This window comes from Channa argus, chromosome 17 (assembly GCF_033026475.1).
Source record: "Channa argus isolate prfri chromosome 17, Channa argus male v1.0, whole genome shotgun sequence".
Taxonomy (NCBI): Eukaryota; Metazoa; Chordata; class Actinopteri; order Anabantiformes; family Channidae; genus Channa; species Channa argus.
In genome coordinates, this window is record NC_090213.1 from 685,633 (window position 1) to 754,524 (window position 68,892).

Genomic DNA, 68,892 nt, shown 5'->3' on the forward strand with positions numbered 1-68,892 from the left:
GGACAGAAACCCTGTTAGTGTTAACCTCCAGTAAACATTAAATCTGGCTTCACCAGTAACAGCCTCCAGCTTTCACATGTAATACTTCTAGATTTAGATGACATGGATTCATGAGTCGGGAACGTTCATGTGAACTGATGAGCCTGAATGTTTACAGATCCAGAAAAAACAATGGTGTTAGAACAAAGGTGCAGGTCATTCAGTCAGGCTCAGAGTTTGCCATGATGAGCAGAGACCACAAAGCGGAGACAGATGCTGGTGGATGTGCTGGAAGACATTTGAGTGACAGAATCTGCTGCTAACACCTCAGTGTTTTCACCATAACCAACTGAATCAAATTCTGGTTGCTTTTCAACTTTTGGGCAGGTCTGAACACACTGATCACACTTGGGTTCAGACCAAAACGACCGCAACCAGACCGTTCACTGGATGTGGTCTCGGTCTGCTCTTAGTTTTGTTTGTGATGAGAGTTGGATCCGATCTCAATCCAGCCCTAATCAGCGTTTTTTGGCTAAACAGCGAGCTGGCAGCTCAGCTTCCGTAAAGAGCGTGAAGCTGTCTGGTGTTTTTATTCAGCCTCTGCTGCAGAGGTTTGTTGGTTTGTTGCCCAGATCATTAACACAGTTCATTGTGCAGTGGTTTCATGTTACAGAGCAAAAACTGGCCGACTGATTTAGATCAGAGCAAAGAGGTTTGAAAGCACGAGATCAGAGGTCTTGTAAAGTCTTGAGGGTTGGAGCTGTTCTGGCAGCATTTAAGGTTCTCAGTGTTATGATTTCTGTGAAGCCAGCAGGTCGACCTGCTGTGATCCTCTGACTCTGAGCTCTGGTTTTAGTCCTCCAACATTCAGTTCTGTGGATGAGGATCAGTATGCAGAGCAGGTTCACCTTTGAAGCAGCTGCTTGATAATTATTGATTGTGTCTCTTCATGCGTGAGGTAATCTGGGACGCTCCGCATTTGCATACGATTCGAGAGGATTCAGCTGCTGTGCATCAAATCTCAGGTTTGCTGTCTGCTGTAATCTGTGCTGAGGGCATTAATGCAACACGTTGGTGTTTCCTGTGTGGAGAGCGTCCAGCTGCTCTGACACGCAGCAGGAATACAATTTGAAAAAAGGCAGTGTGAATTTTAGATGTGCAGATTCGTCCTGCTGCAGGGCAGTGAGGTGATGGGACATCACAGTGTCCTGCTGTCTGCTGGCTCTGCTCTCAGGGTCATATTGAGTTAAATTGTCTGCCCTTGTGTTAGTTAATGTTGCTCCATTCATTTATTTATCATGTTGCCTTACCACAATCCATCCAGTGGTTTTGTTTCCTGCAGAAACCTGATTGCTTCTGCAGCAAAGATGCGTTTTCACGTGTCCATCCTTATCAGGCTGGAGGAAATGTAGTTGATATGGTCATACTTAAATTAAAGAGCAAACAATTTTGTTTCCAGATTGTCATAAATAATTTCTGCGTGTATAAGAGTGAAATCAAACATATTTAAAACAGGAATAAAACATCTGTTCTGAATCAACCACACATTTCATGTTCAGGACACCAACCATCACTGTGTTTGTGTAAATGTGCTGCATTAGAATGTGCTGTCTGCAGCTTTTCTCACAGCGTGGTGGCTGATTAAACACATCTGAGACAAAACAGCAACACACACACACACACACACACAAACACACACACAGTAAACTGCAGGTGTGGTGTGTTCTGGTAAATATCGATCAGACTCGTTAGGAGAACAGAAATCAATCCTCTTAATGCAGATCCATCTTTTCTGAGTGGTCACAGAGTTTCACTGCAAAAGCCACATGAATAACGTCTCCTTTTTACTAATGGGAATTAATTCAGGAAGTACGTTTGTGATGAGGAGTCTGAATCACATTTTTAACGATTGCATGTTCAAAAACACTTGTGCAGGAGAGATTAAAAGAACCTCACTCTTGCTTTATTTCTAACAAACTGTAACAAGATGAGAAGGAAAAGTCTCGTCTCCATCGTGAGTCTGAGCTAAGATTGACAGATTGTCCAGAAGTTGATTAGAAGAAGAAAACCAGGTGGAAACATGACGGAAATGTGACATTTCTGTTATTCTGCTGTGTTTTAAGTACAATGACAAAATTCCCTGCTGTTATGTTGATGTGTGAACCTGAACAGCAGAAACTGAAATCCAACTATGATCATTTGAAGAATGATAGAAACTGTTGTGTAATATGTGATAAATGTAGAGGTGACAGATAAACTCCTCAGCCTCTAAACCTGACTGAGTGTTTCTGTGTGTGTTATGTTGTGCAGGTATTTTTCAGCTTCCATTCTCTCTCTTCGTGATGAAAGTGGCTGCAGCAGCAAGTCCCTGTATCTCACACAAAGCCACATAATGTGACTACATCAGTTCATTAGCATGTTGCTAATTGGCCAAATAACATTATCCTGCTGATTAACCCAGTTTATTCCAGCTGACTGCAGGTTGGAGGATGAATGGGACCAGACAACATAATTTTTTATTTTGGTACAAAAGAAATTCTCCAGAGAAGCCAAATTTGTTGACATCACCTTTGCTGTGTGTATTTTCTGCCGCTGACTGTGATGGTGACACATGAGAGGCACAAAATGGAGGGCCACATCCCCCCCCATCGTCTGTCTGTTTGGACTGTGTGAGCTGAATCGATGCACTCTGCCGTCATTTCTTTTAAAAATGTCGATCCCTGTGAACCCATTGACTCCAGCCCCCCCCCCACCCTGCTGCTGCTGCAGCTCCGAGCGAACGAGGAGGGCGAGCAGCCGAGTGTGACGGAGAAATGAAGTAAGGAGGTGGGGGGAGTGTGTGTGCTGCATACTAATTGACTGTCTGTAAGCAGCCAGGGGAGGATTTTCTTGTTGCTGATTGGTCAGCTTCCCGATGGCAGCACAAACGCTCTCAGACCATTTCACCTGTTTCTGTAAAATCCTGCAGTGAAGCAGGAGCCTGCAGTCACAGCTCTTCACAGAGCTGCAGAGCAGAGGCCGACTCAGAACGACACACAATCTGATTGGTTAGTGTTCACATGTGAAACCAGGTTTTTCCTCCTCGTGTTTGTGCACAGAACGATTCAGACATGAATTCATTTTCTGACACTTGAGGCCAGATGTGTCCAACAGCTGCTTTTATCATCAGAAAAATGAAAAAATGTTACACATTCTCATTAGTCACTCATCAACATTCAAACCAACACACTGCCAGCAGCTCTTTTCCTGCACCGCACTCTCCCCAGCTTTCATTTGAAACGGTCGGAGCCCCACATGAAGCCCTGAGCAGTGCGAAGAGTGTTTAATGAATGTGTGGAAGCTGAACAGGGTTTGAGACAACACACAGGGCCTCACAAGTTGAGACGTTCCTGAATTTCCCACTGCTGCGGGCAAACAGCTGTAAGACGATGTGCCTGACTTTTAGGTAAATACAGTCAAATCATTTGGAGGTAGGCTAAGGAGTTCTGTATTGTGCATATGTCTACTCCTATTACATGACGTATCAGAGGAAAGACTTCTTTGGCTTGCAAGAAGAAGACTTTCTGATCTTCAGTCTTTCCTGCTCAGTTTTGCAGACTGTGAAAAAAAAAACTCATATAAAGGAATCGAACATACAACTTCTCCCTTGAGTGTTTTTCTCTTTGGCTACTGGGAAACAAACAGGACTAATAAGCAGCCTCCACATTCTGCTGACTCCACTCTTCTCATGATAATCTCAGAGCTGAGTCGGAGATGTTTCTTTCTGTGTTTAGTCCAAGGTGAGGAGGATCGATCGTGAGGGGAGACGGATGAGGGCTCATCTCTGACCTTTAGCTGATAGTGAAAATGAACATGCTGCTGGAACTCACTGCAGAATGGCTTTGTGTGCTTCCTCTGTAGTCTGTGGACGTTTAAGCCCCTGTGCACAGTTGACACCCATGAAGTTGTTTTGTACCAAATGCTGCAGCTGCACATTCACTGGATGTTTTAATGCACATCCTTTGTTTTCGTCCCAACTAAACAGCAAAGGATGACGGAAATTCTGAATCAGGTGTTTGGTTAAGGTTGCTGCAAGTTGCTGCAGGTTGAGAGGGCGATTTGAAAATCTAATTTTTTAGAGGCTGGAACATGGTTGAACCTCTGACTGGATCTGAGGTGGAGAAAATGTGTGAGGACTGACACAAGGGGGGAGACTGTGCTGAATAACACAGCCATCCATCCTCATCAGGCTTCAGGTCTGTACCCTCAGTCTGGAGGGGTGGGGGGCAGACGGGCGGGCGGTGTTATGCTGATGAAGCCACCGCGCTCTCTCAGGGGGATTCACACTAACAGGATTCTCTCAGGGGAAATAAGGATGCAAGGTGCAGTCATATCCTCAGCCTGTGAGACGCAGCACTCACGTCCACAGGGCCCAGCTAAGGGATGTCTGCACCCCCTGGGACTCTGAGCCACACAGAGGCAGACTCTGCTGCAGTTTGTGAGCGGTCACACTCAGAGTCAGTGTCCTCATCACTCAGATGGGGACAGCAGAGATGGAGTTTTAGGAGCAGCAAAATATTGTGGTCTGTGTGATGCAGACAGGTGTAACATCATATGCCCAGTTCTCTGTAGTTGGAAAAGGAAAGGGAAACTAGACTGTGGAGGAAAGTGGACTAGAACACGATCATGCAGCGCAAACCTGTTCAGGAGGACCAGCTGAGAGGAGACAGAATCAGTGAGACCGTTTCACTTCTGTCCATGAGCCTCCTGCTTCCTCTCAGTCAAACCAGCAGGTTTTTACTGTTATATTTGAAAATTTTTAAACCCTTTCAACTTTTTCCAAAAGCTTAAAGTAGGGTTTATTTTTAATCCAATCCGAGGAAAAAAGTCCAAGATTTTTGTTGTTTCATCAGTGGCAGTTTGTCCTGTGGTTCAACTTTTTAGCTGGATTTACTGTGGTGTGGGACTCACTAGTCCAACATGGCGGACATTCAGGTGTCATGTGACCTGATGTTGTCACATTAAATTGATCTCAACAGGATCTGAAAGACATGATGGACCTGGATTCCTTCTTTACTTTGCTGTTCTTCTCTGTGCCATCCCTCCTCCTCCTCCTCATTCAACCTGCAGAGAAAAATCCAAAGTCTGCACCAGTCAGTCTGTCTCTGCTGCCCCCTGCAGATGAAGACCAGCACACACAGGCCAGTGTAACAGCTATAAACACATCTGGACTGTAGCAGTTGCAGTTCTGAGTTATTCTGCAGGTTCCTCTTCTCCTCTTCAGATCCACGTCTGAACAGTTTTGGATAAAAGCAGCTGTTAAAGGAATATGGAAGTACCTGACAGGTGAGTAGTTGAAATCACTTTGCCTACGATTCCTGCCGGTGACAGACGTCCGGATCATCAGAGGATGAAGCGTCAGAAACAATGATGTTTGTAGCAAAGTGTGTTTTCTTGTTGGGGTGGGGGTTAGAAAATAGGTGAAAGAGCACAACATGATGGATATGGTGTCATTAGGGGAGGGAACGGGTTTTAATTTCCCCTCTGTGCTTTGTCTTTATTAACGTCAGGCAGCCGCTCGATGAGCAGACCTTCCAGACAGAAAGGAGGTCAAAGAGAACCCAAAAAAGCATCTGCAGGACCACCCCTCACTGTTAAATGTCCAGAAGCAAAAGAATAGTGTTAGTTTGTGGAAGATCAGCAGCAGCTTCTGTGGACCTTTGCACTCAGAAATCATTGACAACAGGTCAGGACGATGCAAACGAGTTTGCTAAATCAACATTTTTATATAAAGCTGATCAATCCGCTTTGTATTTTCTGTATTCAGCTGTTTGGGGCGAGAAATACTGTTCACAAAGGTTTAACAATCAGATGTCGTGTTTTATCCTGCTTTCCTTTAGTTTTGTTGCTTCATCTGTGTTTTCTGTAGGAGGAGACACTTCCCAAACATTTACAGTGTTGGTTAAAAAGACGTGATGCTACTCTGTGGTCAATGTTCTCCTGCCCTAATGTTTTTGAAGCGTGTTGCTGCATCAAATTCAAAATGAGCAAATATTTAATGAAAATAATCTCAGTTTTAACATTTGGAGTGTGTCTTTGTTCTATTTAGAGAGAAATAAGTTTAAATGATTTTATTCTGTTCCCCTGACATGGGGAATGCTTTCATGGTTCCCAGTGTTAATTGTATTGTAGCAGGTCTTAGAGTCCTCCTTGTCCATTCCTGAATAACATCTGTGTGGGGAGGGCGGAAGGTGGGAGGGGGATGACGTGATTCAAACTGACCTTGAGCGTGAGACAGACAGACGAGGTCCAGAGGAAATCAATCAGTGGCTGATCGATGACCATTAGGTTGTTTTATCAGTAATTTCTAAAGAAGATGAAGGTGGAGACGTCATTGATCCCTCTCCTCCCCCCACAACCTCATCAACTGAGAAATATTCAGCTCTGGTGAGGAGTGTGTGAAATGAGTGTGGTGAGGAGAAACAGACGCATCACAAACAAGGTTTGTTTGCATCAGCTGCAATCATTTACATTTTCACCCGTTAAATGAACTTTCAGCCAGCAGTTCACAGTAAACCAGTCTGTGACGGTTTTGGAAAAACCTTTGAAAGAGGGTTGTGAGCTTTTTCAAAGATCAACCGAGGTTCTAGGAGAACAGAACAATCTTCAACAAGCAGAACGAAAGTCCTGGCTTGTTTCATGGCTGGAACAAACTAATGTTGTAGGTGGTTTTAATGTTGTGGCTGACGTGCATTTGGAACCAAACTTGCTGAAAACGCTCTGCTTTTCACTCAGAGCCAATATTTAGATTTTGTTGGTCAGAAAAAACGCTGCAGTCACAGCTCTGTCCTCTGTCCCCCGACATCTTCCCATTTAGCCACCAGGTGTCCTCATCTCCCTTACATGTTCCTGCTTCACCTGCACACCTGTTCCCCACTGACTAATCACCTCTCCAGTAATTATCCTGTACCTGCCAGTTTCCCTGAATCCTGAATGCATGGACGTGGGTGCCTTGATTGCCCAGGTTTCAAGGATTTGCCACCTTATCTCTTCCATTTGGAACCAGTTTCTGCCCACAGTAAGGACTGACCTGTGCCTTTCAAATGGCCTTTGCTTCCTGTTATCACTGCCTGGACTGTTTGTTGGATGTTCAGTAAGTCTGTCTAGTTTTGAATTACAGCCTCCATTTGACCTGTGAGTCTATGACTGGTGTTCTCCCTGCCAATGGTTCTACATGATTCATTCACACAGGTACAGGTCAAAGGTTTGTGAAACAACTGATCAGAAAAGTAAATCCACACCTGCCAAACAAAAGAAATCTCTGTGACAATGGTACATGTCTTAAACCATCAGTGTCTTTCACAGTAAACTAAAAGTCTGTAGACGCCACAGTGACAGCACTGTCTATTATTAGTGTGCACACAGCACTGTGAAGCTTCTTTTTTGTGTCTGTGCTATATATTATCTTCAAGCAAAAAGAGCATCAGGCTGGTTGTGTGTTTTATTGTTACACCACAGACTCATGAGTGTTTGCATTTCAGTAAGCTCTGAGGTGACTCTCACAGTTTGGATGCTGCTATATGCTGATTGGATGGAGCTGCTTTCGTGGGTCGACCCCATATCCGCAGCCGACTGACGCCTCCGTCTGGGGCGATGATGACACGGACGTGACTGACAGGTCGGTTCAGAGTCAGCTCCACCCCGCTGTAGTGGTGTCTGAGGTGAGGACGAAGCTGCAGGACACAGGGGAAGATGCCATTAAGGAGTCTGTTTTTCCAGAACGTGAACATTTTTTTAAAGGTTGTATAAATCTACCTTCTGAGGGGCAAGAAGAACCTGCCATTTCCGAAAATTCCACCTGCTTTTGATGCACTGAGCTTCCTCTTCAGGTGTCAGAGTGCAGGCCTCAATCCTGCAGGAGTCAGGAAAGTTACCTGGATGAGAAAACACCAGGTTAAAGGTGGGTGTGTTTGTTTTTGTCTGCACTTTAACCTAAGAATTCAAGAGAGAAGCAGCTGAGCATCAACCTTTGAAGTGGTTGGTATCAATCTCGATCCTGCTGATCACTCCAGGATGACCGAGACGAAACACCGCCCACTCCCAGCCAGGGACCTGCAAAATCCCCTGCTGGTCCACCTGCAAGAAAACCAGCAGGGACACAATGAACAGCTTGAGGACAATTCTAGTAATGATGAGGTTTTACAGTAAGTATGGTGTCAGTGTCTAAACCCTCAGTTTCTTGGGTCGGTCCAGTCTGCGAGCTGTTTCCCATCCATCGGCCATGTTGGCAGCTCGACCAAGACCTGTGAACACAACACACCAGTGTCCCCAGTGAGACCAGTCCTCCCACACTTAGCTGGGAGTGTAGTGACCGAGACTGATTCAACATAAGCTCAATGATCAAGACTTAATGTCCAGGTCCAATTATATTTTTCTACCAATCATATTGCGTGGATGTCCAAAGTGGGCATCACTGTAGCCCAGACAGACTCCCCCATTGGTCAGAGCCACGAGATCGATGTCCTGATTGTTGGAGACAGAGGACCAGTCTTTCTGCCCAATGCCGTACACCCGCAGTCTGGCTATGCCCCCATCTGAAAACCGATGCACATGTTGTTCTATAATATACTGTATGTATCATTATCTTACTGTGTGTGTGTATGTACCAGGGTACATGTTGAGGCGCAGGTGTGTGACTCTGTGCTTGTATTCGACCTTGAAGTAGTTGTGGCAGCAGTCGGAGAATCCGGGCTTCAGCTCCGACACACTGACCAGCTCCGGCCACGCCTCAGAGCCCAGCTGTCAATCAAACCACATCTGTCAGCCATTTCTCAAAGATCACTGCGTGTTTGAGCTAAGGACATGTTACCATGGTGATCAGATGGCTTGTCAGTCCCACCTTGGTGGACAGAACCTGCTAACAGCCAACTGTTGGACTTTTATCAGCGTTACCTTGGCGACAGCAGCCATCTGACTGTCAGAGGCAGCCATGCCGGTTCGGTCTCCTTCCAGCGTGAATGTGGGGGCAGGGTCTGGTGAAAAACACATATAGCACATAAACACGTGTGTGTGGACTGCATATGAACATACGTTTGCACTGGACAAAATAAATGAGTCTAAGTCTAAAAACAAAAAGCCAAAAGTCTCACTCATGGTCAAAGGAAGTGGCTCTATCATTGTCTATTTGTCCAATAAAGAGTTTGCTGATGACACTTATAATCAAATTTAGGTTCCCCGTGAACAAGTGTATGTACCTGTGTTTTTCAGTTACTTGCTGTTTTTATTGCAATGTGGTTTGTGACTCCCTTGTGAAAAAAGACGAAGGTAACATCGCGTTATGGATGGAGATTTAAAAATAGATATAATAGGCTGATACCCAGACAGGAAGCCTGGATGGAGACATGAGGCGAGTGGTTTCCTGTGAAGAAGGACGTGTCGACATCGAAGCCATAGATTAGTCCAGGTACCCCCAGCTCGACGAGGCACCAGTCGTGACCTTTAACAGAAAGAAACACGAAATTAAATCCTCACACTAAACTGCAGTGTTGATGACCAATTTCTGTATTAATACACGCGTTGCCCACAGCTCTCTGCATGATGGACACCTGTATCACAAGTGTTTGACTTCACCTGTGTCCCTACCACAGGATTTTTTAGAGAACAGTTCCATTTGTTACATTGGCAGATACTGACCAGGAGTTCTCTTCCTCCTCGTCTCCCATCCATCCATCCACTTTCCGAACTCGGTGAAGGCAGAGGCGATGAATTGTGGTTGCTCTCTCTGCAGCAACACACAGTCAGCACACACTTTAAAACAAGGCCCTAGTTGTGACAGTAGGGACATGTCCACACCCATAATTTGAGCAGAGCCGTTTCCATTATCTTTAATGTGAGGCTGCACCACCAAGACTAAAGCACTTGTAGCCACAGTCAGGCGACATGACTGTGGCTAAACGTCCTTTGGGCTTTGGTTGAGAAAAATTACAGGTCACAACTTAAAACCCATGTTCCTGAAAACACAAATGGGAAATCAATCACAACAAACATGTAAATGAGAAGAAATAAAGAGGAACTATAGAGGAATAAATGGTTAAAGTCCCAATAATTGTGTGGTGGACAGATTAACAGACAAAAGGAGGAAACAGACCCTAGTTAACCACAGGGAAGCTGCAGGTATGTTAGCTTAGCTTTTGGTGAATGTGTGGTTATTACTGGATTATTCTGATTTAACTTTTTCTCCAGTTGTTAAACAGTGTCCACATGCTCTTTAGCCACATGGAGATGTTTTAACTATAGGCTCCGGCTTTATGACCCCTCACACTTGTTACAGGCGTCTCAGGCAACACTGAGGCAGGAAACCTGACAGTAAAGAGCGAAGCTGATCTACGTCTGGACTAATCTGTTTTACTCAGTTTGTGCTCCTCTAAACATTGGGGACACTGACATGGCTGAATAACTAGTTTTTTTAAGTAAAATCCAGAAGTAATGAAGTTGTTTTTTCTCAAGTTTTTCTATATTAGTTTAAGTAAAAGTCTGTGAAGTGTCACTGTCCCGGTTTTTGGACCAGTTTTTGTTTAACTTTACTTCCTGTTCCTGGCTTTTATTTTGTTAATCACCCTGCTCCACTTCCCTGTTAGGTTCCTTAGCTTTGTGTTCCCCATTAACTTAGATTGTTTTCACCTGTGGCCCCTGGTATTTATACCCAGCTTTCCCCACCGCTCGCTGCTAGATTGTCTCCTCAGTTTCACCAGAGAACAGACCTGTGGATTATTGCTTTGGTCTTGGCCCCCTCTGATGCCCAATCTGTTCCCTAATCTGTTCCCTGTGTATTTTGCTCTGAGGTTAGTTTTCCTGTTTGTTTCTGTGTGTAGTTTTGTTTCTAGTTCTCCCTGCGTCTTTGACCCTTATTAAGTGTTTGTTTGTCCCTTTGGTCTGGCAGAGCCTTATGTTTACTGTGTCCCTGTTTGCCTTCCCCTTAGTGACTGTGTTTATTCCCTGCACCGTTATTAAGCTTATCACCCCCCTCCAGAGTCTTTAAGTTGATGTTATGTTTTACTTTACTTTAGTTATGGCTGCGAGTGTTTTCCCGTCCTTCTCACAGAGTGACTTTCTGTTGTTTGCTTTTCTTTAAATAAAACTTTAATTTACTGTGACTCTTCCCCTGCAGTCTCCTCCTTTTCGGGTCCTACAAAAATCAAAGTAACACACTAGTGAGAGTGTGACATGAAGTCTGTAATACATCTATATTCTTGTTCCAAATCCATGTTGTTCAGAACTGAGGTGGACTTGTTTGCCTCCTCAGTGTGTCGGTCTGGTCTGCAGAATAAAACTAAATGTTTTATTATCCACATGTTTTGTGTTGTACCTTCAGCAGGTTGGCAGCAGGAGCGAACCATTCGTCTGTAGCAAAAATCACCTGAAAGAGCAACAAGCCGTCACTTTCCACACTTTCTTGTTCCTGAAAAGATGAACCATTCAGGCAAATCTGAGTCACTGAATAAGCTGTCAAGCTATGTGTCATTCATTACATATTCACACTTCAAATAGTCTTTAAGCTCTGCTTGTCTGTAGTTAATGATTATTAGTGACTGTGTCCCATATGTGGAAACTGCACTCACCTTCCCACCGACCGACTCACAGGCCAGATCATTAAATTGCAGGAATCCTGGCTCCACTGCTGATCTTCCTGCTGCTCTCCTCTCCGCCATGAGCACTTTTTACTCAGGTTTCTTCTCAAGCATGAACAGAGAAAGTGGAAGGAGTTAGAGCCTTTTCCTGTGGAATCCGTAACTGTTTCTGTCCTGCAGGACAAAGTTCAGTCGTTCAGAGTCGAGGTCACTGACATGTCTGTCTGTTCTGAAGCAGCAAACAGTCATTACACTCAGATTTTGATTCTGTCGTTTACCACAGTTTATAACTGTTTACAACTTGACTCAACAAGTGTGTTGACACACAAGTAGATTTCATGACAAGCTGAGATACACAACAAAACAATAAAAATAGGACAACACACGCTTACAGATTATATTATACTAAACACATGGAAGTGGAAGAAACACAGCTACATTGCTTTGTGGTTTTACATCTGACTGAATCTCTTGAGTCATTTTCCCATACAGCATCTCGTTTTGTTGGAATATCTCCAACAGGGTCTGTGCCTCTTTTAACTCACGTGACTTTGATATTTAAAGGCATCTTGTTGTTTTCCAACTCTTATTTAATCTCCACTCAAACCAGTAGAGCTTGTTTTTCAAGATATAAAATTCAATTCAATTCACTTTATTTGTCCCCAGGGGGTAATTTAAAAGATTTGTAGACCAATAATATGCACACTTGGACAACAATTTCTGTCTTTCTGGAGAGCAGGGAATTGAAGTCCTGTAAAGAACAATAGCTTTTAGATGAACGGCCACTGAAGGCTGACTGGCTGATTTGTTGGAAGCCTTCAAAGTGTTGAAATAGTCAGTAACTGGGGTGAAAAAGGTGTAGGCTAACATAATTAAAATGCTGAGCAAAACATACCTGGTGTGAACTGAACGTACTATTCCATAGAAATGTAGAGAGAAAAGAAAAAAAACACTTAAGATTCAGTATTTATAATGTGTGCGTGTCAAGACAGTTTGTCACTGAAGTATGAAAAACATGACTCCCCACTGACCCTTAACCCTGCCAACAGACATGACAACTCCATGACATGAGTTTGTATAAGGTGGGATGTCTGTGAAATATTTAATGTAATAAGAAATAATAAAAAAATTTTATTTTATGGAAGCTCATGGCCACAATGTCATAAATGAAATAAATCAGTTCTTTTACTTAAAAAACAAGAGTCACTTGTGACAAACAGAGGATTTGGTTTCATAAGAGATGTTGCAGATTAAAATGTTCAGTGTTCATCAATACAGAAATAAATACTGAGGTTTTCCTTGGACGCCCCAGCTGCTGTGAAAGGGTTAAGACCTCACTTCCTGGTTGCAGCTGTTTAGCTTTCATTTTATCCCTGTTACGACGCAGATCTTTGCTCACTGTGAATCTTTGGTAAGTGGCAGTCTTCAGCAGGTGAAAGACTCTCAGCTTCTCCCTGATATCAGCTGCAGTGTGATGCACTTTAAAAAACACAAACCGCAGGTGTTTGTGTGTGAAACGCTGCTGTTTGTGTTGAGAAGAGCTCAGCTCTGTGCTAGTTAGCTGCCACGAGCTCAATGTGCTCTAACAACAACCGAAGAGCAGCAAAATGCTTTGTGCCCCCCTCCCACCTGGTGTTCCAGCCCTGGCCATATGTCATTTAATGTGTTATTTTCTAGTTGTGCTTTGTGTGTTTTTAAGTGAGAGTGAGTGCTCTTCATTCATGTGGATCTGTGTGGCTGATGTATAGGTGCCCTGTGTATTTGGCTGGATTTAGGGGAAGTGTTGGCAGCTGACTGATCCATCCTGCACTTCATCAAGTTAGAAAAGTCTGGTTCCCATAAGGTAGGTTGGCTTTTCTGGCAGCAGCAGCTGTTCTTTGTCCTCAGCCCCCAAATCCATATTTAGGATTATTGGACTTGGTAGTTATAAGCAGATGACGACTAATGAATCTGTAAAGCTTTAAACAAGCAAAGTATAGTGACGTCTGGTGGCTTCCAAAGCTGACTGGACCTGTAAAAGACTGGGACTGAAGGGCCACAACATCTAGTGTCTAGCAGGTAATGAAAGTTGAAGAAGCTTTATGTTGTAATTAAATTTGTATGTTGATATATAAATAATATTGTGATTGGATATTTATTAAATTATACTTTTACTTTTATAACATTATTACTTGATACAAATTGGTAACATTTAGTTTATGTCTCCAAAGTACATCACCATATTTACTAATGGTTGTTGGTTGGTCATCATGGACAAAAATACATGCTATATGAATTTATCCTTATTGCTTTAACCTTTCCCCCTTGAGGAGCAGTGGGCATTATTTAGGTTGTTGTTTTGGCCTCAATCTGCCCTGAGTTATATTGCTTTGCTTTTGTATCACTTTTCACTTATTGTAGTAATATTTTATACCCTTGATTGCAAAGTTTGGAATCTACTCTTTGGTGTGGGAAACTAGGAGGGAACAGACATTTTTGGCTTAAATGTTGCCTCCCACCACCTAGACAAATGTATAGCACCCAGCAAACTTCAGGGCTGCGCTAGGATGTCTGTACGGAGAACATCCAGACCTTCAGAGACTGGGAAACTGATTAAATTTGCATAATGATTTCTGCAGTAGACAACCAGATGTGGAAACTATGAACTGACCTTTAGAAGAACTAATAATAAACAACTAACTGTCTTAACAAAGTCCCCCATCACTGATTAGTCAGCTAATCAAATGTGTGTCAACCACCATCTTCTTGATCTCTTTTTATACTGGTGACAGTCTGGGCAGAATGAATGTGTAGTTTTTTTCAGGAATAAACTACTTTTTATTCATCACCTGTTTGTTTGTATCAGGATGCAGCAGCAGAAGCCCGACTCTCCTGAACCCAGCTGCTTGTCCATGAAGAGTGACCGATCTGTGGGTCGTTTTATTAACTTAAAAGCTGGAAAACCTGCTTATAGAGGGTGAGAATTTAATGAATTTTGATATTATTGCTTGTAAAAATGAGCTCCACTGTACAGTATTATAGGCAAGTTGATGGGAACTGTTCACTTACACTCACAAACAGGCAAAGTCCGAACATTTTGTCAGATTTTGTCCAATCAGAATAATAGGATCAAGTAAGGTTAAGTAAGTTTCCCTCAAGCTCTACAATTGTCTCTTCTCTGTATCAGGATGCAGCAGCAGAAACCGGAACCTAGTTGTATATCCATGAAGAGTGACCGATCTGTGGGTCGCTTCATTAACTTTAAAGATGGGAAACGTGCTTGTAGAAGGTAAACATTTCAAACTGACCTTTTTTATTATCTGACTGAAAAGATTTATCCCCTCTTGCTTTGAAGCTTTATAGGCTGTCTCAATTCGGGAGCTGCATCCTTCAAAGACTGCTCTTGAAGGCATCACGCTATTGTGAAACGTTTCTTCAGTTCCGGTCCACTTTTCTGTGACAATGAGAGCTCCAACAGGTGGATCCTGTTGATATTAGCTATCAACTAGTTTAGCTGCTCAACTGTATTTTTTAATACCAAATCTTTAATTAGAAGAAAGAGATACACACCACTCACCTGCCCATATCCATGCAGGAACAGCTGGTGTTTTCAGTTTTACCTGAACCAAACTTCCTGCTTTGGCAGCTGTTCTTCTCCCTTTCCATCAACTCCTCAGTCATTTGTGATTCTTACTGACCCTTCAACTGGACTTAACGTTCTTGAAGATGTTTTACCTCTCACTCATAAGGATTTGACAGTTTTAACTAACTGGTTTGGAGGGGCTGTTATATGTCTACAGCAATGGACCTAACAGAGAGAGATTTTACATGTCATGTTGTAACAAGTTTTCATATTTTCATAATCATCATCATCATTCATAATCCTTAAAGTTTATGTTTTCTTCACAGGGTTCAGCTGGAGACATCAGAGGCTCACAGAAATCAAGTGACCCAGCAGCAACGAAAAGACCTGGACTCCATATTTATGGTATGTACATAAAATATCACACACGACAATACAGATTAAATGAGGAATTACTGATCATATGATACTGAGCGTCTTTCACATATGCACTGGAATCATGGATTTCTTGGGACTTTATATGGATGTGGTATAGGTGGGAAAACAAATGTCCGAATAAGATGCTCCTGACATCATCTGGATTTTATCCTTCAAACCCCCTAGTATAGTATTATCTACAGTCTATATATTGAATTCGAATGGGCGTGTTGATGACATTTCTATCAGTCGATCATCACAGTGTCTTTCTCTTTTTTTGTTTCTTTTTTTTTTTGTTGTTGCATGGCTTCGATGTGCTGTAACCAAAACACTGTTTCCTTGAGCCTACTTTTTCAATCATGTTGTGCCATCTGATTCCTCACAGAGTTTCTCCCATGAGACACTTCTGACTCAGACGATCTCCTGCTGTGTGTGTGTCCGAAGCTTATTTCTCAGAGCAATGTCCAGAGTTCATATAGGAAACAGGCTTAGACCAGAAAATCTTCACATGGACAAAAACATTCTACCTGGGTTAAATTAACCTTAGTTTATTCTTGTGTTCCAGCTGTTGGAAGAGAACATTGTCACTTTTGTGAAGAAAGAGTTGAAGAGAGTCCAGAGGGTCCTAAGAGCAAGTTTTCAACAGTGCTTGGAGAATCAGAATGCGGATGAGGAGGACTTGAAAGATGAGGATGAAGGACAGTGGAAGAGCAGCAGAGATTCATTTCTGAGTATCACACTGAATTGCCTGAGGAGAATGAAGCAGGACGAGCTTGCTGACTGTCTGCAGAACAGTAAGAGTATTTCATTTATGCTGATCTGACTTCTTTCTTGATAGTTTGAAAAGTTGGAGTCACCAGATTTATTGCCCGGGGTGCTTTGTTCCTCCGCTCACTTGAACAGGTTTACTAGGTGGACAATACAGAAGGTGAGAGTATCAGAGGTTGTTAGGAGTGAACTGCCTTCTTGGGGATGGATGAAAGTAGAGACAGTTTTAGCCTGAGACCTCCACCTCTGTTGAGAGTAGGATTTTTCACATGAATATATATTGCATCTATTACACCTCTTTATAAACACTTTCCAAACTGTGAACATTATCAACCTTGAACAAGAGATGTTCAACTGGATTTGAAGTACTGATTCTAGTCCCGAGGAGTCGCTTCTCCTGTGTTGGCTCATCCTTCTCTGAAGAGGCTGTTTGGTTTCTCCAGTGTAGAATTCTGAACATTCTTCACTGCTGTGTTGTCCTTCTTGTGTTTTGGTGTCTGGCCTTTTGGATGGACAATTCTGTCCCAGTGTGTTTGAAGTGGACAGCTATGAGGGGTTTTCTGATAATCCGTTCTTCTTCTTAGACAATCCAGCCATGAATCACCAGTTTTTTTCTTGTCTTCTATCCTTTTACTAAATCTGGATGCTGTCTTGTTAAAGATGCAGTCTGGATACTCATGGGCTTTAAGAGTTGTCCTCCTTCTTCTTACCTTCCATGGAGGCATTGATGTTTTCTGCTCTGTAGTGGAGGGTCCGGATGACCCTTTCTGGTCTCACAGTTGGTGATGGTCACTGGTCAGTGCTTGTGGGTCTCCGGTAGATTTCTACTTTTAGGTTGCCACAGGTCCCTTAATTATCTGTGCAATCCAGGAGTAACCAGGCATCTTCTAGTGTTCAGGTATCAATGGCAGGAATGCTAATGAACAGTGACCTCTAAGAATACAAGGATTTCATTGACCTTTTTCCTCTTTTTCCCTATTGTCCACGAAACCAGCCTATTCAAGTCAGCAGAAGTACAAACCACCGCTGAGGATTAATTTGGTGAATCCCACAAACATTCCTCAGACTGAAAAAGCTTCCTGGATGAGCAGTGAAGTTAAAAGAAGGAAGTCCAGTTGCCATGACTACATTTCCAGATAATGTTCACAGAATTATGATTATGGAATAATTCCACATTTACACAACATATCAATCAAGTCCATTTGTTTCATCACTATATTAAATGTATTCTGCTCTACAGAAAGGAAACACTAAAACATAAATTCATGTTATTATTCATTATAATTTAATTTATGGGTCTTTGGTATTTTCTATTTGATTTTCTTTAGAAAGTCATGCTTCAGTCTGTCAACGTAAACTCAAGTCTGACCTGAAGAAGAAGTTCCAGTGTGTGTTTGAGGGGGTCGCTAAAGCAGGAAACCCAACCCTCCTGAACCAGATCTACACAGAGCTCTACGTAACAGAGGGAGGGACTGGAGACATCAATGATGAACATGAGGTCAGACAGATTGAAACAGCATCCAGGAAACCAGACAAACCAGAAAACACAATCAGACATGAAGACATCTTTAAAGCCTCACCTGGAAGAGATGAACCAATCAGAAGAGTGATGACAAAGGGAGTGGCTGGCATTGGGAAAACAGTCTTAACACAGAAGTTCACTCTGGACTGGGCTGAAGACAAAGCCAACCAGGACATACAGTTCACATTTCCATTGACTTTCAGAGAACTGAATGTGCTGAAAGAGAAAAAGTTCAGCTTGGTGGAACTTGTTCATCTTTTCTTTCCTGAAACCAAAGGAATCTGCAGGTTTGAAGAGTTTCAGGTTGTGTTCATCTTTGATGGTCTGGATGAGTGTCGACTTCCACTGGACTTTAAAAACAACAAGATCCTGAATGATGTTACAGAGTCCACCTTAGTGGATGTGCTGCTGACAAACCTCATCAGGGGGAATTTGCTTCCCTCTGCTCGCCTCTGGATAACCACACGACCTGCAGCAGCCAATCAGATCCCTCCTGATTGTGTTGACATGGTGACAGAGGTCAGAGGGTTCACTGACCCACAGAAAGAGGAGTACTTCAGGAAGAGATTCAGAGATGAGGAGCAAGCCAGCAGAATCATCTCCCACATCAAGACATCACAAAGCCTCCACATCATGTGCCACATCCCAGTCTTCTGCTGGATCACTGCTACAGTTCTGGAGGACGTGTTGAAAACCAGAAAGGGAGGAGAGCTGCCCAGGACCCTGACTGAGATGTACATCCACTTCCTGGTGGTTCAGTCCAAACTGAAAAACATCAAGTATGATGGAGGAGCTGAGACAGATCCACACTGGAGTCCAGAGAGCAGGGAAATGATTGAGTCTCTGGGAAAAGTGGCTTTTGAGCAGCTGCAGAAAGGAAACCTGATCTTCTATGAATCAGACCTGACAGAATGTGGCATCGATATCAGAGCAGCCTCAGTGTACTCAGGAGTGTTCACACAGATCTTTAAAGAGGAGAGAGGACTGTACCAGGACAAGGTGTTCTGCTTCGTCCATTTGAGTGTTCAGGAGTTTCTGGCTGCTCTTCATGTCCATCTGACTTTCTTTAACATTGGCATCAATTTGATGTCAGAAGAACAAATAACAGACCTAGGATGCAAAGATACTTATCTCTACCGGAGCGCTGTGGACAAGGCCCTACAGAGTCCAAATGGACACCTGGACTTGTTCCTCCGTTTTCTTCTGGGTCTTTCACTGGAGCTCAAGCAGACTCTCCTACGAGGCCTGCTAACAAAGACAGGAAGAACATCCAAGGCCAATCAGGAAACAGTCCAGTACATCAAGAACAAGATCAGTAATAATCTGTCTGCAGAGAAAAGCATCAACCTGTTCCACTGTCTGAATGAACTGAATGATTGTTCTCTGGTGGAGGAGATCCAACAGTACCTGAGATCAGAAAGTCTTTCCGCAGATAAACTGTCTCCTGCTCAGTGGTCAGCTCTGGTCTTCATCTTACTGACATCAGAGAAAGATCTGGATGTGTTTGATCTGAAGAAATACTCTGCTTCAGAGGAGGCTCTTCTGAAGCTGCTGCCAGTGGTTAAAACCTCCAGCAAAGCTTTGTATGGGAAAATATAACAGTTCAGAATAACTGATATCGCTTTGATCAAGATAAAAACAATGATTATGATTGTTTATTTTTGTTTTGCTGAATCCTCATAAGGCTCAGTGGCTGTAACCTGTCAGAGAGAAGCTGTAAAGCTCTTTCCTCAGTCATCAGCTACCACACCTCTAGGCTGAGCGAGCTGGACCTGGGTATGAATAACCTGCAGGATTCTGGCGTGAAGCTGCTGTCTGCTGCAATGGAGAAACCATTCTGTAAACTGAAAACTCTTAGGTCTGGTTTCAGCTGTTATTAATAGTTTATCCAACAAAATTGTCATTCATTTTATACGTTCAAGCTGTGTATTAGCTAACTATAATCTTCTCCAGGCTGAGTGGCTGTTACCTCTCAGAGAGAAGCTGTGAGACCCTGGCCTCAGTTCTCAGCTCAATGTATTCCTGTCTGAGAGAACTGGACCTGAGTAACAACAATCTTCAAGATGCGGGAGTGAAGCTACTGGCTGCTGGACTGAGGGCTTCACACACTACAATAGAAGTTCTTAGGTCAGGGTTCAATTCTGTTTTACAAGGTTACCCAATACATCTAATTGACTTAATACTTAATACTCTATATTCAAACCCACATACCTCTTTAGGCTCAGTGGCTGTAACATTTCACTGAGAAGTTGTGAAGCTCTTTCATCAGTTCTGAGTTCCAAGTTCTCAAAGCTGACAGAATTGGACCTGAGTAACAATTACCTGCAGGATTCAGTAGTGAAGCTGCTGTCTGCTACACCCAAGAGTCCACACAGCAGACTGGGAGTTGTTAGGTTAGTGTATGATGTTTTATAAATAATTACTTTCTGAGCTGGTGTAAATTTAAAATAAAAATGTTATAATTTTTTTAAACTCTTTTCAGACTGAATGGCTGTTACCTCACAGAGAGAAGCTGTGAAGCTCTGGCCTCATTTCTCAGCTCCTCTAGTCTGAGAGAACTGGACCTTAGTAACAATAACCTGAAGGATTCAGGATTGAAGCTGCTTTCTGCTGGACTAGAAAGACCACAATGCAGACTGGAAATTCTCAGGTCAGGTGTCTGGTCTTTTTTTAACATTAACTCAGCATCAAATGTAATACTGCATTGATGTAACTCCATAGATTACATACAGGATACATTATAACTATATTTTATTAGAAATACAGATACAATGTCCTCTAAAGGTACAGGAATATTAAAGCCAATAAATTTGTGTTCAACAACAACTTTGAACAATGAAGAAAATAGCATCTTTTGTATCAGATGACCCAAATTTGAAGTGAGTGAAGGAACAGAACATTAATTTGTGTTTGCTGGAGGATGTTGCCGTAAAGGTTTTGTTTTTTATGAGTCTTCTCTCTTATCTAATTCAGCAAGACAAATTCCTTGTATGTGAAACTTCTTTTTTCTAATCCTAAAAAGCACTTTGACATTAGAAACTGACAATAAATTGCAATCCAGGGATATGAAACTAAATATATTTTATTTTATTTCTTTTAACTGACTCCATACTTTATGAGCCAACAGTTTATTGATTATACCCTATGCTGTTTGCAAAAACATTTCTAGGCTGACCGGCTGTTACCTCACGGAGAAAAGTTGTGAAGCTCTATCTTCAATTCTCAGCAGCTCACAGACATCTAGTCTGAGGGAACTGGACCTGAGTAACAACAACCTGCATAATTTAGGTGTGAAGCTGCTATCTGCTGGGCTTGAAAGTCCACACAGTACACTGGAAACTCTCAGGTAAAGGTACTTGTTAAAGTTAACCAGTGGCAGCTGGTGCAAGAAAAAGTTCTGAGGGGACGTTTTGGGACGGCAATCGGAAAAAATACTGCTTAGCTGACCAACAAAGGATAAAAAAGCAATGTTGAAGAAAATGCAACCACAAGGGGGCATAACCCAGTGTCTTCTTGTGCCAGTCCCAAGTCTGGATAAATTCAGAGGGTTGTGTCAGGAAGGGCATCCGTCGTAAAACACATGCCAAACTAAAAATGTGAATCATGACTTCCACACCGAATCTGACTTCCATAACGGATCAGTCAGGGCCCTGGTTAACCACGACCGCAACCATTGTTGTTGACCTACAAGTTGTTCTACCATGGGTCAGATAGGAAGAGAAATGGAGTAGGAGTTATCCTGAAAGAGGAGTTTGTGAGGATCGTTCTAGAGGGGAAAAGAGTATCAGACAGGTTGATGAGTCTGAAGCTGGAAATTGAAGGTGTGATGTTCAATGTTGTGAGTGGTTCTGCCCCACAGTTAGAAGAGAAGGAGAAATTCTGGAGTGAGTTAGATAAAGTGATGCAGAGCATCCCCAGAGGTGAGAGAGTGGTGATTGGTACAGATTTCAATGGACATGTAGGTGAAGGGAACAGAGAGAATGAGAATGTGATGGGCAGGTTTGGTCTTCAGGACAGGAACACAGAAGAACAGATGGTGGTAGATTTTGCTGTTGAAGAAATCAATAAGCAAAAATCAATTAACTCAGTCTGTGTTTATTATCAACATATTAAAATTGAGGAGACACCAAACCAACACAGTAAACTATTTTAAACCCCCAACATGTAAAAGAGTTAAAAATGTAAACATTATAAAGAACATCATTGAATCAGGGGAAAAAAGCCACCAGACATTTAAAGACTTATTTCATTGGTAAAACTGAAAAAGAAAATTATGATTTTGTTTCTTGGACAAGAGTTTACAGCATTTAGACAAAGTTCAGTGCATCCTGAACACTGACAATGTCTTCAGTGAAAAACAGGTAAAGCTAACAATGCTACATTTTGTAGGAAGAACGGATAAAGTTATTTCTGATTTAAAAAACTAAACTCAAGTTAACCACAGTTCTGTTTTCACCTGCTCCTTATGAGTATTTTATGTCTCCTGAGACATTTGTCTTTGAATTTAAAGTGAAGTCTAATCTTTAATGAAATCATTCATTAAATATTAGAGGTTCAGCAGAGAATGAGAAAAAGGTAACATTAGCTTCATAGCACCAACTCACTGAGGGTTTTTTTTTTTTTAGAAACGCGTGTTGGGTCTTGTAGCCCTGGAACTTGAAATAACAAACAGAGAAGTCAAACTTTACAAGACTTTACTTACTGTCAACTGCCTCTAGCTAACGTTGGATAACTCTGTTTGTCAGAACCAGAAACCAGAGCTTGAGAAACTCAGAAGGAACTCGTACTCCATCAGCAGCTGCTGCTCCTTTGTCCCAGTTTTTCTTCCGGTTAACACCTTTCTTAGTTTTATTGTTTTATGCGGCTCCACTTACCCTCTTCTTCAGGCGGACTTGGTTACAGTGGATGGGACACACACAGAGACAGTGTAGACAACTGTCCATCGACAGGAAGTCTCAGGGACATTAAAACAATGTCCATTGGCTCCAGACACCCCATGAAAGAACCTGAAGCTGCCAGAGTGCAGCCTCAAACTCGAGCCCCCGGACACAGGAAGTAGATGGAATCAATTAGAGTTAACTAGATAGTGTTTTTACAATCATTTTTAATTGCTGATATCACTCTGTAAGAATAAACCATTTTTATGGCACAATTACTCTGCAATTTAAAATGTATTTTTAACATGTCTCCTTTCCAATGCCCCTATTGACCAGCTGCCACTGAAGTTAACCCAGAAAGCTTTTTGTTTGTTTTTTACATGTAATAAGTCAGTTGACTGGCTAAAATTCCTATTCAGGTTAAGTGGCTGTTACATCTCAGAGCGAAGCTGTGAAGCTGTTTCCTCAGTTTTCAAGTGCCAGTCTTATAGATTGAGAAAGCTGGACCTGAGTAACAACAACCTGCAGGATTCAGGAGTAGAGCTGCTGTCTTCTGGACTGAAGGAACAAAACTGCAGGCTGGAGATTCTCAGGTCAGGACTTTGATCTAGAATTTCATGGGGCAGTGATGATTTTCAGTAATAATATATTGAATATAGAGCTCCATAGTAATGAGTCCTAAAAAAAAAATCAGTTTGCATTTTTGCACTTCTGATTCCCTGGTCCTGAAGTGTAAATTCCAGAAATAGGGTCTGTACTGTAGTTAACACAATGTATTTTTGAGCTTTTACTTGTCTTAAATGAGATTACAGAGGTTGTTGGGAAATTTAAACATACTACACATACATACAATCAGTCTTTTCAGTCTTTCCAGTTTTTATTTGTGATAACTTCGTCACTATAAGAAGAAAGTGTACTAAATCAAATGCTAAATTGGAAGTTTTGTGGTAGTGGTGTTGAAGTCATGAAACTGGTGTTGTTTGTTTGTAGCCTAGCAAAGACTTTTAACTTCTGGGGATTGTATTTATTCAAAAATCATACAAGTGATGTTCATCTGTGAATATGATGTAAATATCATTACCTGCTGTTTTTCACAATAATCCAAATGCCAGTGGAAAAGTCGGCCTACAACAAAACGTTATCCCTATGGCACAATATCATTCATGACTCATTGTAATGTTTGCATCACTGCCAGTGGTTTAAAATAACTAATCACCTTTTTTTAGCAAAGCTATTTTTGTTTTCTAGGTTATTTTTACAATCACAAATTTAAGTTAAGTATTTTCTGTTTCAGATATGGTCATATTTCATATCACATCCATTAATAGTCAGAACAAGCAGGTTTTACATGATGTGCTATACATCAAATCATTACTTCTAGTTCTGTGTTTACAGAAAAATTCTAAACTTTGGATGAACAATGAAGGTCCTCAATTCATTTCATCCATTTGAGTTTGTATATGTGTGCTTGTATTATTGATGGGGACATACAATAAATATATTTACGTAATCATTTTGTTGGGACTTAACCTACTTTTGGACACTAAAATAAAGTTTACATTGTTTAACTGTAAAACCTTTGTGTGTGTTTAGTCTGTCAGGTTGTCTGATAACAGAGGATGGTTGCGCTTCTCTGGCCTCAGCTCTGAGCTCCAACCCCTCCCATCTGAGAGAACTGGACCTGAGCTACAATCATCCAGGACAATCAGGAGTGAGGCTGTTGACTGCAAGACTGGAGGAGCCACACTGGAGATTGGACACTCTCAGGTATGGACAGATGGACAGACGGCAGCAGCAGCAGCCCTCACACTGTTTCTCTGTCTCTAAATGAGGACCTCTGGTTCATGGTTAGCAGTGGAGCAAATGTGTTTGATTTTGATTTAATCTGTTCCTTCAGAGTGGACCATGGTGGACAGGAGAGACTGAAATGTAGTCTGAAGAAGTGTGAGTGCATTTTCTTATATGTATGATTAATATTATGTAATGGGGGCGGCAGTAGCTCAGTTGGTAAATTGTCCACCTATTGACCAGAGTGTTGGCAGTTTGAGCCCCAAATCTCCCACATGTTGCAGTGTCCTTGGGCAAAGCACTGAACCATCCAACCCCAGCCAGGCACCATATATCTGAGTCCCACACTCGGTAAAAATGTTATAAAATATGTAGGTGAATATCATGTGTATGTTACTGAATTGTTACAGTTCATTTTAAATTCAATCCCACACATGAAAGTTAATGGTAAGTTTGAAAGATTTACTTAAAGTGTCAGAAAAGCAGCAGCTGTTTGTCTTTTTATGTCCATCAGATGCCTGTGAACTGGACATAGACCCAAAAACCTTAAACAGAGACCTCCAACTGTCTGACAACAACAAGAAGGTGACCTGTGGGCTAAAGGTTCAGACATATCCTGATCATCCAGACAGATTCGACTACTGGCCTCAGCTGCTGTGTAGTAATTGTCTGACTGGTCGCTGCTACTGGGAGGTGGAGTGGACAGGAGAGGTTTACGTATCTGTGACATGTAGAGGAATCAGAAGGAAAGGAAATGGTGATGAGTGCAGGTTTGGAAAGAATGTCCATTCAAGGAGTCTGCGGTGCTCTGATGCTGGGTACTCAGTTTGGCACAATAACAGAGAAACGTCCATCTCCTCGTCCTCCGTCTCTCACAGAGTAGCAGTGTATGTGGACTGTCCTGCTGGAACTCTGTCCTTCTACAGTGTCTCCTCTGACAAACTGATCCACCTCCACACCTTCAACACCACATTCTCTGAACCTTCGTATGCTGGGTTTGGGTTTGGACTCTGGTCACATGGTTCCTCACTGTCTTTATGCGCTGTGTAGGTGCATAATGTGTTAAAAAAAAAATTTTTTAAATCCTTTCTGCTCTTTCTCGCACTGGCATCTCGTGAACTGTGAACACTTTTCTGATAGGACTTTCCTTTGATGTTTTTCTCCTTAACTTAGATGTAAATGTAAAATGACTAAATGTAGGTGTGAGCGTTGCTTGTTTTAGGCAGAACAAATTTATATTCTACAAAGTGTTCAGACGTTTGTGTTAATCCACAGTGATTCTGAGAACTGTACATTTTTTTTTATACTTCAACAACTTTTTTAGCCTTTGGCATTTATTTAAGCGTTATTTAAAAAGATGGTTTTGTAAATGTGTTTAGACACTATTAAAATGGCACATAGATTTTACCTGTAGTGAAGCTGTAATAATAGATGAAGCTTATTTTGGGACTTTCCCCTGCCAACAACAAAAGGTTCATTTCTGTGTGCCGTCTCTTTGTCCTACTGACAGACAGATATATGCTGTTCTGCTGATGGCATCAGGGTTGTTTCTGACATTTACTGTTCACACCGGTTTACGCCATTACGTCATACACACTATTAAATAATTGTGTGTTACTTAAACATTAAAACATGTATTTTGTGTGTTAGTCTGGTCCCCCATCGACTTCCTCCTGTAATACAACTCTTCTCTCAGTACTCTGTCAAATGCTCTGTTAAGTGCACAAACACACAATGTAGCTCCTTCTGACCTTCACTGTACTTCTCCATCAACACTCTCAGAGAAAACATTGAATCTTTCTCGGTCTGAAACTATATTGCTGCTTTTTCTTTCTTCTTCTTCTTAATTGCTTCATGCACTTTCTAGTTCATTGTTTGCATTATCAAACTGTCTTTTTCATTTTTTTATGTTCAACTGCAAAGTAGCTCATCATACTTTTTAACACACTCTCTTATCAGCCCTTTTCCAAATTAGAATTTATTTAAGATGAATCACTACCGAGTTATTCTGGCCTTATGAAAATGAAAAATCCAGGAGCTCATTTACAACTAGTAATTTGGCTGAGGCTTTTATCCTGAGTGACTTACAAGTAATGTCCAAAGCAAATCAGTGAATATTTTAATATTATGTTGGAGTAAATTAGTATTAATTCCAGTATAAATACAAGGTATCACTCTGCCTTGTTAAGTACAAACATTAGAAAAGGTTTGCAGGTAGCCTACTGGAAACCACTATAGCAGGCTGAACACATACAAAGGTAGTTTGTGTGACAAATTCTACAGAACATAATGTGTCATATAACGTGGGTTTCAATAAAAGGTATTTAAAAAATGTTTACTCATTTGAATGGAGGTAAGTTATGCCTTAAAAGACATTAATAAGAAAGGAGGTTTAAGAGAAAAGTAAATCTTCTGAAGTGTGGTACGATACATCAATACTAGCACTACCTGTTATAACAATATGGAATATTAGGTGCTAGAAGTTGTTATGTTAGTATTTTGTTGGATGATCTGTTCTGTTATTTTGGTTATGTTAATTATATGTTGTGTATATTTTATTATGTTAGCAATTAGAGGTGTAATAAGAAGTGTAAGTGTATAATTGTTGGCTTTACCTCCTTAACCACAGTCGTCTTTCAATAAAACTCTATATACAGTATGAGAGAGCACATTTGGTGTTAAACAGGAACCTGCCCTGATCTGAGCCAAACACTGAGAAATGATTTTCAGAACTCAGTGGTTCCTCGGAACATGAGGCTCCTGCTTTTTCTGCGGTAGTTAATTGGATTAGATTGTGTCACATCTTGCTTGTGTTTTATCACAGTTGATAAAAATGTTAATACATATTTTTAATTTTATGGTTTAATAAAATTAAACATTAAACCACGATGGTGTATATAAGCGTCTCTGTATTTTTTAAATGAGTATCTGAAAGAATAAGATACAAAACAAAATAGAAGACAGTTCCTGTTTAAGGTAACAAGTAAGCACTAACTAACTAATTGTTGAATTTTTACTTTACCTAGATTCTACTTCCAGTTGCACAGTGCAAACATAACTTGGACTTGGATTATTTTGTCTGGACCAGTGTTGTTTTCCAAAATTAAGCTAAAACATTTATGTAGTTGAACATTTTTGTCACTTGAGCTGAAACTGACAAAATACACTGAGCAATAAATTCAAATGTAAATAAACCAACACTGCATCAGTGTTTTGATCCCCGGAGACAACAATTCTATTTGATTTAATTTATATGTCACAAAAGTGTCCCCTCAAGGTATTTTAAAATGTAAGGTCGAGACCTGAAAGAATTATAGAGAAACCCTGAAAATCCACTGTAAATGATACAAAAGTTTAGTTTCTGTTTCCTTTTGATGCTAAAAACCGTAAGGAAGAATATGTAACAAGGTTTTCACATGCCTGTTAAGTCTCACTTCACTGTTTTCATCTTCAAACTGAAGTGTTAGTAATAAAAAAATGTGGACACATGTTGAAGTGTCCTTGGACAAGACACTGAACCCTCAAACTGCCCAAACCCAGCTGCTGAGGCTGCACAAGCCACCACCCCCTGAGCCCCAACCCGTCCAAAAGTGGGGGGGTTGTGTCAGAACAATGTCCAGAGCTCAAGCTCAGAACCTTTGAGCAACAATTATTGTGGATCATTTCTCAGTTCAGTAAGTACTTACAAGCTGATTGCATTAGTGTTAGAAGTCTTTTTATTACTTCATCTGACAAATACTTTCTCAATTAGTCAAATAATTTTTCATTCCTGAAGCAGTTTGCACAAGCTAAATGCATTAGCATAAAATGTCTTGATGGTCCAAAATCTAAATATATTCTATACAGTAGATTAAAATGTAAGATAAAATATAACAAAAAGCATTTGACATAGATTTGAAACTGAAATGCCGTTGAGCAGGTGTTTCACTGCGAGGCTGGAGTTTGGAGATTGGCTCAGAAATCCAGCAGCAGTACATTTCCTCTGACAATTAGTAGAATGTAAATGTACATTTAAAGGTTTCTTTCGTGAGCAGTGTGACTGTTTCTACACAGTGAGACTCTTCTCCTCCTAAACTGAACACAGAGTCACTGACGAGTTCACTGACAACATTAACGACTCTACACCAAACCCAAACCCAAAGCCAGCATACAGAGGTCCAGTGAATGTGGAGTTGAAGGTGTGGAGGTGGATCAGGTTGTCAGATGAGACTCTATAGAAGGACAGAGTGCCAGCAGGACAGTCCACGTACACTGCTACTCTCCCAGAGGATGAGGAAGATGACAGGGACAGAGGGACGGATGTTTTTTTGTTATTGTGCCAGACACAGATGTGATCATCAGAGCAGCTCAGACTCCAAGACTGTTCGTTCTTTCCCAACCTGCAGTCAGGAGTGTTTCCTTTCCTTCGGATTCCTTTGTAAGCCACTGCTATTTCAACCTGTCCTCTCCACTCCACCTCCCAGTAGCAGCGACCAGTCAGGTCATTAACACACAGAAGCTGAGGACATCGGTCAAATCTGTCTGGATGATCAGGGTACAGATGCTTTTTCTCACTCACCAGCATCACCTTACTGTTGTTGTCAGAAAGTTTCAGCTTCTTGTGTGCCGTGTTTTCGTCCAGTGTGAGTTTACAGGCATCTGACAGAAAGAACAAATCATTTGTTTGTGTACCTTTAGCCAAAAGGTTTAAAGACTGGACGACAAAATAAAATGGTCTTTGTCAGTATATTGAATGAATAAACGAATACCAGTGCCAAGAATAACGTTAAACTGATAATAAAGTGGATTTTTAGTGTTAAACAGGATGCATACTTACACTTCCGCAGACCAGGTTTTAACCATTGTTGTCCTCCAGGCTCCACCCTGAAGGAGGTTACACAATCAGACAAGAACGTTGTCTTTAATTATGGAAACAGGAACTTTAAATCATCTTCACTCTGAATAAATTCCAAACTAAAGTGTGAATTGTGTGAAATGTGTGAATTGTCCTTCACCAACATAACAGAGACAAGTTCTGTTGTCATTTGTCCTACTTGTTTTGAGATGTAACAAATGTAATAACAACCCATAGACACACATTTATTAATTGATGTTTTTCCACATGGAAAATGAAATTCTAAATATTTAACTTGACATGCAGAAGTCATATTAAAGAAATTTAACATATAAAAGTTTTTCTTCAACCAAGGTTGTTTTCCCTCACTCTCAACTTTTGCTAAATATGAAGTAAGAATACAAATGCAGAAGCCAGGAGACTAGGAGCTGGGTTTGGTTGACCACAGTGGAGGATTCTGATCGTGTACTGTACATATACAAATATACTTTATTTAAGTCTGAATGGCCAAAACATTCAGACTTCCATGTAAAATAGTTTTTTCTGATTTTCCTTAGTGTTACTTGAAATATAATCATTTAAGCAAAGCTCTCGTTTGACTCCATTATATGTTACAATACCTGAGCTTCCAGTTTGAATCCTTCAGTCCAGCATTAAGCAGCTTCACTCCAGCATCTCCTGAATGATTGTAGCTCAGGTCCAGCTCTTTCAAATGTGAGAAGTTTGAACGCAGAGCTGACGCCAGAGAATCACATCCTTCCTCTGTGATCATACAGCCTGACAGACTGGATTTAAGAAAAAGTAATTACCACTTTTAGGTAAGAATATTCACCGACTGGAGTGTAAGGAAGGAATTCAAGGATAATGTCTTTATCATATTTCTAACAGATTTCTAACCTGAGTGTTTCCAGCAAACAGCATTGACTCTTTAGTCCAGTAGAAAGTTGTTTCACTCCTGAATCCTGCAGGTCGTTGTTACTCAGGTCCAGTTCTCTCAGATTAGAAGATTGGCAGCTGAGAACTGAGGACAGAGCTTCACAACTTCGCCAGGAAAGTTTACACATACTGAGCCTTCAAAAAGATTTACATGTATATTTTAAACACTCATAATCATCATCTTTGTGTTTTCAAAGGAACCTGAAAAGGTCACCAGTATTCTTGGAAAACTGTTGTGTTTTACCTGATGAAACCTCACCTGAGAGTTTTCACACAACAATCTGGACTCTCTAGTCCAGCACAGAGCAGCGCCTCTCCTGAATCCTGCAGGACATTGTTACTCAAGTCCAATTCTCTCAGACTGGACGACTGGGAGCTGATGACTGGGGACAGGGCTTTGCAGCTTTCCCATGACAGATTACAACCTCCTAAGCTGAGATAGTGATGAATTTAACAATGTGCACAGTTATCTCCCAAATACATACTGTATACAGTTATTTACAAAGGCCATTTGCAGAAAAGGACTTTTTCCTAATAATACATTAAAAACTAAAGTCTGTGATTTGTTGATTTGCTTAAACTGTTATGTTGTGTTTTTACAAGATAATACACAAGATAATAGTTTGGAGTTCAACACACTCAAAAAACATGACAGAAGCAAAATAAAACAATATTCAAGAAACACAATTCTGGATGTTTATAGACTTATTAGCAAGTTAATTGGTAAAAGCTCTTTGCAAGCAAAGATGGGTCATCATGGCTCATCACTTTGTGTCAAACTTCTTGAGAGATTTGAATCATTCTTAACACAAGACTACAAGTCTTTGACCATCTACAATATGAAATCTCTAAAAAGATGGAAACTGTTGAATGTGAGAACATCGAGCCTTTTTCATTAGAAGCCATCATGCCACCATGATAAATATGGCCATTTGGGCTTGGAAGAAATTTGGAAAACTTGTCACTTAACAGTCCAACACTGCATCCAGAAAAGCAACCTCAACTCCATTACTCAAGAAAAAAGCTACATATCAATTCTGTGCAGAAATGCAGGTAAGTCCTCTACACCCAAATGTTATCAGCTGGACTGAAAGACAGAGGAAATGTGTTCTGTGGTCAGATTAGTCTATGATTCAGCTTGGTTTCACGAAAGAAAAAGGACCAGACATCAGATTCTCCGAAAAGATGCCAAAGATGAAACAGTCCATCCACACTGATATCAGTGAAGGATGCAAAAAGTAGAAATTGTGCCAACAGGGCAGGTGATGTGTTTACCAGGAAGTCAGCATGCTACAGCTGTACTTGTAGACTGGTCTGCTTCAGTCCACTTCTCTTTGCTACTGAAAATGATAGACCATTATTAAACCGCTGAGCAACTAATATCCAGCAATAACAGGCAAATACTTTGCCTGTAAAACTGCAACAATTATCCTCGATTCCCAAACCAATAAACGTATCAATAAAAACACATTAGTAAAACAAATTTGGTTCTATTGCAAAAATAAAAAGCACTGAAACTTAGTTCTGAGGGACCCAGAAAACAATGCAGGACGAACGAACAAAATGGAAAAGTAATTTATTGTTTCATTTATCCATGGATAATTCCGGTTCTGTGTCACTGTTCACGTGGTTGATAACCAGCAAAGTCACGGCCATGACAGAAACATATCTTTCCTTTGTACGTTTGTGTGATAAATAAAGGTTCAAGTAAACTAACAAATCACAGAATTTAGAACTTTTCAAAACCAACTTGGGTTTGTATCTATTTAAATACTGAATCTAGTGATTAGTCCACTCACAGAGCTTTAGTTGAAGCTTTGACCACTGGCAGCAGCCTCAGAAGAGCCTCCTCTGAAGCAGAGTATTTTTTCAGATCAAACATGTCCAGATCTTTTTCTGATGACAGTAAGATGAAGACGAGAGCTGACCACTGAGCAGGAGACAGTTTATCTGTGGAGAGACTTTCTGATCCCAGGTACTGTTGGATCTCCTCCACCAGAGAACAATCATTCAGTTCATTCAGACAGTGGAACAGGTTGATGCTTTGCTCTGCAGACAGATTCTCACTGATCTTTGTCTTGATATATTTGGCTATTTTCTGATTGCACTCTGAGCTGCTTAGTGTCTGTTTCAGCAGTTCTTTTAGACGCTGCTGATTAGTCTCCAGCGAAAGACCCATGAGGAAGCGAAGCAACAGGTCGTATTGTCCATTTGGACTCTTTAGGGCTCTTTCAACAGCACTCTGGTAGAGGCGTTTTACCTTAGGCTTCTCTCTAAATACTTTACTTTTCTTAGAGATTGATTCTTCTTGTGCCATCAGATTGACTCCAGAGTTGATAAATGTCAGATGGACATGAAGAGCAGCCAGAAACTCCTGAACACTCAAATGGACGAAGCAGAACACCTTGTCCTGGTACAGTCCTCTCTCCTCTTTAAAGATCTGTGTGAACACTCCTGAGTACACTGAGGCTGCTCTGATATCGATGCCACACTCTGTCAGGTCTGATTCATAGAAGATCAGGTTTCCTTTCTGCAGCTGCTCAAAAGCCAGTTTTCCCAGAGACTCAATCATCTTCCTGCTCTCTGGACTCCAGTGTGGATCTGCCTCAGCTCCTCCATCATACTTGACATTCTTCAGTTTGGACTGAACCACCAGGAAGTGGATGTACATCTCAGTCAGGGTCTTGGGCAGCTCTACTCCCTCTCTGGTTTTCAACACATCCTCCAGAACTGTAGCAGTCATCCAGCAGAAGACTGGGATGTGGCACATGATGTGGAGGGTTCGTGATGTCTTGATGTGGGAGATGATTCTGCTGGCTTGCTCCTCATCTCTGAATCTCTTCCTGAAATACTCCTCCTTCTGTGGGTCAGTGAACCCTCTGACTTCTGTCACCATGTCAACACACTCAGGAGGGATCTGATTGGCTGCTGCAGGTCGTGTGGTTATCCAGAGGCGAGCAGAGGGAAGCAGGTTCCCCCTGATGAGGTTTGTCAGCAGCACATCTACTGAGGTGGACTCTGTAACGTCAGTCAGGATCTTGTTGCTTTTAAAGTCCAGAGGAAGTCGACATTCATCCAGACCATCAAAGATGAACAAAACCTGGAACTCTTCAAACCTGCAGATTCCTTTGGTTTGAGGAAAGAAGTGTTGAACAAGTTCCACCAAGCTGAACTCTTTCTCTTTCAGCACATTCAGTTCTCTGAAAGTCAATGGAAATGTGAACTGTATGTCCTGGTTGGCTTTGTCTTCAGCCCAGTCCAGAGTGAACTTCTGTGTTAAGACTGTTTTCCCAATGCCAGCCACTCCCTTTGTCATCACTGTTCTGATTGGTTCATCTCTTCCAGGTGAGGCTTTAAAGATGTCTTCTTGTCTGATTGTTGTTTCTGGTTTGTCTGTCTTCCTGGATGCTGTTTCAATCTGTCTGACCTCATGTTCATCATTGATGTCTCCAGTCCCTCCCTCTGTTACGTAGAGCTCTGTGTAGATCTGGTTCAGGAGGGTTGGGTTTCCTGCTTTAGCGACCCCCTCAAACACACACTGGAACTTCTTCTTTAGATTAGACTTGAGTTTACTTTTACATAATTGAGCTGAAGAATCTGTTCCTGATCAAACAAAACTTTGATAAGGTATTTTTAGCTTAAAACAATGTATAGATTAAATGGAGGTATGCACAATATATTCAAAACCTTTTTAGATCTATATATTATTATTAATTAATCCCTCTTACTGCTCTGCAGACAGTCAGCCAGCTCCTCCTGCTTCATCCTCATCAGGTAATTCACAGTGATCTTCAAAAATGCCTCTTTGCTGCTCCTGATATTTTCATCATCTTTACCCTCTCCCAAGTCCTTAGCTTCACTCTGAATCTCGGAGCACTGTTCATAATCTGGACTCAGAACCCTCTGAAACTTCTTTAGCTCATTCCTCACAAAACTCATAATGTTGTTCTCAAGTATCTGGAATGGAATCATACATAGTTCAGCTGATCATACGCATGTTCACCTACAATACGGTTGCTCTGTAAGTTGCACTATAGAGACTGCTGGACCAGAATGTTAATTTGTTCTCATTGACATTAGCAGCAGTAGCTGTGCTTGTACATTTACACACCATAAAAATGGAGTCCAGGTCTGTTGGATGTTGCTGGACGGTCTGACCAGATCTCTGCTGTTGAAATCTGTGGGAAAAATATGTTTTATTACATATTTTAACCATTCCCAGTTTCATCCCATTAGATAAATGGACAGTAACAGACAATAAATTCCACAGGCTGATGCTTAGAAAATCGATTTTTGTGCCAAATGCTTATACTATTGTATAGTAAAACACAAAACATAATAAAATTCATTCTGTGTTTGGTCCAACTCTCTCAACAGTGAATCTCAGCTGACTTTGGTCCTGTATATCTGAGTGAACCCTCAGGGTACCTTGGCAGGGGCAAGTTTCTGGCTCATATTGTCTGTAAGCTGGACTGCCCCAGGTCTCTGTTCTCAGCCCTCTTTCTGGTCTATATTCAGTCCATAGCTTCCCATCTCCTTGTGCAGGCACTGTCTTATTATATCTCCACTACTTCAATGCCATTCTAATAATATTCTTAGTTTTAAATTCTTACCTTGAATCGTCAGACTTCTGTCCTTGTTTGAAGTCAACAGGTCGACCTTTGGACCAGTCACTTTTCATGGACACACAGCTGGAACCACATGAGTCTTGGTAAGTTTTTCAGATTTTATTACCAATGACGTACATTTTAAAGGCTTACATACAAAGTCTCATCCTCATAAAAAAAATACAGCAAACAGAAACATTCAGTGGTTGACCTGTAAGCCATTAGACCTTCATGTCTTCACTCTCTGAATTGGGCATTTCAGCTTACCTCATATCATCAGATTTCTGTCCTTGTTTGAAGTCAACGGGTCGCCCTTTAGACCAGTCACTTTTCATGGACACACAGCTGGAACCAGGAGCATCTTGTTTCTGTTTTCCAAATTTCCTAGAACACAGGCAATATGTTTTCTATAGTGGTAGACAATAATCATAGATCCTTCTAAAAGTATCATCTCAACAGATGGATACACAAGAATGTTCGGTCTGCTAATGGACCGTCCTCCTAACCCAAGACCTAATAAAACACATTCCCTGTTTGGACCTGCTTGAGAAGTCTGCAGGCTTTGACATTGTAAACCACCAATTCTTCCTGTGTGCACACTCTCAACAGTGAGTCTCAGCTGACTTAAGTCCTATCTATCTGAGTGAACCCTCAGGGTATCTTGGCAGGGGCAAGTTTCCGGCTCATTTTGTCTGTATGCTGGACTGCCCCAGGTCTCTGTTCTCAGCCCTCTTTCTAGTTTATATTCAGTCCCTGGGTTCTACTGGACTATTCACACCTGCAGCTTCTCCTATCTGAGCTACACTGACAACACACAACTCTTCCTGCTCTTTCGACTGGATGAATCCACAGTCTTGTTCCAGATTTCTGTCTGTCTAACTGACACCTCTGTTTAAATGGGAAAAATACATTGTCAACTCAAACTCTCCAAGACAGAGGTTCTACTCTTCCCAGCAAGACCTTTCATACAACACAGCATCAGAATCAACTTAGACCATAAAGTTTTCAGGAAAGTTGGAGGTCATTGACAACCAACGAGCTCCATCTCTCAGGAAGCAGATTTGTCTTCTACAACATTCAAAAGATCAGATCCTGCTTTTCAGAATATGCTTCCCATCTCCTTGTGCAGGCACTGTCTTATTATATCTCCACTACTTCAATGCCATTCTAATAATATTCTTAGTTTTAAATTCTTACCTTGAATCGTCAGACTTCTGTCCTTGTTTGAAGTCAACAGGTCGACCTTTGGACCAGTCACTTTTCATGGACACACAGCTGGAACCACATGAGTCTTGGTAAGTTTTTCAGATTTTATTACCAATGACGTACATTTTAAAGGCTTACATACAAAGTCTCATCCTCATAAAAAAAATACAGCAAACAGAAACATTCAGTGGTTGACCTGTAAGCCATTAGACCTTCATGTCTTCACCCTCTGAATTGGGCATTTCAGCTTACCTCATATCATCAGATTTCTGTCCTTGTTTGAAGTCAACGGGTCGACCCTTAGACCAGTCACTTTTCATGGACACACAGCTGGAACCAGGAGCGTCTTGTTTCTGTTTCCCCAATTTCCTAGAATACAGGCAATATGTTTTCCATAGTGGTAGACAATAATCATAGATCCTTCTAAAACCATCATTACAATAGCTTGAAACAGAATAATTTGGGTCTGCTGATGGACCATCCTACTACAAGACATAATAAAAATACATTCAACTTTTGGATCTTACTTGAGCACTCTGCAGGCTTTGACATTGTAAACAACAAACCGCCAAATCCTCCCTTCTGAACTCTCTCAACAGTGAGGGTCAGCTGAATTAGGTCCTCTCTATCTGACTGAACCCTCAGGGTATCTTAGCAGTGGTATGTATCCAGCTCTTATTGCCTTTACAGTGGACTGGCCTAGGTCCCTGTTCTCAGCTGTCTTCTTGGTCTACATTCAGTCCATGAGTTGAATCAGTCAGTTGCATAATCAGACTTCGTTCCTTGTTTGAAGTTAACGGGTCGACCCTTGGACCAGTCACTCTGCATTAACACATGTTCTGGTCCAAATAAATACAACACTGTGCTGAATCATAGACAGAGATCCTCATCTCACCTCTGAGTTTTGGTCTGGTTCTGATGTTCCTCACACAGAGTAGTTTTAGAGAGAGGAACTCCCTCCTGTCTTTCCTCACATTGATTCATGGCCGAGTCCACACCTTCAGACACACCTGCTCATTAATGACAATGTTTACATAACAAGAGACATTAATTACACACGTTATAGAAGCCCTCAGCCTGAGACATGAAAATAAAGAGTTTTAAATTCAAATTTTACCAAAGTTTTACCATGGGTCAAATAGGAAGAGAAATGGAGTAGGAGTTATCGTAAAAGAGGAGTTTGTGAGGAATGTTGTAGAGGTGAAAAGAATATCAGACAGGTTGATGAGTCTGAAGTTGGAAATTGAAGGCGTGATGTTTAATGTTGTTAGTGGTTTTGCCCCACAGGTAGGTTGTGAGTTAGAAGAGAAGGAGAAATTCTGGAGTGAGTTAGATGAAGTGATGCAGAGCATCCCCAGAGGTGAGAGAGAGGTGATTGGTGCAGATTTCAATGGACATGTAGGTGAAGGGAACAGAGGTGATGCGAATGTGATGGAAAGGTTTGGTCTTCAGGACAGGAAACCAGAAGGACAGATGGTGGTAGACTTTGCAAAGAGGATGGAAATGGCTGTAATGAACACTTTCTTCAGGAAGAGGCAGGAACATAGGGTGACATATACGAGCAGAGGTAGAAATACTCAGGTGGACTACATCTTGTGTAGATGTTGTAATCTGAAAGAGATCAGTGACTGTAAAGCATTGGTAGGAGAGAGTGTAGCCAGAAAACATAGGATGGTCGTGTGTAAAATGACTCTGGTGGTGAGGAAGATGAAGAGGACAAAGTGGTGCAAGTTGAAAAAGCAAGATTTCTGTGTAGTTTTCAGGGAGGAGCTGAGACAGACTGGATGGTTTGGAGGTGCTTCCACATGACTGGACCACTACAGCTAATTTGATCAGGGAGACAGGTAGGAGGGTACTCGGTGTGTCATCTGGAAAGAAGAAAGTGGACAAGGAGACTTGGTGGTGGAACGAGGAAGTTCAGGAGTGTATACATAGAAAGAGGTTAGCTAAGAAGAAGTGGGACACTGAGAGGACTGAAGAGAGTAGACAGGATTACAGGGAGATACAGCGTAAGGTGAAGGTAGAGGTGGCAAAGGCCAAACAAAGAGCATATGAGGACTTGTATGGTAGGTTGGACACTAAAGAGGGAGAGGTGGATTTGTAGAGGTTGGTGAGGCAGAGAGATAGAGATGGGAAGGATGTGCAGCAGGTTAGTGTGATTAAAGATAAGGATGGAAATGTATTGACAGGTGCCAGGAGTGTGATGGGAAGATGGAAGGAGAACTTTGAAGAGTTCATGAATGAGGAAAATGAAAGGGAACAAAGAGTAGAAGAGGTGACTGGTGTGGAGCAGGAAGTAGCAAAGATTAGTAAGAGTGAAGTGAGGAGGACGTTGAAGAGGATGAAGAGTGGAAAGGCAGTTGGTCCTGATGACAAACCTGTGGAGGTGTGGAAGTGTCTAGGAGAGGTGGCAGTAGAGTTTCTGACTAGTTTGTTTAACAAGATCTTGGAGAGTGAGAGGATGCTGAGGACTGGAGGAGAAGTGTACTGGTACCAGGTTTTAAGAACAAGGGAGATGTGCAGAGTTGTGGCAACTACAGAGGAATAAAGCTGATGAGTCACACAATGAAATAGTGGGAAAGAGTAGTGGAAGCTCGGCTAAGGACAGAGGTGAACATTTGTGAGCAGCAATATGGTTTCATGCCTAGAAAGAGTCAAACAGATGCAGTGTTTGCTTTGAGGACGCTGATGGATAAGTACAGAGAGGGTCATAGGGAGTAGCATTGTGTCTTCGTAGATTTAGAAAAAGCGTATGACAGGGTGCCGAGAGAGGAGCTGTGGTATTGTATGAGGACGTCTGGAGCGTCAGAGAAGTATGTTAGAGTGGTGCAGGACGTGTATGAGAGCTGTGGTGAGGTGTGGTGTAAAAGAGTATCAGCTAGAATGAAAGGAAAGATGTTCAAGACAGTGGTGAGACCAGAGATGTTGTTCGGCTTAGAGACAGTGGCACTGAAGAAAAGACAGGAGGCAGAGCTGGAGGTAGCAGAGCTAAAAATGTTGAGGTTCTCTTTGGGAGTGATGAGGATGGACAGGATCAGGAATGAGGACATCAGAGGGACAGCTCATGTTAGATGTGTTGGAGATAAAGTCAGAGAGGCCAGATTGAGGTGGTTTGGACATGTTCAGAGGAGAAACTGAGAATATATCAGTAGAAGGATGCTGAGGTTGGAGGTGCCAGGCAGGAGGTCTAGAGGAAGATCAAAGAGGAGATTTATGGATGTAGTGAGAGGACATGAAGTTAGTTGGTGTGAGTGAAGAGGATGTAGAGGACAGGGTTAGATGGAGGCACATGATTTGCTGTGGAGACCCCTGAAAGGGAACAGCCGAAAGGAAAAGAAGAAGCTTTTAAAAATAATTAAAACAAAATAACATAATAAAAATAATTTTGATTACTTTTTCAATGGAAAACAGCTCAGTTTTAGTTTGAAAACAGATTCAAAAAAATCCACTGTGATTGAATTAATTTAATAACATTTTTAGATTTACCAGTAATGGCCCCTTTGAAACAAAAACAGAATTCTCCATGTCAAGAGATGAAACATTAACACACATTTACTTATCTGGAAAGTTTATTTATCTGTTAAATCTCAGTCTTGCTCTCTCTCTCACAGACCTGTTTTCTCTTTCTCCCTCTCCAGCTCCATGTCCTCTTTTTTTGGCTTTTATTTTGTAGTCCCGCTGTCTTGTTTCCTGTTTCCACAGTTCACAATCAGCAGCCCTGATTGCTTTCACCTGGGCACCTTCCCATTTAAACCCCTGAGAGTTGCTCCCTTTCAGATCTTTGCTTTGAGTCTTGTCATGAATTCTTCAGTTTTTATTCCCCACCTGGAAGTGTTTTTTGGTCTGAGCTTTGGTTTCTTGTTTAACCTGTTTTATTTGTTTATGCTGGTCCCTGCTCTATCCATGTATTTGTGCACCTCTGGTTGATTATTGTTGTCACTTAGCCTTCGTTAGTGTGCAACTTCTGATTTCTTGATTTCACAGTGTTTTCCTCTTGTGTTAATCACTGCATGCACACAGCTTTTATTTGGATGGGAGTTATCTTTTAGGCTCCTGTTTGTCTACACTGTTGGCTTCACTCCCTGTTATTAATGCCACTTTTGTGTTTTACTTATGTTGCATTGTAACGGTCTGCAGAACACGTGTCATCTTCTGTCACAGTATAAAGTGAAAATAATATGAAGAGGTCAAAAGTCCTGCAGTACAAAGAGCAGCTGTTTTATTAGTTGGCAGTATTTGGTCTTTATACTGCAGATATTCTGCTGGACTTTGCCACATTATTTTCTCATTTTCAGCACTAACTTAACAAAGCTATTATATTTAGACGTGGCACTGAAGTTTCCTTTATGGATCATTAAAAACTTGCACACTGACAGTTTGATTAATAACTATAATTTTACCGTTACATTTTTATGATTCTGTGTTACTATTATATTTTATTTTCTTATTTTAGTTGTGACGGCTGATGATCAGATTGTGAAACTTATTTCTATTTTTTTCCTTTATGATTTGATAAGATGAAATCTTGCTGGTGCATATTTCCATTAACAATAATCAAAGATTTATGACTGAATGAGAATGATTGACTGAGTCAACAAATGCACAGGTACAGGAGAATATAAGCTGATTAGCTAAAAGTTAAGTTTACCTCCAACCAACAAACCAACACCACTCATTGTTTAAGTAAAGCAGTAAACACTTCTAACATAGTTTCATCATTTATTTGGATAATTTGATAAAAGTTGTATGATTAGGTTTTACTTGATAAGAATCCAGTTAAGGCTGTGCAAACATATCTTGCACTTTCTTGTATGTTTATGACCTTACGTATTTTGTTACCTAAGCTCGGGCAACTTTTCTGACTGAGCAGACAAATCCAAATATAATTAACACTGCCTCACTAACCATTGTCATAGATAAAACGCCTACAGACAGTAAAATGATAAAAAGGTAAAGTTACCTTTTTAGATGGTGAAAACCTTGACAAAGAACATGTAATGTGGTTCCACAGGTCTGCTGAGTCTCTCTTATTTTCACCTCGAAGCTGAAAATATGATCATAGAGCAGCTCTGAACTTTGATATGAAGCACCGAAGTAAAACATTAACAGAATCAAACCATCATTTGTATTATCACTAATCAGCACACAATAAAGCTTTAACACCAGTGTTTCTCCATTAGTGACAGTTTGGAAAAGCAGATCTAGAAAATATTTCAGCCCAATCACTTCTGACAAAAATTATTTAGCTTGCAGTAAAATATCCTGTTTTGTTTTGAAATATGCGAGTCAAGAGCGAAAAAGAAGTCACTGGTCTTTAACATACCAACGCCTTTTAGCACAGGACAGTTTACTGGATGTGTGGACAAAGTGTCTCTATAGTAGAAGAGGAAACAATTATTCAATGGTGGCCTGACACATTAGTGGCCAACCCCCAATGGATGTGATCCTAAGATGTCAAAATAAGAAACTGTCACAAAATAAAGCTGAATAGAAACAGTTAAAAAAATAGGAAAAAGGAAACAAGAGATCAACAACATATAAAAGGTCTGTTTTGATTTTTAAAAACTACAGTAGAAAAAATCTATTAAAATCTTCATTCACACTTCTTGTAAGTACTGTAGGCTTTTAAAATTACAAATGCAAAATGCCTCTTTGCATTTTAATTTTTTCAATATATTGTGACCCTGCAGAACAAAGTCCAGTTTGTGTGACTACAGTGTTAAAGTATTTCTTGGTTGTGATTAGGCAGGTACTGGAGCTGGTGAGGAAGATCGAGGGCTGGTGAGACGCAAGAGAATATAACGGCCATCTTACACACATCCACGATCAATCTCTAACCCGAGCATCAGTGGTTTCTTACCTCAACTGAACCAGACGGAGGACTCAGGAACCGACTCAGGAATTGTGCTGTAGCTAGTAACTGAACTGCCACGAGTAAATTTAACTTTTCATTCATTTAACAAGATGTTTCATCTGAACATAACAATTAACTTGTTATGTTCACTATAAAAACATCATTACATTTTAGTTTATTTATAAAGGAAAAGCATTTCTGATAATCAGAAGCCCAAATCTCTTGAAACTGGCGTCCCTGAGGAGTAACGGGTCTGAGTGTCCCTCTGTTTAAACATCGACACCAAATTGATGACTTCAAAGGTAAGTGTTGGAACCAAGGAAGGTTGTAAGGTTCTAAGTCTATCAGGCTGTCTCTTCACAGAGGAAAGCTGGGCCCCAGTCTCTGGCCACAGCTTTGAGGTCCAACTCCGACCATTTGAGAGTCAGAAGTGAAGTGGCTCTCTGCTGGACTGGAGGATCCACACTGGAGCCCAGATAACCTCAGGTATGGAGAGATGACAAGAGCTCAAAAAGTTTCTCTGAATAACTCTGGTTCATGTTTAGTGACTGCATTTGCTTGAAGCTGATCTTGATTTGGTTTCTTTGTCCAGGATGGACCATGGTGGTTGGCAGACAATAAAGCCTGGTCTGAAGTGTGACAATATGACAATACGATTGCACATATTTCACCCAATCCACGCTTCCTTTATAGGATCTCAGTTCATTCGTCAAAAAAATCCAAGTGTGAGCGCAGAGATCCAATAGCAGAAGGTTTGCAGGTGTGCAGCAGCACCTGAATGTCAGGAGGAGGCGGAGCACAGGAAATCTGAGAGCACTCAGATAGTTTGTAGTGTGAGCAGAAACATTCTGAGTGTTAGGGAAGGGCTTTGAAAGAAAGCATTACTAACTCTGAACATCCATCCATTATCTGTAGCCAGTTATCCAGTTCAGAGTCATGGGTGCTGGAGTCTATCCCAGCTCTTATTGGGCAACAGGCAGCGTCCAGTCTGTGTCAGGGCCAACACAGAGGGACATACACAGACAGACATTCACAGTTCACATGCAGTGACTAGAGCCAAAAAGCTAAGAGACATTTCACAAGTCACTTATTGCAAGTCCAAGTCTCGCATCTTTTCACATTACACCAGTCAGTCATCCAAGGACCACAGAGTCTGTGGTTCAACTCCTGGTCCCTCCTTGTATTTATGTATAAAACAGGTTTCCTCTGTTTTTCTTTGTTGTGTATTGTGAGGTGTGATAGAAATGTTTCCTCTTGGAATAATTGTAGACAGAACTCAGCATGATGAACCATCTCAGCTTAATACATGTCAGCATGGAGAAGAACACATGGATGTTGGTGTCTTCTTCTGACTTGTGTCTCTCAAACCCCTTCTATTTATACTCAAACCCAAGAAAGGAACCACCCTCACAAAACATGACGTCATCACTCTTGTCCCTATCTAGGTTATCTGAAGGTGTCAGTTGTGAAGCAATAAAACCATTTTCATTGCACCTTCTTGTAGATTTTGTGACCCCAGGACTCACTATCTACTACATTGCTTTGGGCCTTGTAACAGCAAAGTGCCTGCTGTGATCTCAAACAGTCCTCTAAACATGACCCAACCGGTGACTTCTTGTCCTCTTTGTGACCTCTTCAATAAGCCCATCTTGGTTGCCTGTTTGCCAATTATCTAACCATATGACTAAATGTACTTTCTTCCCCCACAATGGTTCATTAGATCAAGAAGCTTATGTATAATTGATGGCGTCATCTAAGTGCCATTAGACGACGCCTTTGAAGTTTACCTGTTAAGTTTGTTAACTAGTTGTCATAGAAACTATTATGGAAAGTCTGTTACAAGCGAAATAGCTCAGCTCTGCCTTTGAAACGAACAGACAGCTATAGAAGCTACAAGGTACAGCTATTAGAGATCAGGGCTGACAGAATGTACTACAAGGTAGTGGGGACAGCAACAAGGCAGAAGTGAATGCAACGATCTTTGGAGCAAACTCTTGTTTTCATGTTGACGTGTCCTTGGGCAACATACTGAACCCCAAGTTACCATGATGAGTGTGTGTACAATTATAACCACAGCTTAACTTCTTTTCTTTCTGGGGCCAGATCAATGTTACATAGGTACAAAAGCCACATGTACTCATTCATCATCCACAGACTGAAAATTCCATCAACACAATGTTTGCAAATATGGAAAATTAAAAATGGAATGGAATGGAATGGAATTTTAATAATAAAACTTTCCCCCTGTTACATGAACTTTTTATTTTTGTTTTCTTGTTAAGTGGCATGATGCTTAACTGCTGTCCTTTCATCTAGCAAGTCACTTTAAATTATACAAGAAATACTGTTTTTGTATTGTGAGTAAAAAATACCTAAATTGCCACAAGTTAAATTAAGTCCACACACCTTTTTTAAAAAGTCATAAAAATCCATGAGATTGATTTTTGAAATTTAAATCCTTTAAATGCCTTTGAAAGTCTCAATGTTCTAATGGAAGTTCCTGAATTTGAAGATAATGTGTAACCTCTGATCTCACAATGGCTTTATAAGTATTGGCCTGTATCTTAATAAATGTTTTTGTGTTGATTGAGTCTTAAAATAAGCCACTGACCTTAGCTAGAAGCAGTAGCTAAAGCGAGAACAATAAGCATTTTTAATGTGCAGATAGTAATATCTGACGCAGAGTATGTAGTGAATTTGATGCAATCATTTTTTTTTAATTAACAAATGTAAATGCATGCAATCAGGCAATCACATTGCTGCTCCTTCAACCAATCTGAGAGCTGAGACATTTGACTTCTGACCACATAATGAAAACAAGTTGGAGCTAAAAGATGCTAATTAATCATTTGAATAATAAGAGTAATAAACAGTTGGTCAGAGGTTAAAAACCCTTTTCAAGAATAATCTGCCTGGTTGTAACTGCTACAAAGTTCTGTTGTGAGACCTGCAGATGGATTTCAGCAGGGGTTACACAGTCAGACTGCATGTAGTTCAACTATATTTCATTATATAACACTGGGGCGTTTGGGAATCCAGTACTATAAGTACATTTCCTCAGGCGATGTACTGAATTTAATATTTCAGGCCTGCAGCTGAACTGTCCAGCGGTGGAAGGACCTGTGTCATGGAACAATAGGAGGCGCTGTGTCCTGGTTTATTAGATGCCCCACATGAGATTATTCTGTTCTGAGTTACAGAGCCTCTCTGGACTCGCGTGATAGTAAAATATATAGATATTAAACCATGAATACACATTATTGAACCTCTGCTCTCAGGTTGTCAATCCATGCGCAGGCATTGGTAAATCTGTGACAGGGATCGATAAAGCAATTAGAAAGCAATTGTTGGATTCAAGACCCTGCGACACACCAGTGAAACTGGACTAAGGTCTAACAGACTATACTGAGCTAAACTGCACATTTCTACTGAGACAGTGACGTTTCATGCAGGTTAGGGTCATCGACAGGCATATGACAGCAAAGACTGCACAGACATTCAGTCTCTGCCGGAGATGTAAGTGTATAAAATGCATTTTGCTTACAGTCATGTAGACTAAAAGATGTAATAAAAAAAAAGACAGTGTCTCACACACACAGACACATTGGATTCGGCAGAAAGTCAGTATGTTCACACTGGGAGCGTCCAGTGAAAGTTAATTAGTATGTTAAAGTTACAAGTTAATGGCGGTAAAGGGCCGATTGTTGTGTGCGTCGCGCTCAGTCTGTTATTGTGGTTCCTGGAAACAGCAGCAGAGTGAGAGCTCTCGTCGCTCCGCCTCTATGTGTCCCCGCCCCGCGCGCTGCCGTTTCCTCAGGTGCGTTGAGCAGCAGAGGACGGAGGAATGTGACGGGCTGTCGGCGAAGGGCTCCGGCCTCACCCTGCGGAATAAACCATGGAAACACAGGGTCTGGATCTGACCGGGAGCGGATTAAACATCTGATTCTGTGCGTCCGAGATGCCCCAGCAGAGGATCTTTGGAGTCCGTTTGTGAGACTCTGGATCGGTCCCAGTGGGTCTGTCCCACCTGAGACGGCGATTTGTTAAAGTTTGAAGGTTTCTCTGGTCGGTGTGTGTGTGTGTGTGTGTGTGTGTGTTTGAGTGAGTGAGTGAGTGAGTGAGTGAGTGAGAGAGGATCACGATGCCGGAGCTGATCAGTGTGACAGAGTTTGTTGCGGAGACTAACGAGGACTACAAAGCTCCAACCACGTCCAGCTTCACCACTCGGATGTCCCACTGCAGGAACACGGTGGGCGCCCTGGAGGAGGTGAGACGACACACACACACACACACACACACACACAGAGGAAGTAAACCGAGACACGCAGAGATCAGGTGTGTGAGGTCTTATTATGAGGTCTTCACTTCTTTGGTTTGTTTCCACTTCCTCTGATAAAAAAACAGACATTTTAGTGTGTTGTCTTTTTGTCTTTAGAGACAGAAACAAGTTGTCAGCTGTGTGTGTGTGTGTGTGTGTGTGTGTGTGTGTGTGTGTGTGTGTGTGTGTGTGTGTGTGTCTGTGTCTGTGTGTCTGTGTGTCTTACTGTGAAAAGAGGAACAGAACCACTTCCTCATGGGGGGACAGTTTGGCTCATTGTGTTGTAAGAGCTCACTGCTCCAACACCTGCTGCTTCGTTTTGCAAGTCAGAGATGATCAGGCACATTTGTTAACAGGACGTGAAAGAGGAACTGATGGTAAAAGGTCAAAGGTCGGTGGGAAAACTGATGAAGACTGTCCTCAGTGCTGTTCATGTCAGGTGTTCCCAGGATCCTGACTGAGTCTCCAGGTGGTTTTCAGTGGTCTTCTGGAGGGTCCCCTGAAGGCGTCCATTTTTAAAACCCTCCCGGAGCCATTTAAAGTCACTGTGTGTGTGAGAGAGAGAGAGTTAAAAATACTTTAAACTAGGAAGGAAGATACACCACAACCAGAGTACTTACCCCACCCCTTCTGGACAAATGCAACGATTACCGCTTTTACTACTAAATACTACTGCTGTCTGTCTAAACTTCAGTGGTTGAAGAAGTACTCTGACAGGTACTGATAGCACAGTTTTAAAGTATTTCATTGGAAGTAAAACTTACTTAAATAAAAGTCCAAATATATTATCAGAAAATGTAATTAAAGCATTGAAGCAGGTCCTCGTCCTGTTGCAGGTTCAGTTTCAGCCCACATGATGTTTCCTTGGACACCTTGACTGCAGCTGTGGGTCCTGATGCAGCTGCTTGTACCTCTCTTTGTTTCTACTGTACACAGTATGTGTAGTAAAATGTACTTTGGTGAACTTTCCATAGGGACAGCAGTAAATCAGATGATTAAAGACGCACAAAAGAAGGAAAAACAAAGTTTTGCTGCAGTAATTAAACAGTTTCATCTGAGGGGACATGGATCTGCTAACAACATGACACTCATTCAGCCTTTAACAACGTGTTTACTGAGCTTTAATTTAGAATTTTACTCGTTGCATCACCACGGAGAACCTGCCCAAGTTGTTCTGTGAATTTGGTGTCTCCCAGTGTCTCTGTCTCTTCGTATGATCTCAGAGCGACTCGATGAACTGGGTGGGGAATGCCCCATCTGCTGCTCTTGTCTCTGAGGATACAGTACTTGGACCGGATGTCTGGGGTTGTTGTTGTGCTGCAGAATGATTTTTGGACCAATCAGTGACGGGACTGATGATAGAAAGTGATCTAACGGCCTAAAACTTTTGCACAGTTCTGTATATACACAGTTCTGTGTCCAGTCTATAGGACGGGGATGGATGGCTGGAGTCTCTGTGGTTCAGGCAATATTTCTGAAAACCCTTAAATGTCTCAATGCGCAAATACTTATGAACTTGAATGTAAATATTACATTCAGAAAATAGGGACAAAGTGTTTTTTAACGTGTACATTTAAGCCTTTACTCTCGTCTTCTTGTGGCTTCTGTGTTTAAATTCAAATGTACCGTCCCCACACACACCAACATAGTAAAGTACAGAATTCCAGATCATTTCTCCCTGTAACGATTTCCTAGCGCTGCACAGGTTGAGATGAGGTGAACAGGTAAACCAGGTGAGCAGCCGACTCTGACGTGAATGAGAATATTTTGCTCTGAATATTCGAACAACGCTTCTCAGACTGTGATTGGACTTTAGCAGAGAGCACAGGTCTGAGCAGCATTTTGTGTCCTCCTCCTCCTCCTGGTTCATGATGGGATGTTCCCATCCAGGAGACCGGGAGCAATTATTGGCCCTCACTTGTCTGATCGAGTCCCAACAAGGCCCATCTCCCTCCGTCCCTCCCTCTGTGTCTCTGACCGTCCTCCTGTTTCCTGCTTCGTTTCTCCATCGGAGCTCCGTGTAAAGCTGCTCGGTCTCGTCTCAACACGTCCAAGGGTAATTAGTGTATGAGAAGAAGGCTTTTCAAGACCAGGGACTCACTTTCAAACATTAGTACTTTCACAGCCGACACACGACATCATCATTGATTAAACCAACAGTAAAAATAAAGTTTAAGTTCTGCAAATGTAGTTGTTTACATTAATGTGTAAAAGTGGAAAAACAAGAAATACAAACTACATACTTTTATTTAATGAAATTGAAAATTAGAAATTAGAAAGTACTTTATTATAAAAAACAATTACAAAACAGTACAACATGAATCTAAAATACATTTTACTAGTACTTTATTAAATACTGTAAAAACAATACATAATACTATTTTACATGAAATTACATCACAACTCATTGAAGCAAAAAAAAATTAAGATCAGTAAAAGTTTTTCTGTTTAGTTTAGTTTGAGAGTTGTCCTCTAATGCAGAAAGTAGTCGGGGTGAAGGACGTTGCTCCAGGGCACCAAACTGATGTTGATGAAGGACAAATGCTTTGTTTCCCCACCCACATTTGATCCTGCTGCTCCTGAAATGAAACTGGAATTGCTCGCTGCTCGTTTTAGTTACTACATGAGATCTATTACATAAATGTGCTGAAAATACATAAATTATTATAGCACTTATCTTTCTGTGTGAAGATTTGTCCTGGTCTTTGTCCATTTGTCCCCACCACACAGAAGACCTTTGGCATCTGGGATAGAATATTAATATAATTAATATTCTAATTATAAAATAAAATAATTAAAAATATATTTTTTTATGGGCATTTATAAATTTTTTTAATAAGTTTTTATAAGTTCTTTTTTTAATCATAGAGCAGACAGGAAACATGGGGGCGTGATGTGCTGTAACCATTAATCTGCTCCTTTGCTCCTTATTTTCATCGTTTGAAGACGATTTTTGGACGTGTCCTCACACTGGAGAACCGATAACGAAACCTCTCTCTAAATGGAAAAACATAAACCACAGAGTCTAAAAATATCTGTTCAGGTGCGACTGAGGTGTGACTCAGAGTAGGCGGAGTTAGTGTTTCATAGCACGTGAATCACCTGTCCAGTGCTTCAACTGAACTGCAACTATGAACTTCCTCCTGTCTTCAGCATGCATCTGCACACACTGCCTACTTTAGCTGCTGCTGATGGCAGGTTCGTGGTGCATCAGGTGTCCACTGTGTTCTTGCAGGAACATGTGCAGAATGCTTGATCAGATGTTCTCCAGCTGGCATTGAAACTGATCCAGGACTAAAGCCAGTTACTGGATTCTTATGAAGGATGTTTGTTGGCTCTCTGCTGTGATTTCCATCTGTTTCTTTCTTTGGATCCTCAGAAGCATCATACACACACTCAGTACTCAAGTACTTACATTTTCTGCTACTTCATACTTTTACATTTTTGAGATAAATGTTCTACTGTTACTCCACTCCAGTTATTTGATAACCATAGTAACTGATGACTTTATTATGTAAAGTGCCTTGAGATGGGTTGGTGCTATGTAAATAGTTTAATTGAATTGAAATTTCAGAATAACACAAAATGCAATATAATTGACTTTTATTCTGAAATTCAGCAGGAACCCCGCAGTATGTGAAATAATTCACATTGTAATTATTAGATTCACAACAGCGTATATGTTAAAATCAGCTCCATTATAAACAGCTGCAACAAGTGATGAACACATTAATGATCAACGATTGTAATCCAGGATTATAACAAAGGACTAAATGAAGAAGTTAATGAGTTTATACTTTTACTTATAAGGGTGGTGAAACACCAAATTGAGTTGTCAAATGTAAAGATTAAAATTAAAGCTTGAAACAGATTTTTTTTTTCTCAGTGACATTAAACTCCAAATCCTGTCTAACAGACGAAAAGAGAGAAGAGTCTGTCACATGTGTACAACAAACACTCATCTGTGCACTTTTATAAAAACTGTCTGTGCTTCATCAGATCTGAGTTTATATTTGAAGGCTGCAGCAGATCGAGGCTCAAACTGAACCTCAGAGGTTTTTAAGAGTCTTCATGGCAGTTCAGGGTTAACTGCATGTCTCCATGAAGCTCGTGAGGACAGTTAAGTCTTTCCATGGTCTTTGAAAGGTTATGGAGCTGGTTAAGGGACTTTCAGTAACTGTTTCTTGGGTTTTTAAAGCAGTTTTGTGGGGCCTGGAGGACAGTACCAGTCAGTCCACGGTCTTGAAAGATTTTCAAGAAGTCCTTAAAAATTTTCTATGAATAATAAGGAGGTTTATCTCCCACCCAGCCCCTGGTGCTTCATGGAGTTCAGCTGGTGTTTGTGTTTACAGGTCCCTAAAGGAAATGGTTGTTTAGGTTTGAATGTGTGACCCAGGGCTTTAAGGTGTCCTGGATTTCATGGATATTTAAGAATTTTTAAATGTCTGGGATGCTTCATGGAATTTTAAGGACCATACAGGGGTCCCATGGTTGTCTAAAGGCTCTTTGGATGAGTCTAATTTTTCAAAATCTTGTATTTATATAATATGAGGCTTTGCTACTGAGTTTGTTCAATCAAGTGTTTAAAGTCCTTAGTTCAGAAACACAGACACAGAGACATAGAAGGAATCAGTGGTGGTAAAAGAACCGGTCCATTTTCTGTCCTAACTGTGTTTGTCCTCCTCAGGTCCTGGACCTAGATCGATCGGTTCTCTACAAAATCAAGAAATCGGTGAAGGCCATTAATGCCTCTGGTATATGTGAGTAAATGAGTTTCACCTCAGTCTGCTATAGAAATACTGATGCTGCTCACCACAAAGCCTCTTCCTGTCTGCTCACACACGAACTGTCACAACTAAAGGCTTTTTATTTTAACTAGGTTAAAGTTGCATTGCACGTTTTTTAACCATCAGCAAAGCCAAACACTAGCCTGCCAAGATGCTGTTCACACCTATCAGGCAGACCTGTCCAGGGTCTGACCCCACCTGGCGTCCTGCAACAGCTGGACAGGATAAGTGGTTACAGATAACAGATGGATGGATCACATGTGGAATAAAGGGCTGAAGATTCCCATTTCTGACTCCCCGTGTGAATCATCTCAGCTGCAGACCCACAGTAACACTAATACTAATACACTCAGCTGAAGTACAGAGTAGTTTCAGTATTTTTCAGATGTTTCCTGGGCTGATTCAGACTTGTTTTAAATGATCATTATCATCATGCTGCATTTACTGCTTCAAACTGTGGCGTCAGCTTCACCAATGAACTGGAATTCCGTGAGGAACTTGTTGGTTAAAGGGTCTCTCTAGTTCAAGAAGGATCCTGTCATGTCGGTGTCAGTTAAAATACTGCAGGTTAATAAGTGCGTGATGACCATGAATGCAAATAAACTTGATCAGTTATTACCAGTTGAGCGCTTCTCTGCAAAGTGACTTTGATGCCTAAACCGGAGGAAGTCACTTGATAAATTTATCTTACTACTACTACTCACAGTCAGAAAACTGGTTTACTGAAGTAGCTAAAGTTTTTGCTTTACGTCCTTTAAGTCATTCTGACGAGTTCTGGCCTTTAAAGCCACAGATAAGAGAGATTTTCTGCATCGGTTAATCTGCCAGTTTATTTTTATTTCTCATTCTTTGTTTTTTTTTTTTAATCAGTGTTCAGAAAATTGTTTTAAAAAGTTTGTTATAATTCCCCACAGACGTCCGTGTGACCTCTTTAAATGTCCTGTTCTGTCAGGGCACCATTTATAAACCCAAAAAGCATCAGACCCTCACGGACTTTGTGATATTTTAGTTGCAACAATTAATACAAATTGAGCCGGTCTCTGTGAACCGTGTGCAATCTTATCATTTTTTCCAGTGACTGCACATTCGGCCTACTCTGTACTGTCTGTGAACGCCTCACCAGAGCAGCTAATGAAAATACTTGCTGCTGTTCCTTTGCTGGAGTAGAACCTACACACAACAGGTGCCCTTATATCAAGAAGAGAGCAAAAATCTAATTCTCAGAATATTGTGTATAACTTGAGAACATGAGGGAGCTGCTGTTTATCTGAAGGAGACACCAGGACATGTAGGATGTCTGCATTTTTGCCCTTGCTTCAATGATTTCAGTGTAAGAAAGTAAAATGTTGGCAACATGTATTGCAACTTGTTTTAGAAAAGTTGCAGCAAAATGTGGCATCCAAAAAGAAGTTAGTAAAGTGAGAAATGGCTCAAACAATTCCTGATTAATTGTTTGTCAATCCAATAATGTGTATATAAATAAAGTTGTAGCGGAGAAGCGGGGATGAAGTTTTATAAATGAAGGTAAAATAGTAATAGTAAGATTTTCTTTGTGAGATGACTCGGTTGGAAAATGAAGTGAGTGGAAAAAAAAGTCCCGTAGGTTGACGATGCGTTCACTGCCAGGGTGGTTGGTGGGTTTGTGTTCAGGCAGGTGGAGTTTCACCTCCAAACATTCCTGTCATAGCGCTCTCCTGTCCCAGCCTGCCGAGGGAGAGACTCCCACCGGTCTGTGTGTCAGTGCTCTCACACAGACTGAATCTAATGGAGCGTGTTAAGCAAACGGAGGCAGGTTATTGTTGGGTATCACTGATCTGAAAAAAATCCTTTGGCACTAGTTCTTAGCAAACTGTGTCACGGAAGAAGAAGAAGTCTGATATCGTTAAAATGATCTGCAGCTTTAAGTGTTACAGTAAAGAAACAGAGAAGCAGAACATGATGTAGCATTTTTTTTTTGTCAGTAACAGTTTAGCAGGAAGCTGTGAAAAACAGTGTCTTGATGCTGCAGCTTCATGTTAGAGCTGAAGGTGTTGTCACGTGCCTCCGACAAACACAAACTGATCACCGATCACGTGTGTCGGGCTGAGAGCCGGGAGTTTTTGTTGTTCTGCATTTGCAGAAATCCTGCTTCTTTAAAACACTTCTATATGTAAAGAATTCTCACAGCTGTTACACTTTGTGTCACGTTATCAAACAGACAGGAGGCGATGATGCCTCAGAGGACTGTTCATCTGTGGCTTTACACACATGATCAGAGAGTGAACGTGGGACTGAGTCAGAAAAAACTACAGTTTGTTCATGGTGCGATGGGACGTGTACATCACACTGTGTTTTAATAGTCTTTAGACAGCAGATGAAGTGGGCTCTGACACGCACACACACACACACACACACACACACACACACACACACACACACACACACACACACACACACAGTGCCTGGAAATGAAATGTGAACACACACATGCAACAGCTTTTCTGTTCTGTGGTTTTCAGTGTGACAGTGAAAAATGTAAAAGTGGTGTCGAGACTTTGATGTTACTACATGATTAATAATTTCTGACAGTTTCCACAACTGTTTCTACTGTGACATTTCTTTCTATTGACACCACAGAGAAAAAGCCTTTTTACATTTTTGTAAATTGAATGTATTTTTTTAAATATGAAAATTTATTATCAGACTAAAAAAGATTTTAAAAGTGAATTTGGAAGCTGAAATTTATTGTGCATTGTATCTGTGCTGCATGAACAAAGATACAAATCAATCTCCGTAGAAAAAGGTGAATTTTGGACGCAAACAAAATGAAAAACGATAGATAGTTGCACATTAGTAAAATATATGCTTATTGTTTCCAGTTTTTATAGTCAATGTTATTGCAGTAAACACATTACACTGCGTTTCAACATTCATTCTTTTTCCCTTATTTGTATACAGAATAAATCACACTTTGGACTCCATACAATTTAAAACAAAAGTAGAAATTGGAGCAGCTCAAAATAAACCATAAGAACAGACATCATCCGGAAGCTAGAGACTCTGTAAAGTTTGTCTACTGGTTCAGTTTTTGTTAGGTCTCTGACACGGTGGTGCAGGATGCTCCACAGTGTGGTATAACAGGGTTTTCTCTGTGTTGCAGCTCATGTGGACAATGAGGAGCAGTACATTCAATCCATGGAGAGATTTGGGGACAACTTTTTGTCCAGGGAGGACACTGAGGTTGGGTCCGCTTTTCTCAAGTTTGCGCTTTTCACCAAAGAGCTGACGGCACTCTTCAAAAACCTGGTGAGGAGCTGACTTCACAATGTGAACGATATAAACTGTGAGGACCCCTGTGCTGGGTTCAGGGCTCCTTTCTGACTGTGTGAGACATGTGGTGATTTCTGCTCTGACACAACTTCCTGTTTCAGCTTCAGAACATGAACAACATCATCACCTTCCCTCTGGACAGTCTGCTGAAGGGAGACCTGAAAGGAGTGAAAGGGGTTTGTGATTCCGTTTCTTGTCTCGGTCTGAAAGCTTCACTGTTTAGGCGAAACACAAATGAGTCATAATGTATTGTGTGCAGAAAAAAAGGCCTCAGAATGATTTTTTTTTGTCTTTTCGTGGTTGCTTTAAGTCTCTTTATAGCTGTTTTTTGTCTCATTGTAGTTGTTTTGTGTCTCTCTTTGGTCATTTTGTGTCAGTTTGTGTGTCTCTGTGGATGTTTTAGTCTCTTTGACATCATTAACCTCTAAGAACTAGAGAAAATATTACCAGTCACTTCATCCATATGTGTATCCAGGTCACATTTGTTGCCATAATGACAAAATTGGAAATATCTCAGTAAATGTATGTGTTTCTAAATATTTGGAGCTAATTTTGCTGCTGTTTCGCTCCAGCTGCAGGTGTTTGGTTATAGAATATATATTCATCAGGTTAAAGCAAACAATCTGTGCAGCTGTCGTCAAACCTCACCCCTGTTATCGTCAGTCTAATGAGCCTCACAACACATTACGGTGTGGAAATATTTCCACAGTGACTCACAGGTCAAAGTCCTTCTCTGTCTGTGTTTGTGGTTGTGAATCAGTGTTGCGATGTGATTGGTGGGAGTGAAAACTCATGTGACATCTCTGTCTCCGGCAGGATCTGAAGAAGCCGTTCGACAAAGCCTGGAAGGACTATGAGACCAAATTGTAAGTAAAATTCATCAGTTTAAGTTTATAGTTTCCCAATTTGCTGATTATTTTCATCATATTATTGTCAGGGAACTAAAAACACAGACAATTTCTGGCACAGTTGTATTATTCCATCACAGGACTATACATTATTTTATTCTCAACACATCTGACAGTTCTTGTCTTTGGTAATTGATGTTCCACTGTGAGATTGGCTCACCAACACAAAACTGTTGTAAAGCAGCTCATCTGTGTTTAGAATCATAACCTTCTGCATGTTTAAAGACCTTTTAACTACGGCCTCTGCAGAGCAAAGATTGAGAAGGAGAAGCGGGAGCACGCCAAGCAGCACGGCATGATTCGAACTGAGTTCAGTGGAGGAGAAATAGCCGAGGAGATGGAGAAGGAGAGACGGATGTTCCAGCTGCAGATGTGCGAGGTGAAGTCGCCCAGATTTTTCTTTAAAGAGTGGGTGAAGATCAGAGGTTTGGAGTCTGGCATTAATGCTCCTTCTGGTTTCTCTCTGCAGTATCTGCTCAAAGTCAACGAAATCAAAGTGAAGAAAGGCGTGGACTTCCTCCAGAACCTCATCAAGTATTTCCACGCTCAGTGCAAGTATGTCTCCACAATAACATGCAAAACATGTTGCCGTGGTAACTGTCAGTCCAACTCAAGTCATTCAGTCTCGCATCAAACTGAATCTGTGCATAAAGTTAGTTAAGATTGTCCTAAAACAGCAGCCAAGTGTCAAAATTTGCTCCCAGAGTTTATCTGAAGTTCACAAGAGGCTTCAGCAGTTCGAATCTGTGCAGGGTTTATTCTTTTTAGTCCAGATTTTGGCCTGGTTTTTCTGCAGCTTAGCAGAGAAACACACAATTTGCTAGAGCTTCATTTTGAGTTTAGAACCTTTTATGGTGGTTTTGTTCGTCATCAAAAATGTAAAGATCTGTGTGAACAAAAAGATATTTCACAGCATCCATTTTTGGGTTAACTTCAATAGATGCATCTGAATACAGGTTTTAGTCCCTGCCCTGTGACGGTTCTTCCTGTGTCTGTGTACAGTTTTTTCCAGGATGGACTGAAGGCCGTGGAGAGCCTGAAACCTGCTGTAGAGAAACTGGCCACAGACCTGACAGCGGTGAGTTTGATACACCTGCAGGGATGATTTAGTGCAGCGCAGCAGACATTATAGTGACGAAAATAAGGTGTGTTTGTTTTCTGTGTTGATCAGATTAAACAGACTCAGGACTCGGAAAGGAAACAGCTGAATCAGCTCCGAGATGCTCTGAAGGCTTCGCTGCAGTCGGAGCAGAAAGAGGTGAGAAACATCTCAACTGTAAAAGATGTTCAAAATAATTCTACACTATTACAAAAATTTTTTAACAACACCAGCCCTTTAAACTGTGACTACGGAGGTAACTAATCCTCTGGCGTTCACAGGACTCGCAGGCGAAGCAGAGTGCAGGTTACAGCCTCCATCAGCTGCAGGGAAACAAGGCCCATGGCACTGAGCGCTCCGGAGTCCTCTACAAGAAAAGTGAGGGGTGAGTAAATGCCAGGTCTGTGGCAGCAACATTGTTAAATAGATTCTAGAAAAGCACTGATCTCTATGAACTCTGCCTCTGCTTCTCAGCCTGAGGAAGGTGTGGCAGAAGAGGAAGTGCTCAGTGAAGAACGGTTTGCTCACAATCTGTCACGGCACGGTAAGACGCCACATCCTCCTCTCCTATTGTTCCTCCTGCCTGCATGTCCAATAACATCTGTTCTCTCATGGCCTTATTGTTTTCTTCGTGTATTTTTTTTTTTTTTATACCTTTTTTGTGTCAAATGGTCAATCGGCACAAAGCGAGCAGTAGAATAATAATAAGAACAATAACTAGATTAGATGTCTTTCACTGTGAGGCTGTAAAATCGAAGAAGAAAAGACTGAGCACTGGATTTACGCAGCATGTTAGTGGATAGGGTTTAGTGTGGCAGGCGTCCTCTTCTGCTGGTCTCATCTTCCTCCATGCTCATTGTCTCGCAGCCTAACAGACCTCCAGCCAAACTCAACCTGCTCACCTGCCAGGTAAAGAGGAATCCAGACGAGAAGAAGAGCTTCGACCTGTTCTCACGTAAGCTGCAGACACATCCAGCCCCCGGCTTATTGTCGTCTTGTTATGATTCTGTCTGGTTTATCTCATGTCTGTCCACCCCTCTGTAGATGACAGGACATATCACTTCCAGGCTGAAGATGAAGCAGAGTGTCAGGTGTAAGTAATCCCTTCTGAACTCGGTCCTGCGACCTGTGTGTTGTGTCTGCTCTGATGTTGTGCTGTGTGTGCAGCTGGGTGTCGGTGTTGCAGAACAGTAAGGAGGAGGCTCTTAACATGGCCTTCAAAGGAGACCAGGACGAAGGGGAGAACAACATTGTCCAGGACCTGACCAAGGCCATCGTAGGAGAGGTGAAGAGGATGATGGGTAACGACAGCTGCTGCGACTGTGGTGCTGCTGGTCAGTACTACTACTACTACTACTACTAATACAGCAGTTGTGAAGCATTGGTGGCCAACTGCAGCAGCTTCTCTAAGAAATATAGATTTTATTTTTATTTTTCTTCTATTGAATTGCACATAATCTACCGCGAGTACTGAGAGTACACATCAGATGTTCTGAGAATACTTTGACTGGAACTGGAGCAACTTGTTAATTCCAAAGCTGTTGGTTGTGCCGGTCTGACGGGTTTGTGTCTGGATCAGAGCCACAGCTGCAGCGAAACCTGAACCATGATGGAAACACACTTCAGACTCAATGACTCTTTACAGCTTGTTTCTTTACCAGTTGGTGTTTTCCTGCAACTACATTTAGAAATTTACATTACATGTTGTCATTTAGCAGACGCTTTTATCCAAAGTGACTTACAGTTGAGGTACAAGGCAGCAAAATTCTAAGTCAAGGAGAAAACATCAAAGCAAAGTCCTATCAGAAAAGTGTTTTGTATTTCACGAGATGCAAGTGCAACGAACAGAAAAGGACGTTTTTTTTGTTTTTTAAATAGATTTAAGTGCATAGGAAGATGCAGAAGAGTTCTGTTTTCAGCAGTTTTTTGAATATTGGAAATGAGTTTGGTAGCGCGTTCCACCATCGTGGGATCATTGCGCTAAAAAGTTTTGCTTGGTGTCTTCTGTGCGGTGCTGGGACCACCAGACGTTGTTCGTTGGCAGAGTGCAGCGGATGGGAAGGATTGTAGACCTGAATGAGGGAGTTGAGATAAGCAGGAGCTGTTGAGGTGATCACCCTGTAAGCAGGAGACAGAGCTTTGAACCTGATGGGAGCAGCTACAGGAAGCCAGTGTAAAGATCTGAAGAGTGGTGTGACATGTTTCCTTTTTGGCTGATTAAAAATGATGCGTGCTGCCGCGTTTTGGATCATCTGCAAGGGTTTGATTGTGGACACCGGTAACCCCAGTAACAAAGCGTTGCATAATCAAAACGAGATATGACCAGCGCCTGTACAATGAGTTTTGTCGTACATTCCCTGAGGTAGGGTCTGATGTTTCTGATGTTGTAGAGGGCAAAGATGTGGTCCACAAAGCTCAGTTGGTCGTTGATGATGACCCACTGATTTCTGGTCGACTTAGTGGGGACAATCACTGTAGCTCCGATGTTGTGTTGCGTCGAAGGTCTGGCTGGGAAGACAAGGACTTTGGTCTTGGAGAGGTTAAGCTGAAGATGTCTCTCTCTCATCCAGGTAGAGATGTCTGAGAGACAGGCAGTCTGTCAGCATAGCACTGATAGGAAAGACCATGTAACTAAACTTTTAACATGATCCATTCTGCTACACTTTTTTGTCACGTTAACTCAGTTTTATGTTGATGGGGAAAATTATTCTCCAATTCAATTCAAGAGTTGTGCTTTAAACCCTCCCTCTCTCATCCTACCAGGCCCCACCTGGCTCTCCACCAACCTGGGGGTCCTGATCTGCATCGAGTGCTCAGGGATCCACAGGGAGATGGGGGTCCACTACTCCAGGATCCAGAGTCTGGACCTGGATGTCCTTGGAACCTCTGAGCTTCTGGTGAGTGGTTTCACTGTTAGTCAAAACCAACAACAGTATTTGTGCCACTGTTAGAAAAATAATTAAAGAGGATTAGAGTCACAACAGAGTTTTTTTATATTAATTTATTATCATAACATCATGAATTCTGCTTTTTCTCCAGATTTTGGGAACCTTTATAACTTTACTCTCAAAAACTGGTGCTTCAACACTTTGTCATAGTTTCAGATTATTTTCAGTGTTTTTATCTCTTGTTTTGTAGTTTCTCATCACCTCATCTTCATTTATATAATAAGTCATTTACCTTAAGCCTTCACTGACATTGAATTTGCTTCTTTTGGTTCTTGGTCTTCTTTAGTTCTCTTCTTTTTTGATCTTCTCTTTATGTAAATGAATGCCATTAAACTTCCCTATATAAAAAGATTATTACTAGCTGGAAAATGCCTCCAGGTGACATCACTTGGAGGAACCTTCAGTTCCAATTATGTCATGTTGCGGTCGATATTTTAGAAATTGTAATCTTGGTCAACCTGCTTTTTGAGAGCTTCCCACAGATGATATCATCTGAATTCCTAATGATGAAAGACTGCTGGGTGATGTCATCTTGAGGAGTTTTTCAAGTTGAAGCTGAGAAATATTTTAATATAGTGAAGTCAGGGGGAAGTTTAAAGGCACTTATAGGGCAACTTCACCAATTTTCAACTTGCTCCCCATGACTTTAGTTTAGGGTGTAAATATACAATAAGACTTTTAAATTTCCCTCTGACTTCCATATTTTAAAATATTTCTCTTCTTCTGGCTGAAAAATGCCTTCAGATGACATCTACCAGAGGAGTTTCATTCAAATGATGTCATCTGTGGGGAGCTTTGGAAAAGCTGGTTGAGCAAGATTACAACCTCCCTAGTGTGAGCAACAAGATGACATGAACTGAAGGTTCCTCCAAGTGATGTCATCTGGAGGCATTTTTCAGCTAAAAGAATAGAAATATTTTAATATAGTGTAGTGAAGTTTAAAAGCATTATTGATTTGCACCCTAAACTAAAGCCATAGGGAGCAAGTTTGAAATTTGTGAAGTTGCCCTTTAATGTACATTTTACACATTACACTACACTAAAACCATAGAAACTTTAAACAGCATTTAAACAGAGAAGATGTGACCTGTGTATTTAGTATCATCCCATGTTGTTTGTTAGTTGGCGAAGAACGTGGGAAACGCCAGCTTCAACGAGATCATGGAGGCTGATCTGTCGGTGCAGAACGTCACCAAACCTGTTTCGAGCAGCGACATGTGAGTTTTGTTGAAAATGGTAAATGTCTGCTTATTTATTTTTCATTTTTTGTCCTTTCGGCTTATCCCGTGAGTTCAGGGTCGCCACAGTAGATCATTGTCCGCATGTTGATTTGGCACAGTTTTTTCCTGACACATCCCTCCCCAATTACTGCTGGTCTTGGACCGGGTGGGAATGGACTGTTAGGGGTTCAGTGTCTTGCCCAGAGACACTTCGATATAGGACCTGGACCTGGGATCGAACCACTGACCCTGTGTTCTGTGGACAACTGCCTTACCAATTGAGCTTGCCTTCAGGAGTCGCCACAGCGGAACATGTTCCGCACGTTGATTTGGCATGCGTTTTTATGCCGGATGGCCTTCCTGCCGCAACCCTCCCATTTTTTGTCCGGGCTTGGGACCAGCACCATGGTTGCCCTCGGTGGCTGGGTGAGGCCACACCTGGTGGAATGGGATCCCAACCCAATGTTTTACCACTGAGCCACCAGGCCCCCTCGTAAATGTCTGCTTACATAGCGCTTTAATCCAAAGTGCTCCTCATTCACCAATTCACACACACTCACATACTGATAGTACTTACTGCACTAGCTCACCACCCCAGTAGAGTTGTGTTGTGTCAAACTAAGCACGCAAGCTTTAGGCCTTTATTAAACTACAACAGCAGGACTAGTTAATGCATTAGCTGTTTCTATATAAACATAGGTTGACATGCTTGAATAGACTAATCTGTATTTTTACCAGCGTCTTGATGCTTGCATTTAACCACACGGTGCTGGTGCTGAACATGTTTTATTATTGATGCTTGTGGTCTGAATTACCTGGTTCAGATATTCTGTCTTTGTGTGTGTTCAGTCACAGTCAGACAGTGAAGTGTTGACATGTTGATCTTTCGGATCTTTTGTCCTGCATGATCAGAATATGTTAAACTGTAATAACCTCTGTGCTAAATCTGTTTCTCTCTGGTTGTTTTCAGGCAGACGAGGAAAGACTACATTACAGCCAAGTACACAGAGAAGCGTTTCGCCCGCCGGCTTTGTCCCGACGCTGCATCCAGGATGCAGGCTTTGTACGAGGCCGTCAGGAGCAGGGACATCCTGTCTCTCATCCAGGTCTACGCTGAGGGTGTGGACCTGATGGACACCATCCTTCAGCCCAAAGAACACGTACGACAGCTCTGATTACCTCAGTCAGTCAGCCAGCACAGTGTTTGTGAATAACTTTTGAGTTCCTGTCTGTTTGTTTCTGTCAGGAACCTGGAGAGACGGTGCTCCACCTGGCGGTCCGTATGGTTGACAGAAACTCCCTGCACATCGTTGACTTCCTCGCTCAGAACAGGTCACTACATCTGTCTGAACTGCTGTCAGGAGTTTCTGATCTGATTAAATAGTTGTTTGCTTCATGAAAGAATCCACAGAGATGACTGGAAAACAGAAATTGTGGTACATTGGACAGAATCAGAGTTTAGTGAAACAAAGCATTTTACCAACACGAGTGTCTGACGCTCAGAGTTCAGGAAACCATACCGCTCTCTAACACTACTTCAAACCTATATTTGTGTGTCTCAGTGCAAACTTGGACAAGCAGACGGCCAAAGGGAACACGGCGCTGCATTACTGCTGCCTGACGGACAACAGCGAGTGTCTCAAACTGCTGCTGAGAGGAAAGGCTTCAGTGACCATCAGTAAGGACACAAACGGCAAAATAAAACTGCACACAGATGACGACATGTTTCAGTATTTAAAGGAAAAATCTGCAGTAGAGAAATGGGATTTGTGGAGCATCAACTGACACACATTGTCTTTAGTTCCCTTTATGTTAAGTGACTGTATTGTTTTAGTGTTACAATTGTAACTATGTCCTGAATGTGGTGTTGATCCTTTTGTTGCCTCATTTGCAGCTGAATTTTGATAAGCTGTCCTCTTATTTTTAATAAATCTTTCTACTCTTATGTCCCAGCAGTGTTGAGGATGTAGTTTTCTGATGTGTGGCTAATAATTTCTCTCCACAGCAAACGAAACGGGAGAAACGCCGCTGGACATCGCCAAACGTCTCCGACACACTCAGTGCGAAGAGCTGGTACGGAGACAGATTAGCATGTGTTTGACCGATGAAAGGTTTGTTGAGTGTTTACATTTAAAAGGTCGCATGTATTTCAGTTGACTCAGGCTCAAACCGGGAAGTTTAACGTCCACGTTCATGTCGAGTACGAGTGGCGTCTCCAGAACGAGGATCTGGATGAGAGCGATGAGGAGATGGAGGACAAGGTCCGCTTCTTCTGTCTCCTGCTGCTTTTAAAACCTCATGTAGAAATGTTGTGGATGTGTGATGTCTTGTGTCTGTGGGTCCTCCTTCAGCCAATCCCCATCCGGCGTGAGGAGCGTCCAGTCAGCTGCTTCGTGCCCAGCGCCGGCCCTGTGCAGCCCAACCTGGCGGTGCTAGCCCATGATGCTGCCAGCCTGGCGAGAGACAAACAGAGGCCACAGGTCCCCAGCATGATGATGAGTAATGAGACCTACGGGACAGTGCTGGAGCTCAACCTGCCACCACCAGGACCGACACCCCCGCTGCCACCCAGGGGGCCTAACAGAGGTCAGAGGATGTGGGGGGGTCAGATCATTTTGTGTCTCAGTTCTGCGAACACGGTTTGGTGGAGGTTCATTGTTTCACGTCTAGGTGGTCTGGTTAGAGGAACGGGGTCCTGTCAGATAGTCTGGGGTCACACAAGTCTGGGACCTTTTCACAGCAGCTCTAGAATAAACAGCTGAACGTGATAAAACGACACAGAGGTGGAAGTTCTAATGCAGGAAATTGGCCTCAGTGTCAGGAAATGTCCCCCCCCCCCAAACAAAAAATCATGATCTATTCCAAAACAAAAGCTGAGACATGTGGCTTTGTCTTCATGCAGGAGCTGGATCCAGTAAACCAGGTGCCATGGAAACAGTTGGGAGACAGAGGTCATCCTCTGACCCCCCCATCCCTCAAACTCCGGAGAGGAACTCCATGTATGGTGAGTGTCGTGTCCTCTCATAAACTCTGGTTGTCTAAAATAGTCAAAGCCTCTTTTCACTCTTACGTGAATGTTGGTGGTTTTGAAATGCTAGTGTCTAAATAAAAGCCGTGATCCTCTGATGAGGCTGTAGCTTTTGTGGCCCCTTGTCATAGCGTTGTATCTCTGAGACATTTTTTTTGGCTGTTTGTGTCCTTTCTTGTTTCTTTGTAGTTTTATTGCATTTAGTTGCAGGCTTTTTGAGGCACTGTTTGATCTTTGTATCTCTTTGTAATGTTGCAATCATTTAGTAGTTTTGAATTTTTGTAGTTCTTTGTATCATCTTTTATAAATTTGTATCTTTCTCTCTTTGATATTTTGTTTCTATTTTCCATCTTTTTGTACTTTTGAGTCTCTGTAGCTGTGCTTACCTGCTCGACAACTCATTTCCTCCGACTGGATGAATTGTGTGTTAAAACTTTGCATTAAATCTAAATTCCATCTCTCTTCCTCCCCGAGTGGTCCCAGCAGTTCCTCCTCCTCCTCCCCCTCCCCCAGTAAACAAGCGGTCCAATATGTTGGAGAGCAAGACTATGTCAGTCAAGAACACCCCCCTCCCTCCTCTGCCACCAACAGGACTCACCTCCATCCCCCAAGTTCCTCCAGCTCCACCACCTTCTGTCCCACCACCACCCATACACAAAGCTCCACTTCTGCCTCCATCAATCCCCAGCCAGACCGGAAAACCACCAGGACCACCAGCACCAGCAACAGGACTACAAAGACCACAAGCACCTACAGGGCCTCCTCCACCACAGGGACAACCAGGACCACCAGTACTATCGCGACTACAAGGACAACCAGGACCACCAAAACTACTGGGACCACAGGGACCACCAGGGCCTCCGGGACCCAAATCACCCACTAGGTACATACTAAACTATACTGTGTTCTGTAGTAGATTGTTTTGGACTGTATTCGACTGGACTGGACTGCTGTGGGCTGAACTGCTCAATAGTGAACTCAAGTGGCTTGTTGTTGTTTACATTGTTTAGTACCAGTCAGTCAGGTCTTGCCAGCACTGGTCTGTTCTGATTGGTACCGGTCTCTGTTAGGCAGTGATACTTTCTGCTACTCATTCTTGGTTAGGATTTATTAGGACCACTGTGCTGAACTGGTGCTGCACTGTCAGTAGTTCTGTCCTGTGCTGATGCGTTTGGACCCAAACTATGTGCACAGAAAAAAGATTTGATGATAAATCAGGTTCACCTCCCAACCTATTTCTTATATAAATATTATTAATCCAAGAGTTTGAGGATATAGAATCAAGAAGTTTTAAGAAGCAAAATAAAGACATGGAACCTTGATGCACACAGATCATTCGGAATCTGTGACTGCGATAAATGAAGCTCAAGGTCTGATAAGATCTGATCGGCATCAGTTTGAGTAAATGTTATTTTTTCGGATTTCAGATCTGTGATGAATCCTCCGCTGAGACCTCCCGTCAGGACTGGATCTGTGGACAAAGGTACACACACGGCACATGTCCTGGTTTCCTCTACCATTTTTCTGATTCCATAGAAGCTGAGAATGTGAAGATTTGACCAAAGCATTATAAACTACACAGTGACGATCAACATACAGACACAAAAACAAGGAGGACGTCCTTTGGTTCACTTTGATCATGGCTGTGGAAATGATGACCAAAGATAAGCCTCACTATCAGTGATGGGGTTCATCTCTGCCATCAAAATGTTACACTGCACTACACTTTGACTGTCATCCTGAGGCGTCTTTGCTTTTTCTGCAGGTTCTCAGGTTCAGTCCCCACAAACTCCAGGTCCTCCACCTCCCAGACCCAGAACCACCTTCTCTGTAAGTCACAAACCTGAAATTCTCTGTTACTCAATATAATCCTCAGTCTGAAGAGATTTTTCTCATGGATGAAGAGTCTATCTCACCCACAGAAACCAGTTGAACTTATACTGATTCACTCAAGTAACAGAAGATGTAGAAGCGTGACCATGAGAACCAGCATCATTTGAGTCCCACTGTTTAATAAATGAATGTGACTGTGTGTGTAGAAGCAAAAGCTTCCGAGGGTGCAGGCCATCTACAACTGTTCAGCTGATAATCCGGATGAGCTGACGTTCACTGAGGGGGAGGTGATCGTGGTGGAAGGGGAGGAAGACAGCGAGTGGTGGGTAAGTGAGGAAACCAAAAATATTTTTTTTTTTTGTTTCCAATTCTTTTTAAGCGACGACTTCAGACTTTACACATGCAGCTTGTGATCGTCGTCTCCTCTGTTTCAGATCGGTCACATTGAAGGAGAGCCGAGCAGACGAGGAGTGTTTCCCATCACCTTCGTTCACTTCATCACCGAGTGACGCCTGCAGTGGAGGAACACACAGGACAGAAGGCTCCACTGCAAACTGCCGACATCAGCTGAAGCAAAATCGTGAAGCTGGCGTTTGTTCCACCTCACAGCTTCAGTCAGAACCTTCCTCTCAGTGCTGAATCCTAAAGGATCCTCTATCTTTACAAACACACTCTCTTCTTTTGCCCGTGTTGCCTTAAACTTACAGAACTTCACCTTGAATTATAGTTTCCAAACATCCTAATCCCGTCAGAATGAATTTGGGGAAAATGTAGATGCCAACGTTGTCGCCCAAAATCAATGAATGGGAAAACGTGTCCACAAACCTTTATCCATACAGAGTAAAATATATATTGTTAGGCAGAGCTCTTGGTGACATGACCTGAGCTACTGGTTTCGGACGTGTGATGTTACGGCGCACAAATCCTCAGATCTGTGTTTGTCTTATATTAATTCATTTTTTCGTGGCTAAAGGGAAATTCTTTATCTCTGTGTGTTTGTATGAGAGCAAAAAAATTAACATCCACTTTTATATTACTGTATTCTCATGTTCTTACTCTGCACAGTGTGATTAAAAACAACGATTATTGCTTTAAGACACACTCGGTGTTGTCTGTTTTTATTGAATGGTCAGATTTTCTTTCTCTGTGTTGGTTGTAAAAATAATTTAGCTCTACTTTTTTTGACTTGTTCCTCATTTCTCTTCGTTCTCTTCACTTTTAGTTTTTATTGCTTCTGTCTTTCTTTCCTGTTTTTAAGTTGAAGTTTTTAGACTGTCCAAAATTCAAAGCTGACATGGTATAAAATGGAGAAAAATAAATAAATTGGATAATTTCTGCTGTTCCACATTTCAAATAAATGTTTTCATTTTTTTCATTTCATTTGTTTTTTATTTTTCCTGCTGTAGTTTCTGTCTATTGCATCGCTCACTCGCTTTCTCACTTTTATTTGCTCGCATCTGCATTTGTCTTTTTAGTGTTTTGTTTTGTATAAAACCCCCAGATATTACATTTATAATGACAGAATAACAGAGAAAAGCAGATGACCTAACAAACTGCAGCCAGACATGGGCGGATATAGACTGTGGTTAAAAAAAGATTCAAATGGTTTTATGCTCAAATTTAAACCTCACCTTAACTTTAATAATAATATTGTTAATAAGTAATAATTAATCACAATCACATTGTTCATTCTAATAGAGGCAATATATGTAACTTTATTATGATATAAAAAAACAGATTTCCACCACAAATAGTCATAAAAAGATGGGTTTAGGTGCCATCTAAAAATCTGCAGGGATTATCTGTATGCAGCAATTAATTGATTATTATTGCAATTATTTTACATGTGGCTTGTAGTGGTATTGTAATATTTAAAAGGAAATGTTTTCTGATACAAATTTAACAGGTTCTTCTTGAGCAGATGGCTCCAGCCTACATTGACTTAGACAACACACCAACCTCTAAGTGGAGCTTAACTCTATTCAAAGTGCAAGTTAATTTCCTGTTAAACTGACGTTCAGTCTATTTGTGTCTGATGGCATCTTATCTGCCCACTCTGTTTTAGATTAAGTCTTTTAAGATGCTGATATTGCAACTATTTTTCACACATATAATACATATTCTGGAATAGTGACTTCAAAATTAATTTTGCTTTTTTCACTCAAAACTTGCAGAAGGTTGACATTTCCACTATGTATCCAGCACATGTAGCTTTGTATGCATGACAATTTTTTTTAGTTATTTCCCACAAAATCTCCATTTAAAAACAATTTTGAAGTGTTAGCACCAGATTGATTAAACAATAATTTAACAATTAAATGAACATTTTTACAAATTTTCCACAGAAAATGGATTTGTACTGAGACGGATTTAGCATTTGCTCTATCGGTATAAAAAACACAAACATATGAATCTAGGAACAGTACAGAATAAATTGAGTAAAACTTTTTATCTCTACAAACTTTGATTTATGATTAAAATCCATTAAGTCGGATCTCTCTGTATTTTCCCCGCAGAAGAGAATAAAAGCTCAAAAATGGAACCAAGGCTATAACTGCTGTAAGCCCTCGGAGGGATTACCGCACGGACCGGAAGTGACGCGTAGGAAACCTTGTAGCGACGCGGGTCTTAGCTGGAGTTACAATGAATTAATTCGTATTTGTGAAACGTTTATCAGATATATTGGAGTAAACATGGCAGCTAAACGTAAATCTGATGTCACTGTTCCCGCGGAGGAAAGTGACCAGCTGCTCATCCGTCCGCTGTGAGTTTAAACACAACTTTAATCTGGTTTTAAGCTGCTAGCGTCGACGTCTGCTGCTTATTTAGACTTTACTTCTTCTCAGCAGATACGGTTTTTTTGTTTAAGCATTAGAGGCAATACTTCATTTCAAGTGTTGTAAAACAGCGCTTATTCAAGGAGAGTTTTAATTTATAAAAATGTATCTTTTCACTGCTAACTTCGTACATTATCGTTAGCTTCAGTGGAGAAAACTTATTATTTCCAAATAAATTTTCAGATTCGTTAGTGACATGATATAAGTCATAAAATCAATGTTTTTAATTTGTTAATGCGCTAATTTAAGATTACTTTAAAATATAGTTTGGTTATCCCTATGTTACTCAGACAAGTAGTTTACAGCTAATTGAATGCAACACAGTAGATGTTACTGTTGTAATGAGTTGGGCTATGTATGTTGGTTACTGTTGTTACTTGCTGAAGAGTTTTTGCTTTGAGAATAAACTCTAATACATGTGGATGTTCGTTGGATATGAGGGTGATATTCTCACTGTGTTGTTCAGAGGAGCGGGACAGGAGGTGGGACGATCCTGCATCATTTTGGAGTTCAAGGGACGAAAAATTATGGTAACCCGGTCTTTGTTATGATGTGTTTTTATCCACTGTGCACATTAAAGTGCAGAGTCACTTCAGTGTTCTGTTAACACCCCTGCGTGTGTGTTGTGATGCAGCTGGACTGTGGGATC

The 68,892-nt window shown here is 41.4% G+C and overlaps 5 protein-coding genes across 20 annotated transcripts in view; 3 read left to right on the forward strand and 2 right to left on the reverse strand.

The window, feature by feature from the left end:
• Window positions 1–7,445: 7,445 nt before the first annotated feature.
• Window positions 7,446–11,822, reverse strand: allc (allantoicase). Of its 3 annotated transcripts, none has more exons than XM_067481260.1 (11): window positions 11,577–11,818; window positions 11,324–11,416; window positions 9,652–9,739; window positions 9,335–9,454; window positions 8,911–8,990; window positions 8,625–8,757; window positions 8,397–8,552; window positions 8,188–8,261; window positions 7,986–8,094; window positions 7,774–7,892; window positions 7,446–7,691 (listed from the first exon to the last, which is right to left on the reverse strand). In XM_067481260.1, the coding sequence occupies exons 1-11, from the start codon at window positions 11,664–11,666 to the stop codon at window positions 7,518–7,520; spliced, it is 1,236 nt and encodes a 411-aa protein (XP_067337361.1). In that variant the 5' UTR covers window positions 11,667–11,818; the 3' UTR covers window positions 7,446–7,517. The 3 variants fall into 3 exon arrangements, with proteins under 3 accessions (XP_067337361.1, XP_067337362.1, XP_067337363.1); XM_067481261.1 differs by having other exon boundaries at window positions 11,324–11,374; window positions 11,577–11,814; XM_067481262.1 differs by lacking the exons at window positions 8,188–8,261; window positions 8,397–8,552 and having other exon boundaries at window positions 8,608–8,757; window positions 11,577–11,822.
• Window positions 11,823–12,911: 1,089 nt separating this feature from the next.
• Window positions 12,912–27,176, forward strand: LOC137102077 (NACHT, LRR and PYD domains-containing protein 3-like). Of its 10 annotated transcripts, none has more exons than XM_067481196.1 (17): window positions 12,912–12,996; window positions 13,334–13,428; window positions 13,544–13,643; window positions 14,431–14,541; window positions 14,752–14,853; window positions 15,474–15,552; window positions 16,130–16,358; window positions 17,661–19,437; window positions 19,539–19,712; window positions 19,808–19,981; window positions 20,074–20,247; window positions 20,337–20,504; window positions 21,024–21,200; window positions 23,151–23,324; window positions 24,325–24,498; window positions 24,629–24,675; window positions 25,034–27,176. In XM_067481196.1, the coding sequence occupies exons 4-17, from the start codon at window positions 14,432–14,434 to the stop codon at window positions 25,567–25,569; spliced, it is 4,095 nt and encodes a 1,364-aa protein (XP_067337297.1). In that variant the 5' UTR covers window positions 12,912–12,996; window positions 13,334–13,428; window positions 13,544–13,643; window position 14,431; the 3' UTR covers window positions 25,570–27,176. The 10 variants fall into 10 exon arrangements, with proteins under 10 accessions (XP_067337297.1, XP_067337296.1, XP_067337303.1 ...); XM_067481197.1 differs by having other exon boundaries at window positions 12,931–12,996; window positions 13,361–13,428; XM_067481195.1 differs by lacking the exon at window positions 13,544–13,643.
• Window positions 27,177–27,257: 81 nt separating this feature from the next.
• LOC137102081 (NLR family CARD domain-containing protein 3-like) lies at window positions 27,258–41,457 on the reverse strand. 2 transcript variants are annotated; one of them, XM_067481209.1, is made up of 15 exons: window positions 41,426–41,457; window positions 41,063–41,146; window positions 36,998–37,112; window positions 36,355–36,471; window positions 36,094–36,171; window positions 35,164–35,280; window positions 34,903–34,980; window positions 34,401–34,467; window positions 34,018–34,246; window positions 32,089–33,886; window positions 30,549–30,722; window positions 30,251–30,424; window positions 29,974–30,138; window positions 29,336–29,382; window positions 27,258–29,157 (listed from the first exon to the last, which is right to left on the reverse strand). In XM_067481209.1, exons 3-15 carry the CDS (start codon window positions 37,084–37,086, stop codon window positions 28,589–28,591), a joined length of 3,702 nt encoding a protein of 1,233 aa, XP_067337310.1. In that variant the 5' UTR covers window positions 37,087–37,112; window positions 41,063–41,146; window positions 41,426–41,457; the 3' UTR covers window positions 27,258–28,588. The 2 variants fall into 2 exon arrangements, with proteins under 2 accessions (XP_067337310.1, XP_067337309.1); XM_067481208.1 differs by having other exon boundaries at window positions 32,089–33,892; window positions 41,426–41,455.
• Window positions 41,458–45,713: 4,256 nt separating this feature from the next.
• Window positions 45,714–66,507, forward strand: asap2b (ArfGAP with SH3 domain, ankyrin repeat and PH domain 2b). 4 transcript variants are annotated; one of them, XM_067482075.1, is made up of 28 exons: window positions 45,714–46,223; window positions 50,962–51,034; window positions 54,201–54,346; window positions 54,472–54,546; window positions 55,187–55,236; window positions 55,528–55,657; window positions 55,748–55,833; window positions 56,281–56,356; window positions 56,450–56,536; window positions 56,659–56,762; window positions 56,852–56,921; window positions 57,245–57,332; window positions 57,422–57,470; window positions 57,545–57,711; window positions 59,141–59,274; window positions 60,448–60,542; window positions 61,516–61,705; window positions 61,792–61,877; window positions 62,108–62,223; window positions 62,551–62,618; window positions 62,699–62,806; window positions 62,897–63,131; window positions 63,448–63,549; window positions 64,057–64,456; window positions 65,001–65,056; window positions 65,339–65,403; window positions 65,613–65,732; window positions 65,841–66,507. In XM_067482075.1, exons 1-28 carry the CDS (start codon window positions 46,098–46,100, stop codon window positions 65,913–65,915), a joined length of 3,177 nt encoding a protein of 1,058 aa, XP_067338176.1. In that variant the 5' UTR covers window positions 45,714–46,097; the 3' UTR covers window positions 65,916–66,507. The 4 variants fall into 4 exon arrangements, with proteins under 4 accessions (XP_067338176.1, XP_067338178.1, XP_067338177.1 ...); XM_067482077.1 differs by having other exon boundaries at window positions 45,715–46,223; window positions 64,165–64,456; XM_067482076.1 differs by having other exon boundaries at window positions 45,716–46,223; window positions 64,060–64,456.
• A 1,492-nt stretch (window positions 66,508–67,999) lies between these two features.
• The window catches only part of cpsf3 (cleavage and polyadenylation specific factor 3), a 7,499-nt gene continuing 6,606 nt past the window's right edge, over window positions 68,000–68,892 (forward strand). The window contains exons 1-3 of the mRNA XM_067481958.1: window positions 68,000–68,170; window positions 68,710–68,773; window positions 68,878–68,892. The exon at window positions 68,878–68,892 is cut by the window's right edge and continues 83 nt beyond it. Coding sequence (XP_067338059.1) covers window positions 68,100–68,170; window positions 68,710–68,773; window positions 68,878–68,892 — 150 coding nt within the window. The 5' untranslated portion in view covers window positions 68,000–68,099. The remainder of the gene's footprint in view (window positions 68,171–68,709; window positions 68,774–68,877) is intronic.

Excerpts from the sequence above, each read along its gene's own strand:
- LOC137102077 (XM_067481196.1), top strand. The coding sequence starts at position 14,432 with ATGCAGCAGCAGAAGCCCGACTCTCCTGAACCCAGCTGCTTGTCCATG. Across the intron at positions 19,713-19,807 it reads TGTAAACTGAAAACTCTTAG|GCTGAGTGGCTGTTACCTCT; the intron begins GTCTGGTTTCAG and ends AATCTTCTCCAG. Across the intron at positions 19,982-20,073 it reads ACTACAATAGAAGTTCTTAG|GCTCAGTGGCTGTAACATTT; the intron begins GTCAGGGTTCAA and ends ATACCTCTTTAG.
- LOC137102081 (XM_067481208.1), bottom strand. The coding sequence starts at position 37,086 with ATGAATCAATGTGAGGAAAGACAGGAGGGAGTTCCTCTCTCTAAAACT. Across the intron at positions 34,981-35,163 it reads CAGAAATCTGATGATATGAG|CTGTGTGTCCATGAAAAGTG; the intron begins GTAAGCTGAAAT and ends ATGTGGTTCCAG. Across the intron at positions 34,468-34,902 it reads CAGAAGTCTGACGATTCAAG|ATTTCAACAGCAGAGATCTG; the intron begins GTAAGAATTTAA and ends TTTTTCCCACAG.
- allc (XM_067481260.1), bottom strand. The coding sequence starts at position 11,666 with ATGGCGGAGAGGAGAGCAGCAGGAAGATCAGCAGTGGAGCCAGGATTC. Across the intron at positions 8,262-8,396 it reads ACATCCACGCAATATGATTG|GTCTTGGTCGAGCTGCCAAC; the intron begins GTAGAAAAATAT and ends TTGTGTTCACAG. Across the intron at positions 8,095-8,187 it reads ACCGACCCAAGAAACTGAGG|GTGGACCAGCAGGGGATTTT; the intron begins GTTTAGACACTG and ends GTTTTCTTGCAG.
- asap2b (XM_067482074.1), top strand. The coding sequence starts at position 46,098 with ATGCCGGAGCTGATCAGTGTGACAGAGTTTGTTGCGGAGACTAACGAG. Across the intron at positions 61,878-62,107 it reads GACTTCCTCGCTCAGAACAG|TGCAAACTTGGACAAGCAGA; the intron begins GTCACTACATCT and ends TGTGTGTCTCAG. Across the intron at positions 65,404-65,612 it reads GACCCAGAACCACCTTCTCT|AAGCAAAAGCTTCCGAGGGT; the intron begins GTAAGTCACAAA and ends CTGTGTGTGTAG.